This window comes from Leopardus geoffroyi, chromosome B2, assembly GCF_018350155.1.
Source record: "Leopardus geoffroyi isolate Oge1 chromosome B2, O.geoffroyi_Oge1_pat1.0, whole genome shotgun sequence".
In the NCBI taxonomy this organism is placed as follows: domain Eukaryota; kingdom Metazoa; phylum Chordata; class Mammalia; order Carnivora; family Felidae; genus Leopardus; species Leopardus geoffroyi.
Genome location: NC_059332.1, coordinates 7234703 through 7306791, shown reverse-complemented (window position 1 = coordinate 7306791; position 72089 = coordinate 7234703). Strand labels below are relative to the sequence as shown.

Below are 72089 nucleotides of genomic sequence, written 5' to 3'. Positions count from 1 at the left end.
AATCTTTGTCTTGTTTTTTTTCGTTGTTATATTTCATAAGATATACTCATGTTGCCACGTGTACATATAGTCTGTTATTTCTAACTCCTTTCAATGCTTCATTGAAAGTGTTAACATTTTATTGTCTACTCTTCCACATTACATCTTCCCCCCCTTCACTATAAATAATTGTGTGAGAAATACTTGTATACATGCCCTTATGGGAAATGTTGATAGAAAATTCTCTTAGTAATCCAAATGAAATGAGGAATTTGTCACTGTGTGACTAAATCAGTGCTTTACAGATCCCCTTGAACTGTTATAATTTCTGCATGTGACACAATTAAAACCAACACCCAATGTCTTGGAAAGAAACAACAAAAGTATTTTACTACGAGTGTAATGTCAATGATGATGCCGTTGGGCCAAAATGTATTTACTTCCTTAGATTTGACTGAGGTGATAGTTACTGTCTTCGATATAAGTTATGATGGCATTCAGATTCTAATAATTTTTTTTAGTAGTTCTAAAGAGTACATTGTGCATTCATAACTTTTCACAGGCTAGTTAGCATCAAGGTTTCATTCCACATAAATTCAAGAAACCTTGCACTTGTATAGGTCCACTTACTCCCCTCCTCATTCTTTATGCCATAGTTGTTCTGTATGTTACATGTCCACACATGAGACAACTCATAAAACAGTGTTACATTTTTTGATTTAAACAGTTATGTGTGTTATGTAGAAGTTAAGAGAGGAAATAGTATTATCTGTTTATACAGAGACATACCATTTCTGGTGTTTTCTATTGTTTCCTAGGAATCCAAATTTTTCTCTGATTATCTTTTCCTGTTACACTGAAAAACTTCATTTAACACTTCTTATAGTACAGGTGTGCTTGTAGAAGATTCTCTCATTTTTAAAATGTAAGATGTTCTTTTTTTTACCTTTACTTTTGAGTAATAGCTTTGCCCAATATGAAATTCTTGTCATATATTTTTTAACACTTTGAATACGGCATTCTAATGTCTTCTAGCAACTATAACTTTAGTTGAGAAGTCAGACGTTAACTAATCATTGTTCTCCTGTGTTTGATGTATCGTTTTCAGGGATTTTTGTATTTTTGGTGTCAAATAGTTTGCCTATAATATACTTGGGCAGGATAGTTTTTGAATTTGCACTCCTTGGGTGTCACTGAAATTCTTATATCTGTGCATTTATTATTTTCACCAACTTGATAACTTTGGCTATTCAGATACTTTCACACCATATTCTCTTCTTCCTCTGAGACACCAATTAAATGTAAATTGGACTTAAAATTTTTTTTAGTGTTTATTTATCTTAGAAGGAAAGAGAGAGGGAGAGAGAGAGAGTGTGAGCAGGAGAGGGGCAGAGAGAGAGGGAGACACAGAATCAGAAGTAGCCTCCAGGCTGTCAGCACAGAGCCCAAGGCAGGGCTCGAACTCACAAACTGTGATATCATGACCTGAGCCAAAGTCAGACACACTTAACTGACTGAAACACCCAAGTACCCCTGTAAATTGGACTTTTAAAAATTGCCCCATAGGTCCCTGAGGCTCTGTTTCTTTTTCTTTTTTTTTCCTAGTTCTTCAGATTAGATAATTTCTAGTGTTCTGTCTTCAAGTTTGCAGACTCTTTATCATGTGCATTCTGTGATTTAAAAAAAATATTGTGCTTTTCTGTAATTTTCACTTGTTTCTTTTTAATTCTGTTTCTCTGCTGAGATTCCTATCTTTTCATTCATTTTGATCCTATTTATCTTCATATTATTGCTTACAGATATAATAATTATTTTATAATTCTTGTTTGCTCAAACACCTCCATCATCTCGGAATGAACTCTGCTAATTGACGTTTCTTTTGATAATAAGTGACATTTTCCTGTTCCTTCATTTCCTCCTGTCAATTAATTTTAATTTGCACTCGGTGTAAATTATATATTGTATTTGGATTTCAATATAGTCTATTGAAGAGTATTGCATTTTGCTTGCTTGTTTATTTTAGCAGGCAATTAATTTAATAAGACTGAAACTTCAATCTGCATTTCTTGGAGAGCAGTTCAAGCCTTGGTTCGGTTCTTTAATCCTTACCTGTGCTACTTGAAGTCTGCTAGAGGTCAGCTAGAAATTTGCACAGAGTTTATACGCTGAATTTGGGTGCCTCTTCTGTGGGTCTTTCCTTTCTGAAATTGTCCATTCCCTTTCAAGTGTCTTCAATTCCCCGGGATAGTCATGGGGTTTCCAACAGGGTTTTAGCCACCCACAGAACTTTAGTGCAGTCTTCCCTCGAGCTAAAAGCCATATACAGGAAAATCACCTTTGTCCCCTTCTCCTGAATATGGACTGTCTCTGGAAATGCCCTGCATTTGGCGTTCTTCATATGTTCAAGTATGTTTTTGCTCCCTTCCCTTCTCCCTTCCCTTCTCTCTTCCTGGCTCCCCCTCCTTTTTCTCTCTCCTGCTCACTTGCTTGTGTTCTGTCTCCATCCCAACCTCCCTTCCCCCACTCTGTCTCTCCCTTCTGTCTTCCCTTCCTCCTTTCCTTCCCCACACCTCTCCTTCTCTCTTTCTCACTTTTTTCTTTTCATTTTCTTGCCCTGGAATTCGTAGTTACCAGCAGAAGGAGAATGGACAGTAGGAGATTCAGGTCCATGCAAATTTGAGGTTGTTGAGTCCTTCATTGAAATCCAAAAAAAAAAAAAAAATACAAATATTTGATATTCCACACTCAAAAATATAAACATTCCCATGGTTATAAGATAAACCATGATCTATTTTATATAAAGTACTGTTGTTGAAAAATTAAAAAAATAAGGTAATTTTGTCGCACTTGGACAAAAAATAATTTCTAATTGAATTTTTAAAAATGTTTACTCATTTTCCTTTTTATGAAAAGGATGTCAGAGGATAGGCACATGTCCTTTTTATCTAAAATATTTTTGTTTTAAATATCATAATTTTTAATATCATAAAAATATCTCTGAGATAAACTTTTTGCCCCTGGAACTGGAAAAAGTATTGAGAACCCGATTTAAGGGTAGAAGAATAATGAGCTAATGACCTTTGTAAGTAAGTGGAATTCGAGACTGAAGTGAGAAGGAATTTAGCTTGGGCAAAGACTGATGAATGCGAGAGATATTATCATCCCGAATGAGATCTGAACATGAGTGTTTTTCCAATTTACCAGAAGAGTTGTAATTAAATTAAGGAGAAGATACCAACACTTACTAGGTTTTCTCTGCTTTTAGTCAATTGGAAATGCCCAGGGTCTCTAAGAACAAAATTGTTATTTATAATCAGGTGGTTAAAAGAAAAGAAATAGTCCTCAAAAAGAAGGAACGAGTTAGAGAAATATAGGACTGTATCTCTCAACATACTAAGAACTTATTGTGACAACCGAAGGGAAATAATAGCTCAAACGTCACAATATTTCTGTGTATATTTACATGTGTTGTTGTGCACAAATATAAATATACATTTAATCCCTATATAGCATTTTGGGGCGTATCTAAAGTAGATCTTACGTGTGGCACTAAGTGTAGCAGAATATCCTAAGTCCTAGTGTGATCAGTCATTCATTGGTGGATGGCCAAATGGAAGATTTTGTTCTGTTAAAATATTGTTTTATGACCAGATAACCTCCCAAGGATCTAAAATCACTAAAGAAGTTCACAATAGGTCGTCAAGACTCCGAACTGAAGGCCTCAATAATCACTGCATAAATACACACTACCTTTATAGTTTAATGAGAAAAATTGACAAACACTATTGTCTTCGACTCAGGGCCAGAGCAAGATTTCATCTCTGCCTGCACTCACTTTCAGGTGTCATAGTGTCCCAGCATTAAAGTTGGGTTAGTTCCCAGAAGTGCACAGATATGAACGCTCAGAGCCTGTTTTTGTGGTGCTGGATTCCCTTCTATTTTCTGATCCATCAAATCCCACACCTGAGCGTTCTCTGGTTCCAGCCAATTGCACAAGCTTTTGTATTTTGGCTTCCCAATTTGTTTCTCTTGTTCTTTTGGCAGACATGCGAGCCCCTCGAGAATTTACTTTTCCTACTCTTTTATGTTTCAGTTTTCCTGATGCTCATTAGTGGTTTTGATCTCAGGTCTACATCCACTCCTGAATTTTCGAATCTACATGTACACTCCTCGACTTTTCTTGTTGGTTTACATTTTGGCTTTTTGCTTCGTCATAGTTTTATAAATTTAATTTTTCTTCTGGTAGACAATGTAAGGTGGCTTCTCACTTCTGGCTTGTTCTCAGCTTCTCAAGCAACTTTGAGAACTTTGCTTGTCTCTAGGTGAGCCATCCCTCATTTTGATCCCACTGTTGGCTTTCTAAAATTCTACTTCCTGCCTTATATATTCTTTGTTTTTCTTTATTCACAATAATTTCATTACCCTGTGCTTGTCTGTTGGCATTAATCTTCATAGTGTATCATGAACCTGATGTAGCAGAGATTTAAAAGAGATAAAAATACAACAGTAATAATAAATCTCCAAAGCATATAATTTGTTGATGCTGCCATTTTTTGTGATTTTCTATCCATACATTATTGAGGTTCCCTAGCTCATTTTTCCTGACTGTGTCTTTCAATTTTGAAATAGAATCTAGAGAACAATGGGTTGCTAAACTGTAGACATCACCTTGCTTTTCATATTCCTCATTAATAAGTATGTGAGTATTAGTTATTGCCCACTGGGTCTATTCTGGGGCCCATGTTAGAGTTCACTGTGCAGCGATTGCTTCTGAGTGCAGGATGTACACTGTGGGCTACAATCACAGAACAGATGGGTGGCCATGAAAAAAAAATAATGCTCGGGAGGTCTTATTTACTCTGTGAGGAAAAACTTGCTATGCCTGTCATCTGCAGTCTAATCTGCAGATTTGTCAAAACTTTTACTCTTCCTTTGCCCATTTGAAAAGTTGAGTTTGTTTGTTTGTTTGTTTTGCTGTTGAGTTGTAGGAATTCCTCTTATGTTTTAGATATTAACCCCTTATTGAATATGTGGTTTGCAGGTATTTCTTTCCTGTTTCATAGGTTGCTTCATTTTATTAATGGTTTCCTTTATTGTGCTTTTTTTAGTTTGATGTAGTCTTACTTGTTTGTTTTTGTGGCCTTTGCTGTAAATGTCAAATCCCAAAAAATCTGTTAAGACCACTGTCAAGGAGATTACCTCTTATCTTTTCTTCTAGAAGTTTTATGGTTTCAGGTCTCAGGTTAATAGGAGTTCAGTTTCATTCTTTTTCATGTGGCTATCTGGTTTCCTCCACACCACTTATTGAAGAGATCGTCCTTTCTCCATTGTCTATTTTTGGCTCCTTTGTCATAAATTGATGGCCTGTATATACTGTGTGCTTTTTTCTGGGCTCTCTATTCTATTCCATTGATCTATGTGTCTTTTTTAATGCCAATAGCATAATGTTTTGATTAGTATATATTTTTTTTGAGAGGGGGGAGGGGAAAGGCAGAGGAGAGAGAGAGACTCTTTAAATTTTTTTTTTAATGTTTTATTTATTTTCGAGACAGAGAGAGGCAGAGCATGAGCAGGGGAGGGGCAGAGAGAGTGGGGGAGGGGCAGAGAGAGAGGGAGACACAGAATCCAAAGCAGGTTCCAGGCTCTGAGCTGTCAGTGCAGAGCCCAACGCGGGGCTCAAACTCACGAACCATGAGATCATGACCTGAGCCGAAGCCACACGCTTAACCGACTGAGCCACCCAGGCGCCCAAGATATACTTTTTTCCAGAGAAGACATACAAATGGCTAACATACATGAAAAGATGCTCAACATCATTAATAATGAGGGAAATGCAAATCAAAACTACAATGAGGTATCCCTTTGGAACAACTACTATCAGAAAGACCAGAAATAAAAAGGTTGAGGAGGATGTGGGTAAAAGGGAGCTCTTGTGTCCTGATGGTGGGAATGTAAATTGGTATGACTTTTATGAAAAACCACTGGGGAGATTTCTCTAGAAATTTAAAATAGAACTATTGTATGATCTAGTAATTCTTCATATAAATCTAAAGGAAATGGAACCATTATCTCAAAGAGATAGCTGTACTCCCATGTTTATTGCAGCATTATTCACAATAGCCAAAGTATGGGAAACAACTGAAGTGTCTGTAGTTGGATGAATAGGTAAAGGAAATGTGGTAAAGAAACAGTGGAATGGGGGCTCCTGGGTGGCTCAGTTGGTTCAGTGTTCTGCTCTCGATTTCGACTCAGGTCATCTCATGGTTCATGAGTTCAAGCCCCGCATCCGGCTCTGCACTGACAGTGTGACGCCACTAGGGGGTTCTCTGTCTCTCCATCTCTCTTTCTGCCCCTGCCCGCTCATGCTGTCTATCAAAATAAACAAATAAATAAAACCTTAAAAGTGTTGTTAATAAAAAAAAAAGAAACCGTGGATTGTTATGCAGCCATAGAAAGAAGGAAATCCTGCCATTTGTGGCAACATTACTGAGCCTGGGGGGCATTATGCTAAAGAAAGTAGACCGAGAAAGACAACTACTGCATGGTATCAGTTATACGTGGAATCTAAAAAATTAAAAGGTCAAACTCATAGAAACAGAGTAAAAAAGTGATTGCCAAGGGCTGGGGAGGGTGCGGTGGGGAATAGGGAGAAGTTGGTAAAAGGGTACAAATTTTCCATATTAGGATGAACAAGGTCTGATCATATATAACATGGTGGCTATAACTGATCAGATTGTATTGTGTAACTGAAATCTTCTAAGAGAATCGAACTTAAATGTCAACAACGAAGGGGCAAGTATGTGAGGTGTTAAATATGTTCATTAACTCAGTGGAAAGGAGAATCAAATCCTATACTTTATACCCTTTAAACATCTTACAACTGGGGCGCCTGGGTGGCGCAGTCGGTTAAGCGTCCGACTTCAGCCAGGTCACGATCTCGCGGTCTGGGAGTTCGAGCCCCGTGTCAAGCTCTGGGCTGATGGCTCAGAGCCTGGAGCCTGTTTCCCATTCTGTGTCTCCCTCTCTCTCTGCCCCTCCCCCGTTCATGCTCTGTCTCTCTCTGTCCCAAAAATAAATAAACGTTGAAAAAAAAATTTTAAAAACTAAAATAAAATAAACATCTTACAACCTTTTTTTTTTTTTTTTTACTTATTTTCATTTTATGTCATGCAATTTTGATGGTCTCAATGAAAAAAAAATAATCTCTTCCTCTTCTTACTATTCACTGTTTATGACACTTGATATGTTCAGGTTGGTGTTTGTGTAGGAAAAAACTTGGTTCTTGGCAACATCTTCTGAAAAGCAGAATTAAGAAGCTATTGGGGTGTTTAAGTACTATTTATGCCAAGGGTTAATACATAAGTAGTAAATGGTGGATAGTAAGTCCCTCCCAACCTGCCTCAGTTTTAACAAGACTCTGGTTTTTTGTTTTTTTTTTTTTTTTTTTTTTTGGCTTTCTCATATTTTTGTAGGTACCATCTCTTTGAGGACCAATCACCAGACCAGACTTTCTAAAAGTGGTTATTGGTATAACAGGGTTTCTGGTCCCTAGACATGCCACAGTTCCCTATCACTTGAAACAGCTGGTGTAGAATAAAAACCACCCTGTCTTTCATAGTGTTCCTGACGAGATTAAGAAGGGTTGAGGTAATGGTAAGGGAGGGGTTTTGTTTTCCAAGCTGGACTCCTCCTGTCAGAACTAGGTAGCCAGTGTGTGAAATTTTTCAAGCTGTTCAAGCTGCAGTGGAATTATGTGTGTGTGTATGCCCCCCCAGCCCACTTCCCCCCTCCCCAACATATCACATGATAAAGCTTTTGGCCTAGAACCAAAGTTAGAATCTGAGTTTCCACTGTACAATGATGTAAAATGTAGACTTATTATTACTGTAATTCTTTTTTTTTCAGTGTAACATCTGAAAGAGAGAAGTGAAAATACCATACCATAAAACCTTGAAGTCAGAAGAGAATTTTAACCTTTCCCCTTCATTTTCTCAATATATATACATAAAAGATGAAATAAATAAAATACACACTCGTAAACGTATACATGTGCTTATACATGGAGTGCCTGGGTGGCTCAGTTGGTTGAGCGTCTAACTTCGGCTAGGGTTATGGTCTTGCAGTTTAGGGGTTTGAGCCCCATGTGGGGCTCTGTGCTGACAGCTCGGAGCCTGGAGCCTGCTTCGGATTCTGTGTCTCCCTCTCTCTCTGCCCCTCTTCTGCTTGCTGTCTCTCTCTCTCGCTCTCAAAAATAAATACGCATTAAACAAACACATATACTTATGGTTATACATAAATTGTAGCTGAGGGATCTTTTAACAAGGATGCTGCTAACGTTTGTTTGGATATACTGGGATAGTGTTCATGATGACTAGTCCCTGAAAGAATGGACATTTTTGATTTGGCCAAAATATTTTTTGCGGGGGTCAGATGCCTGGCTGGCTCAGTCAGTAGTGCATAGGACTCTTGATCTCCCGCTTGTGAGTTCAAGCCCCACATTGGCTGTTGAGTTTACTTTAAAAAAGAAACAAAATCTTTTTAAAAATCGAAAACTTTTGGGCACGTTAGGTTCTAAAGACTTTGTGGCAATAAACGGAGAAACCTGCTCTTGTGTTGCTATTACCATGTCTGTGATATAGTTTTGAACCCCTTGGGGTGTCTAGTAAGCAGACGTGTCAACTAAAATGGCTGCTGTGAAGTTTGCATTTATTGTGTTATACATATTTTATCTTCAGAATAGTTTTTAGGAGGCTCCTGGGTGGCTTAATTGGGTAAGCATCCAAGTCTTTTTTTTTTTTCATATGAAATTTATTGTCAGATTGGTTTCCGTACAACACCCAGTGCTCATCCCAACAGGTGCCCTCCTCAATACCCATCGCCCACCGTCCCCTCCCTCCCACCCCCCATCAACCCTCAGTTCTCAGTTTTTAAGAGTCTCTTATGGTTTGCCTCCTTCCCTCTCTTTTTTTTCCTTCCCCTCCCCCATGGTCTTCTGTTAAGCTTCTCAGGATCCACGTAAGAGTGAAAACATAGTATCTGTCTTTCTCAAGTCTTGATTTCAGCTCAGCTCATGATCTCATAGTCGTGGAATCGAGTCCCACATTGGGCTTTGCGCTGAGAGTGGAGTCTCTTTAAGATTCTCTCCTTCTGCCTCTCCTCCCTGCTCCCATTCTCTCTCTTTCTTTCTCTCTTTCTAAATAAATAAATAAGTAAATAAATAAATAAATAAATAATTTTTAAAAAGAAACCATTCTCTATTTGACAGCATATGGAATTTTAAGGTCATTTTCAAATTACTAAATTTTTTAAAATGTTTATGTGTATACTAAAGTGTATTTTGACCATTCTGGAGCTGGAAAATATGATTCCGATGAGCTAATCTCTCTCATTCCTTTTGCTGGGTTGCAAAGTATGAACCACATCAGACGGTGACCATTCAGCTAGACCACAGTCTCCTTTAATGATTCATCCACCCCAACACTCAACGATCCAGACTGTTGGAATTTTTTACTATATATACCTTGACACTTGAACTACCCATTTTTTTTTTTTTTTAAATTTTTTTTCAACGTTTATTTATTTTTGGGACAGAGAGAGACAGAGCATGAACGGGGGAGGGGCAGAGAGAGAGGGAGACACAGAATCGGAAACAGGCTCCAGGCTCTGAGCCATCAGCCCAGAGCCCGACGCGGGGCTCGAACTCACGGACCGCGAGATCGTGACCTGGCTGAAGTCGGACGCTTAACCGACTGCGCCACCCAGGCGCCCCAAACTACCCATTTTTTTTTCCAGTTTTACACAGAGTTTGTAAACCTCCCTAGTCTAATAATAATTCCTAATAGACTTGAACGTTGTTATTAACTGACCTTGGACCTTATTTTTGGTAAAGCGAGCAACCCTAACAATTCTTGTAAGTATTTAACATTTCTCGTAAGTATTTTCATCCTTTTGCATATTTTAGGGTATGCATTACTAATCATAATTGAGATTATTATAAAGCTTCATAGTTTATGCACTTTCCTACTCATGTTCTCTTTTATCTGGTCCTTCCACAAACATTGTGATAAACAGGGAGATGAGTTGTTCACGGCACTGAGACCAGGAAGGAAGAAATCTGGAAGGAGGACGAAGGAACGCTTGCATGAAATGAAGGCTCAGGCAGACTGGAGGTGAATACTAGAGTGTAGCATAATGTAATGTTGGTGGATTTCAGCTGCTGAGCTATATGAGATCGATATATCCGCCTGTTCTGATTCACTAATTTCCATATCCAAAAAAAACCCCGAAGTTTTGCGGACTTTTATTGCCTGGTTAGATGGATACCGAATCCCACTGTGGTCCGCTTGGTGCATAAATGTGCTACCACACGCTGGGCACATACACAGACCTGTATACATGAAACGTGCTGGTTTCAGCCCTCTTTTGTCTTCCGCTCTTTCCTTCCAGGCCTCTGTACTTTCCTTTCCTGTCTACTCTGTCTCCCCCTGGGTAGGCAGTGGAAAGAGGGGAGCTCAAACACATCTGCATATAAAGAGCGTGGGGATCAAGTTGGCTCACCAAAAGTTGAAGTTTCCTCCTTTCAGGAAGACCTTTGAGAAGTCATTTCTCCATTTTTTTTTTTCTGAGGGCTGCCAAACTTGATTTAAAAGCTGGAGATGTTGTGTTGCATTAAAAAAAAAATAATCACAATTACTTGTGAAGTTCCTGACTGAGGGATGAGTAGATAAACTCAGTCCCTGAATGTTTAAACTTGCAGAACGTCCTTCAGCTGTGATGAGAGGGTCAGGGTCGAGAAATGCAGGCTCAGGTTGGTCTTCTCTTCACAGGGAGCTGGCTGGCAGATGACGTCCTCCTCTGAGTTTCTTGTTTGTCTCTGCTTGTCTCCAGCTTGTAGAGCAAGAAAGCTTAAAAGGCTATTAGGGTTTTGTGGGTCAGATACCCAATGGCAAAAATTTCCCCCATTCCCGATCCCACAAAGCAAACAGCCTCTTTTTGAAATTGGAAACTTTAAAGAAAGATTTATGAACCTTCAGAGTTATGAAACCATCTGGTGCTTTACAGACTGGTTGCTTTGACGGTTCAAAGTTTGGACCGGCCCCCTACTCGTCCTTCTAGAATAGTTCAATTCAGTCTCCACATTGATGCCTGGGAGACGAGTCTTTGAAACGTGTTGAACGACCTGTGAAAATCAGTAGGATTTGGAAGAATGTACCTGTTACTTTTTAAGGGCGTTTTTACTGTTTGGTATGTGCTGCCTTAAGGAGCCCAGTTGGTGAACTCTGAGTTTCCACTCCTCTTTGCTTCTTTGCAGGAGCACTGTGTAATTTTGGTTTTGTTTTGACAGTTGGTGACCTTTGACCCCTCTGAGTAAAATGTTTAGGCTGAGGAGTACTGAAAAGGGCTTTCAGATGGGATATTTCCAACCTCTTTCAAGCTAGAGCAATGTCCCCCCCGCCCTCAGCACAGCCAACCCTTATATAGAAATGGTTTTCAGCCTCTGTGCGGTGTTCTGGTGGAACACATCAGATCAAAGCCTTGCTTAATATGTTTGAAAAATGCACATCCGCATTGCAGAACAAAAACATGTTATGGAAATCAATAATATCATATTCAGGCAGCCCTAACTTCAAAGTGACTCCTAATGTGTGTTCTCAATTTCAAAAGAAAATGGAGAAAATGAGAACAGGGTGCATACGCTTTCTCTGCTTAATTCTATTTGTAACTGAGCTGAGATCTCAAATGTCTCTTTCCTGCTTTCTGATGGGTCCCCAAGGACTCTGGGCGTAGGGCAATCTGCTTATTAATTCCCTGCACCTGTGATAATCTTGCACACTTAGGTTACGAGAGTGGCAGACTTTCTTCCACCCCGTGCTTTTGGAACGCAAATTATTTACACGTTATTGGAGGAGTAGCATTTTAGGGGAGAATACAAAATGAGAGACCTAGAGATAATGTGGATCCACCCTTTAGATTCTTTGAGTCCCAGCCAATGGGTTTCTGTTGGTTGTTTATTTTTCCACAGTTGTTACAACGATGTTGAGGGCCCGTTGTAGAGCTGTCACTCTCCTAGGTACACTATAGTTACACTTTTAAGTATGTAATTGTCTTTAATAATCTTTATATCTTTAGGTTCGATACACTTTGAGAGATAGGGTTGATATTTTTACGTGTCGAACTTGCTTTAGGATAACGTTAGAACACGTAGGCTTAGGTGTGCGGTTATGCATGTAAACAGTTTATTCTTTTGATTCTTCCTCGACACCTGTGTCATGCACTGGTCATCTGATTTGGTAGAAGCTAAGTATTAACCATAGTGTGATGGAAGGACTGTGTAAGATCAGCTCTCCCGCCATCTTATTTTCCCCTCTGTGTTCTTTCCTAAAATGGTGATGGGAAACTGTAACGTTGGGGAGGATCATGTCGAAGATGTGCCGCTCACACCCAGAGCCCCAGGGATCGAATCGTGAGACTGATCTGTTTCATAACTTTGCCCGAACCCGCCCAGAGGTTAGACAGGCCAACCGTGTTCCTTCCATAGCAATCGCCCTTGCTTTGCTTCTCAGTCTCTGCTAAGTCTGCTTGTTGGGAATCTCTTCCAGCACAGTGTTAACATATCAAAGTTCATATGACAGACTGACACGAATACTCTTTGAATTGTGGGCTCCAAGTCATACTACACGGTCGTTTGTTCAGAGAATGGTGGAGATTCGTCTGCATCAATTCTGGACCTGACTCGCTTGTGACCAGATCTCAGTTACCAGTACTGCATTTCATTTCAACCCAAACTCCAAAAATAAAACAAATCCATCCAAGACTTTGATCGGTGTCCTTTAAATTTTCTTTTAGATAATTCCTCAGATGCAGCTTATAGACTACGGTATGCCTCCCAGCTCCTTACAGAATGAAATCGCGTCCTCTAAATGGTACACCGCTCAGTCACTGGTGTAAAAGGCAGACAGACTCGGGCTGCTTTCTTTCCATTTTGCAATTGGTAGGGACGTAAAGGGCTCTTTAGACATTGTTGAGGGAAGACACAGATAAAAACTCAGGATTTCAGTCACCTTTCACTCCTGTTTTATCCTGCTCTCTGATCTGTGCCCAGTTCTCTGAATTTTTTTTTTTTTTTTTTACAGAGAGCAGGTATTTTCACTTGACTCTCATGTCAAGAGCTATGAAAATATTTTAGAGTTTTGACAGATGTTATCAACTTTGATTTTTCTAACTAGCAGCCCCGTATAAACTCTGTCCTGGGGACGACTGACCTTAAGTCTGCCAGTTGGGTTTGATCAATGGTTGCCGTCACTTTCCAGAAAGATACATTTTAAAACATCATATGATATGACTGTCAATTGTAGTTGGACATCCCTCAGTATCCATCCATTGTCCTTACAGATTTTTTCTAAACACTTTGAAATACTTTCCAAATACTTTGAACAGTATCTATACACAGTTTTAAACACTGTTTTATATGATTGTACAGAATTATATATATATGTATATATATATATAAACTATATACACATATATGTGTGTATATATATAAAACCTTTGCAATACCTTCATGTTTGTTACCCTTTCCTTTCTTTTTAATTTCTCTCTTTTTAAAATTCTAGCATAGGTAACATACAGTGTGATATTAGTTTCAGGAGTACAAGAGAGTGATTCAACACTTCCATACATTAGCCGGTCCTCGTCACAACAAATGCCCTTCTTAACCCCCATCATCTATTTTCCCCTTCCTCCCCCGCCCCCTGCCCACCTCCCTTCTGTTAACCATTAAGTTCTCTATAGTTAAGAGTTTGTTTCTTGGTTTCCCTCTCTCTCCCCCCCTCTCTCTGTCTTTTCCCCCCTTTGGTCATTTGTTTCTTAAATGCCACATATGAGTAAAATCATATGGTATTTGTCTTTATCTGACTGACTGATTTCGCTTAGTATTATATTCTCCAGCTCCATCCATGTTGTTGCAAAGGGCAAGATGATATTCCTTTTAACAGTTGATAAATATTTTTTATTTTTATCAAGAAAGGGCAAAACAAATTATGTTCCCTCAGTACATTTGGTCTTTCCTCTCAACCTTACAAATCAGATTCTGATTCTCACTGAATTGAGTGCGATCCAGACAAAGGTTTGTTACTATTTGCTACTTTATTAAATGCTTCATCATGAGGTCTTCATGTGTTTTCCGACCACTAAATTTCACCAGAGCAAACCCACAATTTACTTCAAAACCATCACAAGAGTTTGCTGGCCTTGACCTCTTGATCATTTGTTTGAGATTTTTATACTAACCACACATTTCTGGGTAAGTGAGCACACATATCCATGCATTTCTGCAATATTATGGTAAAAGTCTTGGTCAAGTTGTTTTCAGAGGGGGTGGGGAAGCTGTATTTTTAGTATTCAAGTGACCCCTGGGTCCTGGGTAAAATGCAGATTGCAAAAAAGAAGACATGACCAATCCTGGAACTTTGGCCTTTGGCCCAGAAATATATCTTGATGGGTCTCTGGCCGAATTTCCACAGCAATTCTTAGCACAATAAAACTGACAACCATGAGCTTTTCTCAAATGTTTACACTGTAGTTTCTTAACAACATGTGAACACAATTGAAGCATTTAGAAATAATCTTTGGATTCTCGAAATTCGCAAACATTGGTCTGACCTTGAAGAAAGGGGTAGGCAAGGAATTTGGAATTGCTAGCCTGGAATAACTGAATTAAGTGAGAATAAGGTATGTGAAAATGCTCTGTAACTTGTAACTGTCATGCTCATGTCAGTCATTGGTTTTTTTTAGTTTGGTAATCTTCTTTTGTTTCCCCGATAGTCGGTTCAAGTCAGGTCAGTGCTATTTGGTTTATGTACAATAACGAAACATAAACCGAATCGGTTTCAGGGTAACTGAGTCCGTTCTTGCTCCTATACACCAGTTATCCATCCATTGGTTCTGTCTGTACAGCATTTCTTTTACCCCTACCTTTGGGAAAGTGGTGTTTTTTTTTTTCCTTTCAGGAATCTTGGCCTCATCTGAGTCCATGCTCTTTTGAGTGGGGCTGACCCTAATGTCCCACTCCAGAGAGGCTAGCTATCTTACTTTGACGTAGTGAATCGTAATTCACTACAGTTAGTCCGTGGGTGGGCATGTGAACAATGCTCGTTTCACTACCATCGTCTATGAGAATTTTGCTAGAAGCACTGGGAGGAGTAGTCTTAGAGCTTCTAGTAAGTTGTGTATTCTGTCCTGTGGGGAAACCTGTCTGAGAATGAAGTCCGCATGGAGAAAAGGGACACATTCCTGGTAACAGAGATCAAGACCCTGCATCTACCCATGCTCAGAGTCTGTTCCATTAAGCTTCCAACTCTGTGATGTAATGTACATGGCCTCCTCTGTGTTCGTTGTTAGTTTCAGGGAAGTTTCTGTTCCTGGCAACTGAATGTTCTGGTTTACTCCCACTCTGCCATTCCCTGACCGTCTAATTCATTGTGTTACCTTGAGTTTGCCACCTAACTTCTCAGATTTAAATTTTTCATCTGTAAAAGTAAATTGTATTATTTAGAATTTAAGCACAAAGCAGGTGGCACAATGAAATTAGGGTATTTCAAGGAGTACTTTATATAAAGGTATGGAAACTGGGTAGTGTTGGATGAGTAGAATAGATTCAAAGAGATGGGAGCAGGGAGCATATCTGGAAACTGAACAGAGAGAGTCTTGCAGAGAAGTAGTGACTTGTATCTGGGGTAAACTTAGCAGGGAGAGCTGAGGGGATATACTCACTGGCCCCATTCTCCTTCCTTTCACCCATCTCTTACCATGGCTTCCCTTTTGCTGACCTCAACAGGAATGGATGGGGGCCTGCTGATGTGGTCCATGGAGGTAGGGAACAGGGAGAGAAGGGTGGAGAGTGGATTTGGATGGGCAAATAGAAGGATCTTCAGCTTGTCTTCTGGTTCTAAAATTAAATGAGTATAATTGAAGGAATAAGGCAACTTTGGGATCAGTTTGGATTTACGTTCATGTATGTGTGAGAAAAGAGAAAAAAAATCTTAAGTTTGTCCATTAAGTACACAAATAGTTTGGTCAGTGCCATTGCGTTGTCTCTGATGACATGGGGGCAAAAGGGCAAAAGGGATAATTTACTACTTAAATTAGATAATGCATTTATTCCAACTGTTCTTAATCGTTTCTTCCTTTCCTTTCTTCTCTTTCCCTTTTCCCTTACCCCTCTCCTTCCTTCTTTCTTTCTTTCTTTCTTTCTTTCTTTCTTTCTTTCTTTCTTTCTTTCTTTCTTTCTTTCTCTTTCTTTTTCTTTCTTTCTTTCTTTCTTTCTTTCTTTCTTTTTTTCTCTTTCTTTTCTCTTTTCTTTTCTTTTCTTTTCTTTTCTTTTCTTTTCTTTTCTCTTCTTTTCTTTTCTTTTCTTTTCTTTTCTTTCATACAGACAGCATGAGCAGGGGACGTTCAGAGAAAGAAGGAGAGAGAGAATCCCAAGCAAGCTCCACATTGTCAGTGTAGAGTCTGAAGTAGGCTTTAAACTCCCAGACCATGAGATCATGACCTGAGCCAAAATCAAGAGTTGGATGCTTAACCAACTGAGCTGCCCAGGCTCCCCTTAAATGTTCCTTTCAGTAATTAGAGTGGAACTGTACCTGAGTGTCAGTTTTGAAAATGGATAAAAAAGTAACTTGTCTTAATTACATGTGCTTGATAAAAAAGCAAAAAAAAAAAAAAAAAAAAAACAGACAAAAACATATATTTTTACAAAGGCAGGCCTGGTGTTTGATCTGGTTTCTTGAGAGAAGAGACAGCAATTTGTTTCGGTGCTGGAACAGAAGATGAGCGTGTGAGGCTTATTGCAAGACACTCAAGTATGTACTAAACCGCATATATCGTTCTTTGTGGGCGATCTAAAGAATGTTCAAGAGTAACTTTCTCTGAGATGTTTTTTCCCCACTGATTTAATTGCTGAGTAAGCTGCAGCTCGACCATATGGCACAGTAGATTGCTCAGGGAGAAAATAATAATTTTGCACACTGGCATACAGGTCATATACATTGAGAAAATGCCTGTTCAATTCCTGATCTTTTATTAGAACTGTATCCTTATAAATATGAAGTATGAATGTTTGCATGTCAACATGTAGTGTAGCAAGGCCACACTCCTCCTCAGTGGTTATGTTGGTCTATCTCTGGTTAAAGAACTAGGACAGGGTCCTGCTGCCTTGGGATCATCCCGCTGGGCCCTGCCCTCCGCGGAGGTCAACTGATGGCCGGTGGCTGCAACGCCTTCTCAAGCTGCATGAACCCTGTATCTTGTGCATGGGTCTAACTACCGTTCTCCAGCCCTCCCGAACTTTGCCTCGGCCACTGTCGGGGAGGGTGGCAAACTGTGCAGCGTCTCAAGATTTTATTCAATCCAAAGGGTTACACCTTGAGGTTTATAACCCATAGCAGCAAAACGGGCTTCTGAAAAAGAATTGGAAACTCAAGGCCTCGATTGTCTTCGGAAATTTAAATTGGAAACCTTACCAAATTGATTGAGATCTATTTTCATATATTTTTTTTAAATTTTAAAGTTTCCTCATTTATTTTGAGAGAGACAGAGAGAGCATTCGCATGGGAAGAGCACAGAGAGAAGGAGAGAGAGAATCCTAAGCAGGCTCCATGCTGTCAGTGCAGAATCTGACACAGGGCTTGAACTCACGAACCTCGCAAGTATGACCTGAGCTGAAACTGAGAGTCGGATGCTCAGCCAAGGTGCCCCGTGTGACACGATTTTGTTTTTGTTTTTTTGTTAGCTGTCCACGGCATACCTGCCAAGATGTAGAGGTAGACAATTCATAATCCGGATGACCTAGCGTAGGCTATTTCCTCGTGGTGACGGAACAGTGTCACCCCTGCCACACTTGTTTCCGTTTGCATCGGCGGGCTACGGTCTTTGAATCCCACTCAAAGATCCGGATTTGACCCAGAGGGGGAAAAAACCCCGCCTTGCGTCACTTGTGAGAAGAATTGAGCAAAATTTGGTTTCACTCTAAAAACCGACCTTTTCATTCTTTTGAGCTTCTGTTGCAGATCAGGCATGATGGGGGAGAGGTGGTATGCAATGTCCCATTTCTGTTTGGTTCACCAACAGCACATTGCTGGGATTAAAATCCTTATGTTACAGCTAGAGATCTCTTTCTCTCTTGCTTTCCTTATCCCTCCTGTATCTAATTTGTTATCAATTTTAACCATTCTTTATGAAATCTCTTTTGGATTTGTCCATTTCTTTCCTCACCTTTCATAGCAAACGGTTCCATCTCTCTCCTAGATAATCAGTAGACCCCTGATTAACATCCCTGTATCCACTTCTGCTGCCTCCAGTACAGGTTCTGCTCTGAAGCTAGACTTTGCTTAAAAAACACAAAGCCTGGGGCACCTGGGTGGCTCAGTCGGTTAAGCGTCTGACTTCGGCTCAGGTCACGATCTCGCAGTCCGTGAGTCCGAGCCCCGCGTCAGGCTGTGGGCAGATGGCTCAGAGCCTGGAGCCTGCTTCCGATTCTGTGTCTCCCTCTCTCTCTGCCCCTCCCCCGTTCATGCTCTGTCTCTCTCTGTCTCAAAAATAAATAGAATGTTAAAAAAAAAACACAAAGCTAAGGGCCCCTGGGTGGCTCAGTCAGTTAAGCAACTGACATCAGCTCAGGTTATGATCTTATGGTTTGTGGGTTTGAGCCCCGCGTCAGGCTCTGTGCTGACAGCTCAGAGCCTGGAGCCTGCTTCGGATTCTGTGTCTTCCTCTCTCTGTGTTCCTCCCCCACTTGCACTCTGTCTCTCTCTCTCTCTCTCTCTAAAAAATAAATAGATATTAAAAAACAATTAAAAAACCACACACACACACAAAGCTAATTGTGTCTCCACTCCCTCAACCCTTGAATGGCTTCCCCCTTGTCCTTAGAATAAAATCCACGTGGGGCACCTGGGTGGCTCAGTCGGTTCAGCATCCGACTTCAGCTCAGGTCATCATCTCACATTTTGTGAGTTTAAGCCCCGTGTTGGGCTTTGTGCTGACAGCTTGGAGCCTGGAGCCTGCTTTGTATTCTGTGTGTGTGTGTATCTCTCTCTCTGCCCCTCCCCAGCTTTCACTGTGTGTGTCTTTCTCAAAAATAAATAAAATGTTAAAAAATTTTTTTAGAATAAAATCCACATTGCTGTATTATGGCCGTGGGTCCCCTAGGTCTGGGCCTTTCCCTACCTTCACTCATGTCTCACCTCTGCCTTTTCTGTCCAGTGCAGCCACATCAGACTTCATCAGGTCCTTGAAGTATTGACAGATTCTAAGTTCTTTGCAATAACTATATATTTTTTTTAATTTTTTAAAAAATATTTTTTAATATGAAATTTATTGTCAAATTGGTTTCCATACAACACCCAGTGCTCATCCCAACAGGTACCCTCCTCAGTGCCCATCACCTACCCTCCCCTCCCTCTTACCCCCCATCAACCCTCAGTTTGTTCTCAGTTTTTAAGAGTCTCTTATGTTTTGGTTCCCTCCTTCTCTAACCTTTTTTTTCCTTCCCCTCCCCCATGGTCCTCTGTTAAGTTTCTCAGGATCCACATAAGAGTGAAAACATATGGTATCTGTCTTTCTCTGTATGACTTATTTCACTTAGCATCACACTCTCCAGTTCCATCCATGTTGCTACAAAAGGCCATATTTCATTCTTTCTCATTGCCACGTAGTATTCCATTGTGTATATAAACCACAATTTCTTTATCCATTCATCAGTTGTTGGACATTTAGGCTCTTTCCATAATTTATCTATTGTTGAAAGTGCTGCTATAAACATTGGGGTACAAGTGCCCCTATGCGTCAGCACTCCTGTATCCCTTGGGTAAATTCCTAGTAGTGCTAATCCTGGGTCATAGGGTAGATCTATTTTTAATTTTTTGAGGAACCTCCACACTGTTTTCCAGAGCGGCTGCACCAGTTTGCATTCCCACCTTCAGTGCAAGAGGGTTCCTGTTTCTCCACATCCTCTCCAGCATCTATAGTCTCCTGATGTGTTCATTTTAGCCACTCTGTCTGGTGTGAGGTGGTATCTGAGTGTGGTTTTGATTTGTATTTCCCTGATGAGGAGCGACATTGAGCATCTTCTCATGTGCCTGTTGGCCATCTGGATGTCTTCTTTAGAGAAGTGTCTATTCATGTTTTCTGCCCATTTCTTCACTGGATTATTTGGTTTTCGGGTGTGGAGTTTGGTAAGTTCTTTATAGATTTTGGATACTAGCCCTTTGTCCGATATGTCATTTGCAAGAGAGAGAGAGACAGAGCACAAGTGGGGGAGGGACAGAGAGAGAGGGAAACACAGAATCTGAAGCAGGCTCCGGGCTCCAAGCTGTCAACACAAAGCCCAACATGGGGCTCAAACCCATGAACCACGGGATCATGATGTGAGCCCAAGTTGGACACCCAACTGACTCAGCCACCCAGGCACCCCTGGAATATATATATTTTAGAATAATGTCTTAAAAACTGTAGATAATTATCATGTTGAAATGATCATATGTTGAAATCTGCATGTTTTGAAAAAGTTACATAATCTATAACACTCCTGTGAAAATGATTATAAACGACTTTTAATTTTGTCTTGAATGTCATGTTAAGATTTCTAGTAATTCTTCATCGTCTCCTAATCTTCCTGAAGTCTAGTTTTCCCTGAAAGATTGCTTTGAAATCACAATATTGCTTGGGTATTTACTTTACAAAAATTTCTCTTAATGTTTGTTTATTTTTGAGAGAGAGAGACACAGAGCATGAGTGGGCAGAGAGAGATGGAGGGAGACACAGAATCTGAAGCAGGCTCCAGGCTCTGAGCTGTCAGCACAGAACCCGATGCAGGGCTCAAACTCAGGAGCCGTGAGGTCATGACCTGAGCCAAAGACAGATTTTTGACTGACTGAGCCACCCAGGTGCCTCTACTTGGGTGTTTACTTTTGCATATGCAGTGCCACGAAGAGATAGATCATTGCTGCTGTGTAACTATGTTTGTTTATGTTAATAAAAGAAAGAGGAGAAATGAATCTGTTGGCAAGCAGGTGGCGTGTGGAAGGCGAGGCTGGTTTATGTTTGTCAGTAGTTAGTTAATCTGTGAAGTTTAATCCCCGGTCCAGGTGGTGTTGGGAAATACAAGTGCAAATGTTAGCCCTGGCTTCGGTGACCTTCTCTCTACTGATCTATATAAAGACCTGGTGAGTGGTTAGCAATTTACAAAGGTTGCAGGTTGCCTAAAACCAGCGACAAAGGGGGATGGAGGAACTTCCCTTCCTTCCTTCCTTCCTTCCTTCCTTCCTTCCTTCCTTCCTTCCTTCCTTCCTTCCTTCCTTCCTCAGACCTTGGTTTTTCAGGCATCTCTAAAAAGATGAGAATAACTGAAGACGTAGAAACACATCTATTGATGGTTAGTGGTAGGGAGTGGGCATTTAAGTTCGTTTTGAATTTTAGTGAGTAAACGATATTTGGTGTGTGTTTCCTGGCAGTTACAGGCTCCTAACTGGTGCTGGTTCCACCTTGGAAGGAGATTTGGGGACAGAGAGACTCTCTGGAATCCAGCGAATCTGGCTTTCTTGTTGGTCAAAGTTTGAAAAACAGTAGCCGTAGAGAACTTCACTTTCCAGTACAACTTGAGTATTATTGGAATGTGGTTTGTTTTTTTGGTTTTGTTTTTTCCTGTTCCCTGCATCCATTTTGTAACTTTCCATGGACCTTTCCATGATTCCCAAATTAATTAATTTTCCAAAGTAATTTCCAGCTGTGATGTAGCATTTGCGGTATCTACTGCGTAATAATAATAGGGACCATCTTTGAAGGTTCATTTGTCGTTTGAGAGTAAGGAATATTCAACCCAACTGTGACACTCCTCTTTGTTCACTCATAAAACAGGCTTGTCTGGTTGCATGAGCTCAGAGGTGTCTTCGATTTCTCTTCCACTCGCTTGAAATAATTTCGTAGGTAGTGACTTCGAAAGGAGGCATCTGGAAATACAGCAATGTTTCAAATGACTCATGAATATAGAAGAAAATTTTCTGTTGTAGGTGAGTTGAAAGATGAAGCCAGTTTTGAGTTAATTAGCAATGAAATACTGACCATTTGAGATACTCTAGGAGATTCTCTAAGACCAAATAGCTTTGTAATATTTGTTTATTTTACTAATTTGTGTATTTTGCATTTTTAGAACTAAAAGGAATTTTCTTTTTATTTATTTATTTTTTTAAATTTTTTTTTAACGTTTATTTTTGAGACAAAGAGAGACAGAGCATGAACGGGGGAGGGTCAGAGAGAGGGAGACACAGATTCTGAAACAGGCTCCAGGCTCTGAGCTGTCAGCACAGAGCCCGACACAGGACTCGAGCTCACGGACCACGAGATCATGACCTGAGCCGAAGTCGGCCACTTAACCGACTGAGCCACCCAGGCGCCCCAGGAATTTTCTTGAAGGAGAAAATACTGAAAGTGACATTTTCACCAAGCTCTCAAGAATTTCTGTTTGTTTTCAAATAAATAAAAATGGTGTGTGTGATGCTCTTTACCCAGACTCTTGGTATTTTTCACTAGTTCTCAAAAAAGTTAAACGTTTTTAGTGAAGCAAGGTAGAAATTCGAAGTTGTGAATCCCAGTTGCCTAAAAGAAACTCCTACCTGTGTATCTGCTTCCTGCAGATTCTTGACAATCTTCATTTTGTTTGGTGGAAAAAATTATTTTTCTCAGGCCAATAATCAAAAAAGTGCTACCTGCAATTGACAGCTTTGTTTTTGTTTTTATTTATTTTTTTTTTATGTTTATTATTGAGAGACAGAGAGACACAGAATGTGAGCAGGGGAGGGGCAGAGAGAGGGGGTAACACATAATCTGAAGCAGGCTCCGGGCTCTGAGCTGTCAGCTCAGAGCCCAGAGCAGGGCTCAAACTCACAAACTGCCAGATCATGACCTGAGCTGAAGTCGGACGCTTAACCGACTAAGCCACCCAGGCCCCCCTGACAGCTTTGTTTTTGAAACAGGTCTGGCACATGTGGAAATGAAGAGGCAGAAGAACAAGGTGGGTGGGTGTGTGAGCTGACAGGGAAAGGGTCATTGGGGCAATAAAGTTACTCATTTCTCATCTTCTTTGATGACAGCCACTATAGACGGCTTTTCTCAATATGGCCTTGCACGGATACACATGTGGAGCTTTGAGGCTACTGCATCAGGTGCAGCTCCTTACTGCTTAATCCCCTCCCTAGAAACACAAGGTCTGGGGCACCTGGGTGGCTCAGTCTGTTGAGTGTCCAACTTTGGCTGAGGTCATGATCTCGCGGTTCATGAGTTCGAGCCCTGCTTTGGGCTCTGTGCTGACAGCTCAGAGCCTGGAGCCTGCTTCAGATTCTGTGTCTCCCTCTCTCTGCCCCTGCCCTGCTCTCACTCTGTCTCTGTCTCTGTCTCTTTCTCAAAAATAAACTTAAAAAAAAAAAAAGAAGGTCTGAAATGCTTGGGCTGGAGTGGCAAGAAAAGTCACCACTCGATTCCTGATCATTCTTTAGATCCTGATTAGATAGCATACTCTCTGCCTTTGCTCTGTGTCTTGTGGGTTACAAATTTATTTTGAACCCAAGGCAGATGCTTTATCTGTAAGTCATCCATTACTGCCTAAATGCTTTTGGGAGGCAGATCGGATTGGGCCCTTTATGAAATCCCAGCCAGCACTTTCACTCAACACTAATTGTCAGCTTACATTCAATTGCAAGTGGGGACAGTGCCTCCCACTTTCCTAAACTGTTCTGTTCCATCTTATTTGGTAAAAAGCAAAACAAATTTGGGATACCTGAGGCCAGCCTTTGGATGACAGTGAGAAAAATAGCATGTTGTGGCCAAGATCATCTTATAGTAAAGACATTTTGAGCATCATTCATGCTGTAATACGTTAATTAATCTATCATGTTTAAAGATGTATCATAAACAATTTTGATACAACAGTGCCGTATTATTCCATGGGATACATATGGGTAGAAAGCATGTTTTCTACTGTAACAGGCTCTGTAGTCTTGAGAAAACAAGATATATGACAAGAAAAAGCTTTACAGCGTGTCTTCCTACTGGTCACAGATGGTTTTGGATTTGGAAGAAGCTGCTTTAGGACCCTTTCAAACCAAGGTCTTCTGCAGTGTCTTTCCTGCAACAGTGATACACATGAACATCCACATAAGTGATTCCCCTGCCCCCCTCCCCACTTAATTAACTCTTCAGCTGTTGGGATGCCCTCTGTTCTCCCCTAAAACCTGTGTACTGGTGCCTCCTGTTTGCTGAATAGTCACTCAACGGGGCCCTCTGCAGGCCGTCACCCCTTGCTGCAGGCGAGCTAATGCTCACCAAGAGATAGTGTTGTTTGTCCTCATACTGGTTAGTGACCATGGTACTTGCTGTTATAATTATCTAATGAAATGCTTTGTCAATAAAAGACATGTGAGTGTGATAAGAGAGGTGTTTCAATAAAAGTAAAAAAGGAATACTTTGGTAAGACCCTTGAGTCTAAAAACATTACTATCGGATTAGGAATAATCTATCAAATGTAAACAATTAAAACAATTAAATCTTAGGACTCCATACTCCGATTTCTTTTCTAGTATCTTTATGTGATTTTACATTAGAGAAATCTAGAAACTAGAGATAAAGTGTAAGAGATCTGGCTTTTGGGAGAAGAGGGAGTATGTTGGAAACTCCACTCAAGGTAGAGGCCATGGCCATATGTGAAGAGAAGCATTTATTTCCTCTTTGCTGCTTAGGATTGTTGCGTTTGAAGGGCTTTTCCATTCACAAAGAAACCATTGGTGCTGATCACTTCGGTTGAGAGGGATTCTGACACTGACTTGTCACTTCTTCTAAGAGGATCCTAATGTACATTTACACGGGTAAGGTTCTGATAACTTCTCCAGAAAAGAAACTCAGGTTTCTTTGACCCAGTGTTTGATAAACTTTTTGAAATTGGTAACTCTTTTCAGATTTCAGTTTTGGGGAATTAGAATTCTAACATAAAATTTAAGTCCTCCACTATTCTGTACTAATTGTGAGATAACAGCAGTGTTAAAAATATTGCTACGTCCTGTGGAGAAGAAAAAAAATTGAATCAGTCCTAATCTTAATTCTTGAGTTTATTATCTAATGTGGAAAAAACACATAATCAATTATAATATACTGAGGTTGGTACAAAGTGATAAAAAAATATTAATTTTATATGTAAAGAACTTGGGGTACAAGGAGGTTTAAACATCTTCCCCAGAGTTGGCCAGTGCAGCATGGACAAAAAACCTGATACATCTGACTCGGTATCTAATTTAATAGCTTCATACTCACATAGTACTTCATACTAATCCTGGCAAATAAAAAGCGAGCTTTCATAGTTTTCAGCTAAATTAGTTATTTTTAACTTTATATTGAATTATAAAAATAATTTGATCACTCAGATTCCCAAATTTGTTTTCTAGAATATGAAATAATAACATATATGATGTATATGCCCCCTCCCCTTTCTTATGGTTCATTTTAAGTACTTTATTATTTTTAGTGTTATTTTTCTATAAACCAGTCATACTCACTGCCTCCCGCTCAGCTGTGTAGGGATAGAAGGCCCCCCACCCCGACCCTGGAGAGAGAGCCGGTTTGTTGGGGTCTCACTAAAATACTTAGAATGCCATGCATGACTAAGATTCTTCTTCCACGTGAAAATATCAGCAAATGGTTGGTTTTTATTGAAAAACATATATTTCTGGAAAAAATTTTAATAGTTTGTTTCAATTTACTTGACTAAAAGACCAAAGAAGAGAGTACATTCTTTTTTAAACCCCTGTCTATATACATTTAGAGAATATGCTTTATTGAAATGGTATCCTTAGACAATAAACATAATGGTTATTTTGTGGAAATGGTTAATCTTGGACAATGAATTTATATCATGTCAGCATATGAGTTTTCTCCTTTTCTTTACCATGGTAGAAGTTCCTTACTAGAGGGGCCTCTGAGTGGCTCAGTCAGTTAAGCATCTGGCTCTTGATTTCCGCTCAAGTCATGGTCCTGCGGTTTATGAGTTTGAGCCCCGCATTGGGCTCCATGCTGACAGCGTGGAGCTTGCTTTGGGCCCTCTGGCTCCCCTTCTCTCTGCCCCTCCCCTGCTTGCTCTCTCTCAAAATAAATGAACATTGAAAAAAATTAAAGGGATGCCTGGGTGGCTCAGTCGGTTGAGCGTCTGACTTCGGCTCAGGTCATGATCTCTCAACTCATGTGTTTGAGGGCCACATCGGGCTCTCTGCTGACAGCTCAGAGCCCGGAGCCTGCTTCAGATTCTGTGTCTTCCACTCTCTCTCCTCCCCCTCCCATGCTTGCACACTCTCAAAAATGAATAAACATTAAAATTTTTTTTAATTAAAAATCCTTATTAGAGACAAAAGAAGAATGATTTAAGAAAATAAAGAAAAAGTCTAAAACCTCATTGGCAGCAAATACTAAGGCCACTCTTTCTTTCTTTTTTTTTTTTTCATCATATAATTTATTGTCAAATTGGTAACATACAGTGTGTAAAGTGTGCTCTTAGATTTCAGGGTAGATTCCCGTGGCTCATCGCTTTCATACAACACCCAGTGCTCATCCCAACAAGTACCCTCCTCAGTGCCCATCACCCACTTCCCCCTCTCCCCCATGCCCCCATCAGCCCTCAGATTATTCTTTGTATTTAAGAGTCTCTTACGGTTTGCTAAGGCTACTATTTCTTTGTAAAAACTCAATACAGATGTTTAAGAGGTAAACAGATAATAACATACATTTAAAATCCATGTTTTCATTTTCTAGAACTGGAAGATACAAAGTCCCCTTACAGCTTGGAAATGACACACTTGAACGTTCCGTTTCCTAACTTTCCCTTTTGGCCTTTGTTTCTCTTCATCTGACAATACTTCTTTATTTTGCATATCTGTTTGGTTCTACAATATAATCCCAGGGCCTTAAGCATATCTCCTTACTTCCTAGAAGTGAAATCTGACAAATGCCTGAATAACTGAGTAGTTTTAGAGTTAGCAGTTGTCAAAACACGGATGTGAGTGTGTCAGCTTGTCCCGACAGCATGTGAAAGTTGAATGCTCCTCACGGTCCATTCTGCCTGGAGCATTGCGTCTGTGGTTGGGGCGTAGGAAATCTTGTGGGGTCAGATTCTGAAGGACCCGTGTGACATGTTAATGCATTTAGATCACGTTCTTAAGGAATGATGAACTTTGAAGGAGATGTGGAATGAGAGAAATTTCTAGGAAGAACATGAAAGCAAAAGGTATTTTTCCTAATATATCTGATAGGTAAGCACAATCAACATATTAGTGATAGAGTGATTTTTTTGGTTGTGAAGCCATTATTTTAAGCTACCATCACATTAGGTGGCACGACTGGGTCAGCCAAGAAGAAGGGAAATACAAAACTGTGTATAGGTATTTTTGTAATTTAATTGTTCATTTGACAGTGAAGCAGCTACTTTATGTGGTGCATTTGTAGCATAATTTCACTGAAACAGACCTCTATGCCCTTAAATAATCCTCCTCCTTAAAAGATTTCCATTGCTTTCTCTGCATGAGAGCCCAAGGGAAGATTGAGGAGATTGAAAAAAGGCAGTTTTTTTTTAAGTTTCTTTATTTAAAGAGAGAGAGAGAGAGAGAGAGAGAGAGAGAGTGAGTGTGTGTGTGTGTGTGTGTGTGTGTGTGTGTGTGTGTGTGAGCGAGCAGGGCAGGGACAGAGAGAGAGAGGGAGAGGGAGAATCCCAAGCAGGTTCTGTGCTAACAGCACAGATCCTGATGCAGGGCTTGGTCTCAGGAACTGTGAGATCATGACCTGAGCTGAAATCAAGAGTTGGACGAGCTGAGCCACCCAGGTGTCCCAGAAATGGCAGGTTTAACATAGACTCTTAAATGGGTTTAAAACATAAAACAATTGCCGGAAAGGAAAACCCGGGAGAGAACAGGAGGCTGCCTCCAGGGCAAGCATGGAGGGTCGTGGAGGCTGGACTAAGGAAGTCACAAAAGGGAGATGTGATGTGTAGAAGTTCCAAAGATATTTTGGTAGAATCGGCACATTTGGATGATTGTAAGGGAGAGGCAGGGAAAAGAAATGAGTCCTGTTTGTGATTTGGGCAACGCTTGCTTGGCCAGGGTTAAACCACCCAGGAGTATAGTTGTGATTTTTGTAATGTATTTGGGTATTTATTAGCATTTATTGGATTGGTTAGCCTAGTATTATTATGTTAAACTTTTCATATATGTAGTATTCTATAAGAGATGTGCTTACCCAGTAGATGTGTTCAGATCCATGTAATAAGTTGATATAGTACATCTCTACCAAAGAATGTGATCATGAATCTAATTCTTTCTTACAAAGGCATATACCTACTCCTCACTGTCAGAAATGCTTGTCTGAAGGACATTGAGGACATATACATGTATAGATAGTTGGTTGTGAATGATGTAAAAAATGGAGTCAGTAAATATCCATTATATTTTCTACCAGAAATATGACATTCACTGTAAATTGGACAATGCTATTATACATTATTATTGAAATGAAATGAAACATGTGAAATGAATGAGTTATATTTTATAAGGTACAACCACTTTGTGGGCAATGTATTTGTAACAGTGTTTGTTATGCGTTTCCCGATGTGAGGGAAATATAAATGGTGATGTAGTGTTCTAAGGTGATTTAGATTTTGGAAGGATAAATGAAATGGAATTTTTGATTGAGATGACTACATTAAATTGTTTGGTTTTACATTTGATTGTGCTTTATGTATAGACTTCATAATAGGGTTTCAAATACATAAAAGGGAATTTATTCCATAAGCTAGAGTTAGAAATTCATTTTAAATATTTAATGATTTAATTAAGTTTTATTAGTGAGATGCTTTTTGCTTTGCCGATGAAAAATTGACAAGGGCCTCATCTGGTTTTTTTCCCCCCTTTTTGGGTAGTATCTTGGTTAGATTTGTTTGTTCTGTTCTGTATCTTTATAAACAGTGATAAATACTCATTTCTCAAAATAAACGCTTTTTCTAAACATCTGAAATTGCCAAGAGAAAAATAGTAAACAATTGTGAAGCATTAAAATCAACAGACTTTACTCACTGAATTGCTCTTTGATTCAAAAACTGATTTTTCATACTGTGTCTCTAGAGAAAATTTGGTTTGTTTTCCTCCAGTCTTCTCTCTATCCTGATTGTCTTCACCAGGGTGCAGAAACCGTTTCGTATCCCAACGCTCAGGCCAGGTGCACATGGCACTTGCTGTTGGACTAGACTTTGGGGCACTGGATGGGGAGTGGGGCTTGCGCTGGTCAAGCAAACAGTGAGGGAGAGTGAAAAGTGAATCACCTGAATTACGCCACTATCAACAATGGGTTTAATGGGTTCACTGTGAGGGGTTTGTAGGGAGTGGACGTTCCCCAGATTTATACCTCAGGAATATATTAGTACTGCAAGTGTATCAGTTATGGAAATGCTGTAAAAAGTCGAGGGACACTTTGGCCACGTGCATTTCTACGAACTGTCATACTCCTATTTCACTCATATTAATTGACAAAGTGGGGGGAAAGGAAGAGAGTATAGTTGCAATATTTGTCCAAAAGGCAGCAGTTGGCCCAGGGTAGCAAGGAATGTGATTCTCCAGACTTTACTGATAAACCTCATGCCCTTTGCCTGTGTGCTGGTCAAGAGTCAACGTTATCTTCAAATGTGCTTCTGGAGGAAAAATAAAATAAGTTTATTATCTCCAGATAATAGATGTAGATAATTGTTAATTATCCTCTTTCTTTTTAGATAAACAAATGTAATTAACCAAAGTTCACCTTTACTTTTGTCAAACTTTTCACGATTCGGGAACACAGGCTATTAATAGGTAGGAAGGTATGCTGAAAACCATCTTGTCTCCTGTTGAAAGTTTGAATGTTATTGCTAGAGAACTGAGTGTCCCCTTATGGTAGTCATTAGCCACACATGGTTGTTAACATTTCAGTTTAATTAAAATTAAATAACGGTTTTATTTCTTCGATGGCCACAAGAGAGTTGTGGCTGCCATATTGGACAGGGTAGAAATATTTCCATCATTATAGAAGATTTTACTGTGCTGTCCTGGGTTAGAAAGTATGTGGTTATGGCATCGAAGAAAGTATTTTTATACAGATCCTGTTGACGTAGGAATAAACAAATGATACCATTTCAGTTATAAAGAATATTCATTTTGGCTTTTTAAGATTTTATTTGAATTGCAGTTAGTTAACATACAGTGTTATATTAGTTTCAGGTGGACGGTATAATGATCCAACACTTCCATACATCACCTAGTACTCGTGACAACAAGTGCCTTCCTTAATCCCCATCATCTATGTCACCCATGTCCCCACCCACCTCTGGTAACCACCAATTTGATCGCTATTACTTCGGGTCTGTTTCTTGATTTGTCTCCCTCTCTCTTTTTCCCTTTGCTCATTTGTTTCCTAAACGCCACATGTGAGTAAAATCATGTGGTATTTGTCTGTCTTAGACTGACTTCACTTAGCATAATACTTTCTAACTCCACTTCGTTGCAAACGACAAGACTTCATTCTTTTCTAGGGCTGAATGATATTCTATCACATATGTATACCGTATCTTCCATTCACCCATTCCACATCATTCATTCCATATCTTCCATTCATATTATCCATCAGTTGGCAGACACCTGGGCTGCTTCCATATCTTGGCTCTTGTAAATAACGCGGCTACAAACATAGGGGTGCATCTGTCGCTTTGAATTAGTGTTTTTGTATCCTTGGGGTAAATACCTACTAGTAGGATTGCTGGATTATAGGGTACTTCTGTTTTTTTCTTTCTGAGGAACTTCCATACTCCTTTCCTACAATGGCTACACCAGTTTGCATTCCTACCAATGGTGCAAGAACGTTCCTTTTCCTCCACATCCTCACCAACACCTGTTGCTTCTTGTGTTGTTGATTGTAGCCATTCTGACAAGTATGAGGTGATCTGTTATTGTAGTTTTGATTTGCATTTCCCTGATCATGAGTGATGTTGAGTATCTTTTTGCGTGTCTGTTGGCCATCTGTATGTCTTTGGAGAAATGTCTATTCGTTTCTTCTGCCCATTTTTAAATTGAATTATTTGGTTTTGAGTGTGAGTTTTATAAGTTCTTTATATATTTTGGACACTAACCCTTTATCAGATATGCTATTTGGAAATATCTTCTCTCATTCTGTAGGTTGCCTTTTAGTTTTGTTGATTGTTTCCTGCACGGTGCAGAAGCTTTTTATTTTGATGTGGTCCCAGTAGTTTATTTTTGCTTTGTTTCCCTTGCTTCAGGGGACCTATCTAGGAAAAAAGTTGTTACAGCCCGTGTCAAAGAGGTTATTGCCTGTGTTCTCTTCTAGGACATTTATGGTTTCAGGCCTCACATTTAGGCCTTTCATCCAATTGTGTATACGGTATATGTATGTGATGAGTATTTCTCGTTCATTTACGTGTTACTGTGGCTGTTCCCAGCTGTCAGGCAGCTTTTCTCTTAGTGATGAAGATCCAGGCTCTTCTTTCTTGGGATTCTGCCATGCTTCAAATCCTTGAAGTGCTGGTCCCAGCTGCTGGAAAGGTTAAGTTGCACTGGCCTCTTCACCACCTTGACCTGCAAGTGATAAAATCGATTTTCCCTCAAAATCCACTGGCGAGAACTAGTCACGTGGCCCACCTATATGCTAGGCTTTCCACCGGCAACTCTGTCTCATGGAAGGAAAAGCCACTGGGAAACCACCACAGTTTCTCAGCAACTGAGAAACTCTGCAAAACAAATATGAATTTTATATGGAAAAGTAACTAATGGGTAAGGGAATAGTTTTGCTCATTGTTAAACTGATTGCATTCCGTCATCTTCGGCAGACATATATTATTGTTTTCTACCCTTTTTCAGAAATTGGCTTTCACGTTATAATTTGATTATAATTTCACATTATAATTTAATAATCTCTGAGAACCAATTAATATCTTTATTTTCATGTTCTTCTACATTTAAACACTTTCTACCTTACAGATTAAGAACAGTCAATAAGACCAACCTCATTTTTACTTAGTTCATATAAAATATTATAGATCCATGGGAAATTTATGTAAAAATGGTTATATATTTTTATGTAGGCTTTTTATTTTATAGGTGAAATAGTGATACTCTGTTCCTAGAAGTTTTCTCTTGTGGGTCTGAGTATGATTTAATTTAGAAGAATAGAATGTACATAAAATTAGGATTATGTGTATCACATGTAGTGAAGTACACCTGGAAAGGAGTCTCCTTGTTACGGACAAAGAGTTACTGGCAGAACTCTCATAGAATTATCTCTTGTAAATCATCTTCCAAGTTAAAAGATAAATCCATACTCAAAATCTGCACTTTTAATTTTTTTAGTTTTTAGTTTTGGGGGCTTTATTTACATTTTATTTGTAAGTCATCTCTACACCCAACATGGGGCTCAAACTCAAAACCCCATGATCAAGAGTCACGTGGTCTGACTGAGCCCACCAAGCGCCACCAAATCTGCACAGTTTTTACATGTTGATACCATTATTGGATATCCAGTGCACATGCAAGCACACTTCTCTTTCTTGACCTTGGCACTTACGAATACCAAAAAAAGATAGTTCAAGGTTACCCTATGCCTAAATTCATTTTGACTGTTTTCTTCTCTTTGGATATCTCCGTCTGTAATCTCTGCTTCTATCTCTAGAGCCATCTAGCTATCTTGTGTGTCTGTCATCTGTTCGTCCTTCCTTCCTTCCTTCCTTCCTTTCTTCCTTTTTCTTTCTTTCGTCCTTCCTTCCTTCCTTCCTTCCTTCCTTCCTTCTTTTCTTTTTCTTTCTTTCTTTCTTTCTTTCTTTCTTTCTTTCTTTCTTTCTTTCTTTCTTTCTTTCTTTTTTCCATCTATCCATCCATCCTATCAATCATATCTGCTGGTAATACATTGCACAATAGTGTGGGATTGTAAAAATGACCTTGCAAACTGGGGTGCTGGGTGGCTCAGTTGGTTAAGTGTCTGACTTTGGCTCAGGTCATGATCTCGTGGTTTGTGGGTTCGAACCCCGCATCAGGCTCTGTGCTGACAGCTCGGAGCCTGGAGCCTGCTTTGGATTCTGTGTCTCCCTCTCTCTCTGCCCCTTCCCCACTCATGCTCTGTCTCTCTCTCTGTCTCTCTCTCTCTCTCTCAAAAATAAATAAACATTAAAAAAAAATTTTTAATGACCTTGCAAACTGAAAATGCACAAGGCAATTTTAATAATCAAGTGGAAAAATTTGTTTTATCAGCGACCTTTACAATTTTTTTCTTAAACATTAAAAACCCTCTTAATTTCAGTCATAAGTATGTAGGGAAATGAAAAAAAGCAGTAAAACTCTCTTCGGTACTTTATAATTTGAAACAGAAATATCGAGAACTAAAATGCTTTGGCCCTTTATAAAAAACGTGTCAGGAGTAGTTTGAACCGTGCTTGCCGCCTTCTCATCGAGTAACGTAAGGAATGAACATCTTCTCGGCCACGGCAAACTGCTGTACTGCTAAGTTTGGATCACCTCCTGATCGGTCCCCCTTTGTGCTTGCGTTGTTACGAAATATCAGAGCATTCTTTTAATGTGGAATTTATTTTTTTTTAACAGATGTCACCTCCTCGAGGGCAACTCGATCCTTTTCATCACGACTAGCCTCTTCATGTTTGTTGGTAAGCTGTCTTGTACTACGTTTTTATTGGTTATACGCCCAGAGGCTCTCACACGGTCGTAGTGTCAACGTTCCCGTAGTCAACCACGCGTGGAAGATTCCGATTTGACTTCCAGTGCTAGCACTTTTCGTGTCTCTGCTCTACTTTCCTCTTCGTCGGCTGTTTCCCTCCCGATTATCCATTTTGTAACAAGTTTTGTGGGGCTTTCCCCGGGAGACAAGGGAGCCGTGGAATGACACGCTTTTCTGTCTGTATGTGCGCGGAATAACAGATGTACAGTGACTAATCGCCGATAGGCTTCGAAAGAAGTGCCACGGTTGGTCACTGACTGGGGTCTCTTTTTTACATAGAGATTTGTGGGCTAAAGAGCTAGCAGCAAAGTGTACACTTGAAGCAATTACTCACATCTGATATATTACAGTAACTGAAATTTGAACCCTGTTGTTGAAAGCTGGTGGTATTTCACTAACCCATGATAGCTGAAATTTGTGTATATTGGAATCCTGCAGACAAGGATTGTTTCTGTGTGTGTTTTCCTTTTATGGAATCTTCTCTCTGGTCCTCCGATCATTTCCCCTTCTCGGCTGTTACTACTGCTACAGCCCGTATAAAATGAACCCCATGAAGCCCTTTATTTATTCTGCTACAATGTGTCTATGACATAAGCTGGGACAGGTTTGAGGAAAATAAGCATCATCACTGAGAGAAGTCCATAAAATATTTACCTCTGGCAATTGAGTAATGCTTTGAATTAGAGAAGGCTAAAAACATACTGCACAGTGCAGGGAGAGCCAACCACCCAAGTGAATCTGCACCATCTGTATGCATGGATGTGATCGTATTCCAATTTAAGAGTAAAATTCATTACTTGAGATAGTATAACTTGAAGCTAGTTAATTACTGGATTTGAAAAAAGAGCAATGCTGGTGTTCACAAATAAATTAGATGTGACTCTGGTGTGTATACAGAGTAAATTACAACAGTTTCAAACTATACTTTAATGGATAAGATTTCTCTTGGGTTATCTGTAGTAGAATCTAGATTTGTGGGTTTTAAACTTTAAAACGCATTTGCATCACTGGGGGTCTGCGATTTCGTAGTTTTAACTACTTCCCAGGAAATGCTAACGTAGATGACCAGACATTGAGTATCAAGAATCTAGAACTACGTAGATGTTGCTGTAAATGTTTAGGAAGTCAGTGGCTTTAGCAAATAAAACTGTGCCATATTTAAAATTGCTTTGTCTCTTTTCCACTTTCCAAGTGGAAAATACGCACTGTTAAGAACAAACTTTAGACCTTTCCTAGCTTTTGAACTTCTGCCTTGGGTTTGCCTTTCCTTTCAGTACATTCTGAAAGCTTTCTCTTTCTTTACTCCTACATGATGGCCTTCCATTCATTCATCAGCTCACCAAATCAGGCTTTAGTCTGGATGTGAACTTCTGACAGAGACTTTCTAAATGTACATCAGGACCTCCTTGCAGTCAACTGTGTGATGTGCGTATAAGATCTTGTAATGTGGAGCTGACTTCATGCACATCTTCCCTCCTTTGGTTTCTGGAATATCACTGCTCTTGTTTCTTCTCCCACTTTTATGGGGCTACCCTCTCCATCTCCTGCACGAGCTCCTCAGTTCAGCCCCATCAGTGCTCTCCTGCCCTTCTAACAGACCAGCGGCTCCTGCCACCATCTCCTCTTGGCTCTAGTTGCCATGCATATTTCAGTGACTCCCAATTTTTGATCTTTCTACCTCCAAGACTCATAGGTTCACTCCCATAGTGACCTTGGGCAAGTTTCCTAACTATCCTGACCCTCACTTTCTGCCTCACCGTGTTCTTGTGGGGATTAAACCATTCTACTTGTAAAATGCCTGGAAGAGTTCCTGGCATCTAGCAAAGGGGTGCAGAATGCAAGCTGGTAAGCATCTGTTGGAATTTTGAGCAACAAAGAAGCTGTATGCCACACGATTTAGGTGTCTACTTAAGTGCCTTGAATAACGATCATGAGATTCCTCTGAGAATATTGCCCATTTCTCCGCATGACAGATTAGCAGGTGGCAGTAAACTATATCAATTTGAATTTATTTCTTTGGAAATGTCCCATCTTCTAGTTTGACTCAAATGCACGTAGTAACAGCTGATGCCATGGGTGCATCCAGCCTGTGGGGGTGACAGATTTCCTTGGTCATATTCTCATTGTGGGCAGCTCTCTTCCATTTGAAGCCATGTGAAGCACAGTCGTCCATTTTTACTGAGGACTGTATCATCCCTCAAACATTTGTTCTCATTGATGGAATTTTTGGAATCTCGCACTTTGGAAGATACCTTAACTAATTTTGAGTTTACCATTCTATTCCTTTATAAAAAGAAAAAAATGTAATATTATCCTCAGACATAGCCTGAAGAATTTCAGTCTGAGAAATGAGCCTGATAGCCAATTTATAAACTACACACATTTAGTGCATTTAATTCAACACATATTCATTGAATATTTATGAAGCATCATCATCGGAATGTAACTCTTGCTGGCCTCGAATTTTTCATGAGAAGGAGGCAAATATATGAATAAAGAATTATAGTCAGATGTGTTAATTTCTCCATGGTAAATATTAGTAGAACACATCATAGGAACCCAAAGGAGAAGACAGCCAATCTGTCCAGAAAAGTGAGAAGAATTTTCACAAAGGAAGTCAGATCGGATCTACTGGAGAAATCTCCAGGAGTGAAGAGGAGAGAGAACTCTCCAGATGTGGAGAAGAGAGCATATGCAAAGACCTCAAACCCAACAGGGCCCTGTGGGTTTGGGCAATATGTTAAATTCTGTAGGTTCACACCAGGTTCTTTGTGGGGGCCAAGTGAAAGCAACAGTGGAGGCCTAGCCTGTGGCCCACACCCTTTATCTTCCTCTCTGTAGACTTGTTCCTCCCATGGGCAGCCTTCTGGGAAGATGTGTGAACCCTTGAGCCTAGGATTCAACATGTGCTCCCCATCTGCCCTAGAGACCAGCCTCCTTACACTGGCCTTGGAAAAGGGTATAGGGTCATTGAGGCAGGGAATTCCAAGGTTCCAGGTCTAGAAAGATGAAGGCATAGGTCCAGGAGAGGAACATTCCTTTGCTCTAAGGAAAGAAAGCCAGAGCAGGACTTTCTACAGTTCTGTCTGGGGCAGAGGATGGATGGAGCCCAAGTTCCATATGATTCATAAGTTGGTCGCTTGGAGAAGGTTGGATACGGAAGATGAAGCCCAACTTGTGGATTAGAAGCAGATTGTGATTCGTTTTGATTTTAAAAATATATAATGGTCATTGTCTCCGACTATAATTAGTGGAATCTAATTTTACTGTCTAGGATCAAAAAGTTCAACCCGAAAAATTATACTGCTCGGTTTATAACGTGGTTGTGAATGAATTATTGATTAGTAGTGTTACTCATTTTCAAAGAATTAGAATGCCAGGAACTATACTTAAGCCAAAAGTTGTGTTAGACAGAATTAAATCTCTTCTCTCCAAATTTGATTGTTGCTAGCACTTCTAATCTTGCAGTGATTCAAAAATATAAGCATAGCCTATTAGATGCTGGTAATCTCAAATTAAAGAACGGTGCCTTGTAATTGTGCTGTGCTTATCCTTATTATGTGTACTGATTTAGTCTATATATGTGAAGTAAGAGTGCTTATATTTCCTAAATCTTAAACTTCATACCCATGAGTGAGGCCTAGCAAATACCTAGCTAAAACTTTCCATCAAGGCAGAAAGTTGGAGGTGAAGAGTTATATACCGTAGAATAATCACATTTCAAGAGTTTTTCCCTTTCCTTTCCTTTCCTTTCCTTTCCTTTCCTTTCCTTTCCTTTTCTTTTCTTTTCTTTTCTTTTCATTTCTTATGTTTGTTTATTTTTAGAGAACAAATATGATCAGGGGAAGGGCAGAGAGAGAGGGAGAGAGTGAGAATCCCCAACAGGCTCCGCACTGTCATCTCAGAGCCTGACCTGAGCCAAAATCAAGAATCAGACACTTAACTGACGGAGCTACCCAGGATCCCCTCAAGAGTTTTCCTTTAATATAAGTCAGCGAAAGACAAATATCATATGATTTCACTCATATGTGGAAATTAAGGAATAGAACAAAAGAACAAAGGGAAAAAAAGACACAGACCAAAAAAGAAACTCTTAACTGTAGAGAACAGTTGCACGGATGGTTACCAGAGGGCAGGTGGGTGGGGGGTGGGGTAGTAGATGATGGGGATTTAGAAGTGCACTTGTGATGAGCTTTGGTGATGCTTGGGAAGTGCTGAGCCACTATGTTATACCTGAAACTAATAGAACACTGTATGTTAACTATACTGGACTTAAAATTTTCAAACAGTGTTTTTTTAATTTCGTTCACCAGTTGCCGTGTTTCTTAGAGTCATTCTGATTTATATCTCAAACTACTTTTCATCGTAGAACATGATTCAAATTTACAGTAAGTCTACTGTGTTTGCTAAGAAATCCTGCGGCTGCTTAATGACACCATCGGGAAATAAAACGGGAAAAAAACAGTTAAAGAGAAGTGGGTCAGGCAGGAACTGAAGGAAAAAAAGAAAGGAGAACAAAAAGGGATAAGAAGTTGTGTGCACTAGATAGTGTTGGGTGAGAAGGTGGTAACTGCTCAAGTTGTCCCTTAATGACCAGTCACCATATGTGTTTACCTCTAATGCATTTTACAGATGGGCAGAACATTCAGGATTAGGACACACAAAGCTTTTTCTATAAAGCTTCAACTTCCTGGAGACAGTGGGCATTAATAAATTAAAATTTAGTGACACATTGATAAGTAAAAGTTAAAAAAAAATAAAACCCCAAATATGAAAATCATGCCAGGAGCGCCTGGGTGGCTCAGTTAGTTAAGTGTCTGATTTTGGCTCAGGTCATGATCTCATGATAAGTGGGTCCACCCCTGCGTTGGGCTCTGTGCTGACAGCTCAGAGCCTGGAGCCTGCTTCTGATTCTGTGTCTCCCTCTCTCTCCGCCCCACCTCTGCTTGTGTTCTGTCTCTCTCTCTCAAAAATAAATAAAATTTTTAAAAAATAAAAAAAAAAGGAAAATCACGCCGAAGGTCCCTTGAACTTGGGGACCAAGTTATGAACATGATAAGAAGTTGTAAACTCTACTTGGGACTAATCAGCATTGCTGTTCAGGGTCCTTTCACACTAATTTAAGGTGACTATGGTCGTAGAATCCTGATGCTTCAGCATGCTGTCATTTCACATGCTTTAAGCACATAGGAGAGGAAGAAGAAGGAGAAAAGGAACCCACCTTTCTGTGGCAGTTGTAACTCAAAATACTGTGTCTAACTAGAACTCATTTATTTTGCTAAAGGAAATTTAATGTGGAAGAGATGCATTGGGTATGACAGATAAAAGTCACTTTTCTCAGCAAAAGGCATTTTAATCTCAGGGCATATTCTAGAATAACCAATGCTATTAAAAAGCAGGCAGCTGGAGTACCCTATAAGACGCAAAATGAACTAAAGCAGTCCGTGTGATCAGTACAGGCTCACAATATTCAGTGCTAGGTGGATGCATCATCCAGATGCCTTATAAAATCCAACTTTGTTAAAGCGACCAGATATTTTGGCATTGTGTAGACAGAGTCTTAGTTCTACAAATGTTAAGTTAGGTGACATCAGATTTTTCTGCTGAAGACAACTCCGGTGACCGAATTCAACATTAAACACTTAGTTGAAAAAGTAGTGATTTGGTTTTAAAATTAAAAAAAAAAAAAAAGGTTTAAGTTAATTTTCATCAGGGTGAATTTGTTTAAATGTGGTTGGAAGACATGTAAAAACTTAAAAACGTGGTTGGGGGAAGCGACCCAGAGCAATACAGGTCTGTGTCACAATGCTACTTTTCAGTTAGAGAGTTCTCTTCGTTCTTCAGAAATTTCCATATATAGTTTCTCATTTAATTCGCCAAACAATTTTTTAAAGTAATACAAATTATTCCATTTTCCAATCTAGAGGTGACGAAAATGAGTCCCAGACAGGTGAAGTGACCTGCCTAGAGGGGGCAGATTGTTGTAATAGGCTTCTCACGTTGTTCATGCGTCCCTGTATCTATTTCCTTACGTGTCTACACCCACTTTAACTGCACTTATATTGTTTTTGGCCAATGGAGCAATAGCAAACATGGCACAAACAGAGGCTTGACAGGTGCTTTTTCCCCTTCTTCCTGCTGGGAATCTTTGTGCCACAAGGTGCCGCCTGATGGGCCACCTGGAGACCAGGCCAAGGCCGCAGACATATGGATGAGGGCATCACAGATCTACCAGCCCCAGCAAAATAGCCAAGGGGGTAGGACCAGCCAGCCAGCCGTCAGATTCATGAATTAATAATCAGTCATTGTCTTTTTTTTTTTTTTTAAGTTTCTTTATTTATTTTGAGAGAGACAGAGAATGCCTGAGTGGAGGAGGGGCAGAGAGAGAGACAGAATCCCACGCAGGCTCCGTGTGGTTGGCTCAGAGCCCGATGCGGGGCTCAAACCCACGAACCACTGAGATCATGACCTGAGCCAAAATCAAGAGTCAGACACTTAACTAACTGAGCCACTCGGGTGCCCTCTTCCTATGTTTTTTAACCATGTGGGAAATGTGGTTGCAGTATATTTGTATTACCTATTTTATTTTATTTTATTTTATTTTATTTTATTTTATTTTATTTATGTTTTAATGTTTATTTTTAGAGAGAGGGAGAGCATGAGTAGTAGAGAGGCAGAGAGAGAGAGAGAGAGAAAGAGAGAGAGAATCTGAAGTGGGCTCTGGGCTGACAGCAGAGAGCCCAATGTGGGGCTTGAACTCACAAATGGTGAGATCATGACCTGAGCTGAAGTCAGACGCTCAACTGACTGAGCCTCCCGTGCACCCCTGGGGATGATTGTTAAAGCATCAAGCACTAACTCACAAACCTAGAGTCACAGGGCGGACGGAGCAAGACCAAAGCCCAGAACTTTTGAATCCAATTTCAGCCCTCCACTGGGGGATGGAAAAGTGGGTATTTTACCCAGAAGTTGAAAGAAATTGATCTAAAGGATTTTAAAAATTGAAAAGGGAGAAATCAGATCCTTCCACAGGGACTGTCAGAGGCTTTAGTTTTTGCTTATTTTTACAAAATTCTTTTATCTTTGTAACTAAATAGCTGTTATCTACAGACACATTTTTTCCTACTCTTAGATTTGTTCCTTCGTCGCTTGTATCATAGTATGTGGCTTTCATTAAGGGTTAAGTTTTCCAGGGGAAAATGTAAGATAAAACCATTCAGGGTTATTCATTTATTGTCTTGACATATTTATAATTCATGGCATATGTATTTTACCTTCTATAGGCCTGTGGGGTTGAATAAAATACCCAATGTAGCATAGAGCAACATTTTTTTTCCAGACTTCCCTCCACGGGGCTTGTGCATACCCAAATCAGTAGTTCACAACTGCTCAGGAATAAAACAAGTTATTTTTGTTGTTTTACATGGCCCCAAAATATCGTGCCGAGTATCCCAATGAAAACAAACATTCATGTTTTCAATATTTGTCGTCTTAGTAGTTGCTTTGGTGAATTTCCCTCAAATCTCCCAACGGTTTCTTCGGGTTTCATACCAAGATTGATCTTTCTCAGGCACAAAATGATTTTTTAGAAACTAAGATTTAATTTGAATGGGGACGGGGAAGTAGGTGAAACAATGGCTTTTCGAGGGAGGCTGGCCGCAACTTTGAAGTCCAGAGCTATAGGCATGGCTTTGTAATGCCCCACTGGAAAAAAAAAAAAAAAAAATCCCACAGAAAAGTAAACATTTTGACAAGGATCTAGACATCAATTGGAGCTCATCCAGTATTAAACAGAAACACATGCTTTGTTCAAGGCATTTACAGAAACAAAACCATCCTGCCTTCTTTATTTATTTTTTTAAAGTTCAGTCTTCTATTTATGCCCTGTCATGACTAAAGGAGACTATGAATTGGAAACAAAGGCACATTCTTCCAACTAAAATCTGAAACACGTCCACTTTCTCCTTTCCAGTGCCTTTACCCGTGACCCTCACGGCCCACGCTCTCACCCTCCTCCACCGTGCCCTTCCACGTGTTACTATATTTTTATTTTTATTTTTTTTAAGGAGTCTCCACACCCAGTGTGGAGCTGAACTCGGGGCTCGAGCTCACGACCCTGAGATCAAGACCTGAGCTGAGATCAAGACTTGGGCGCTTAACCGATTGAGCCGCTCAGGTGCCCCCACCACGCGTTACTATAAATGTGCTTTGGCCAAATATTAATGCTAGGCACCGATAGCAAGAAAGCCAAACATACACCCTGAGGAGAGTCCCGAGAGTCAACTCTGTTTTTTGTTTTATTTTCCTCTTGACTTGATGCTGGTGTCCCCTGTGATCTGGAAGCTTCCCACTCTGTAGGTGGGGAGTATTCTCTACACTACAAGTCTGGAAAGTTACCTCATACAACAGTGCCAGGAGCGGGTGTAAGTGTACTTTCTGGACCCTACAAGCCCCACATTTGAAGAAGTGTGATCTATTAAGCGGTGTAGACAATAGTGACACAAAACCAAATAGTCAAAGAGCTTTGTTAATCCCGTGGGATAAGCCAGCACAAAACCAAAGCAAATGCCCCCCACCCCCCAAACCTAGAATATTTTTGTTTTTATAGGAGTTGTACAACTGGTTCATTAACTAAACTTCTCACTTTTCAACTCATTATTTTGGTGTAGATTTGATGCCTTGGTAATTCTATTAAAAACAGAAAGTTGGAGTGTTTGTAGAGTGTAGGTACAGTGAAGCACTGACAGTTTTGGCCAAATTTCTCGAAGGATCCTTTAGCTTCTAATCATTACAAAAGAATCCTCTGAGGAAGGCAGTTTTACATATTAAATTTCACCGTTACCTGTTTGTAAAACTGAAACGCAGTAAAATGGGAGAACATCTGTCTTTAATATTTCTTTCAAATCGCAGTTGTGACGGATGTTTCCAAGACCACCCACCTGAGGGATGTGGAGGCACCAAATGGTCATAAGAATGACGCTAGACCCACATCGGAACCCCATTGCTCATGCTCGCCATGTTGCTATGTGGCAGTAGCTTGAGCTCCTCTCCTCCTTTTCCAGGAATTTCCTACCTGGACAGAAACAGATCTAAGAGGGGGCCCGCAAATGTCTTCCCAATAAGAGCACCTTCTGGTGCTTAGAACTGGCTTGTGTCCCTCCTCCCAATCGATGTCCATTTGGGTTTGCTGTTGGAGGCACCATCTTTTGGAAACCACCGGCCACTCTGGAGATGTCCCTGTGTCATCAGAGAACGGCCACGAGTAGAAACACTCCTCCCTCGTGCTGCCTGAGGGTAGACGGCATCATTGGCCCCGTCCCGGTTGGGGAAGGGCCTCTTTCTCACAGCATCGTTAGGTCCACGTCTCTTCAATCACCATTCCTCAGGAAAATTGTAACTCTCTTCTCCCCCTGTACATCAGGCTCTCTTCAGCTGGATTTCACACGAAATTCCTCATACGTTCAGTGCGTTTTCAGGACTCCCATCCCAATTTATTTATTAAATATCAGCACCATTGGTCACACAGCAAGTGAACAGAAGCTTTTTACCCCAAATTTAAAAATTAATGAAGTTGGGGCACCTGGGTGGCTCAGTCGGTTGAGCCTCGGACTTTGACTCAGGTCATGATCGCACGGTTCGTGGGTTCAAGCCCCGCATCGGGCTCTGTGCTGACAGCTTGGAGCCTGGAGCCTGCTTCGGATTCTGTGCCTCCCTCTCTCTCTGCCCCTAACCCACTTGCATTCTGTCTGTCTCAAAAATAAATAAACATTAATAACAAATTTTTTTTTTAATTAATGAAGTTGGATCATCTGGACCAGTTGGTGCCAAACCAAGGCATCCCGGGGCATATGAAGATTTCCCAAGGGGCATGCTCTCATGGAGTGGTTTAAGGGAAACAGTTTTCTTGTCAGACATTTGTATTTGAAGCCTCAAACGCTGGTCGTCCTCACCTCCCCTTTCAGAATCGCCCTTATCCTGTTTTATAAAGAAAGGCATGCCTTTCACTCATCCGGAATCTTACTATTGTGCAGTGCCCCAGGGTGGACAGACCTCTGGGATGCCAGACAAAAAGACCATTTGAAATACTGTGGTCAACTCAGCCTTCTTTGATCAGGGCACCGTGAGCTCATGGTAAGTCTTCGTGTCCTTCTGCCTTCTATTTATGTCGGTTGAACGTAGAGCGAGATGAGTTGCTGGTTGTGGCAGAGTGAACTCACATATGTTGTGGAACAGAAGGGCAGCAGTGGACGGTTTTCAGTCAGTACCCGTGCTTTCTTTGAGCATGTGCCTGTGGACATTGACTTCGCGTGGAAAAGGCAGTATGTTTGCGGTACAGTGATGATGAGCACAAGCTCCTGTAGTCTCTTCGTTGTACCTCTGGACTCCCGTATTCCTTGATTATTCCATCTTCAGTCACTGGCTCTGCAATTGGAGACAAGCCTCAGTTTCCTGGTCTCTAAAATGCTGTTAAAATAGTGCCCACTGGGACACCTGGATGGCTCAGTGGGTTAAGCGTCCGACTTCGGCTCAGGGTCCGTGGCTTCGGCTCACGATCTCGCGGTCCGTGGCTTCCAGCCCCGCGTCGGGCTCTGTGCTGACAGCTCGGAGCCTGGAGCCTGCTTCGGATTCTGGGTCTCCCTCTCTCTCTGCCCCTCCCCCATTCGCACTGTGTCTCTCAAAAACGAATAAATGTTAAAAAAAATTTTTTTTTAAGTGCTGACTGCAGCAGGCTGCGGTGAGGATTAATGGAGGCCATGTTGGAAAAACATTTCAGAGAAGACCAGAGCAAAATAAATGCTTAAGAAGTGTTTGTTTCATGGATAAAACGCACTTACAGATTAAGTTAGAATGGGAGAGCATCCCCAGGTATGACCAGCTATCCAGTAGTGGAGTACAGAGCTCTCCCTTCCCCAGAGAGAAGTCTGGCCTCTGTCCTGGTTTCTTGGACGGTAACCTGTAAGCCCTCAGAATGTGTCGTCCGAGGAAAGTTGTCAAAAGTGGACATTGAGAAAAGTGCTTCTGTTTACCTGGAGGCCTTTGGGCAGTGGACAGAGCCAGCGCAGTTTGGAGTGGAAGCTTTGTGCCACACCCGCAACGTGCCGTGCAGTGGGGTTTGCATCATGGAGGGGCCGGAGACTGAGATCAGCTGTCTGGGCAGTCACTCCGGGCTAGGTGATGGAGCCCCAGGGAAATCCCTGGACACTGAAGCTCGAGCGAGCTCCCCAGCTTGGAAAGACTCGCTGTACGTTGTCACACACCAGTGCTGGAAAAGTAAAGTGGATCTCGACTCCCTGGGGAGAGGACAGCCAGAAGCTCCACATCGCATACTTTCTCTGACTCCGCCCCACCCAGCCTTTCCCTTGGCTGATTTTAATCCGAATCTCTTAGCTGTGATAAGCGTAGCAGTCAGTATAACAGCTTCCGGGGGGTTACACTGAAACCCAAGCGTAACTGAAGGCCTTCTTGCTAATTCTGGAACCCAAGAGTGGTCTTAGGGATCCCTGAACTTGTGATTGCTGTCACAAGTGGACATGGTCTTGTTCGTTTCATAAGGCATCTAACGATTGGGTTCCTATGTTGTATACCTGAATCCAGTACAGTATTGTCTGTCCACCCTTCAATTAAAAAAAAAAAAGTGGGTGTGGTCTTGTGGACTCTTTTCTCCAAACTTTGCACCTGCGAAAGGACTTTTTCTTTGTGCCCATAAGACTTGGTGTTGTCCCTGTTGGCTAACTTGGATTTTGTGATCATTTGTTTCGGAACTCAGCAATTAACTCTTATTTTCTAAATAGGGACACATATGGAGGAGAATTACTTAATCCGACTGATAACCCAGAAGGAACTTGCAAATACTCCTGTGTTGTTGTGAAGTCCCTCAGCCTCAACCTTGCCTATGGCTGTTGGTCATGATGCAGCGGTCTGACACCTTGGCTTCGGATCAGCTCCACGGGGCGCTCAGTATGGACGATGAACTGGGTTCCTTTAGATAAGTCAGTGTCTTATCAGTTCTGTTTCTCTGGAGAAGCCCGACTCATGCCAAGGTGGAGGCGCCTAAGAATCATCTCAAGGTTATTGTTGAAGGTGAGCTGGATCCAGTCTACTGCTCTCCCAGAGCAAAGGAAACAAGAAAAATTAGAACGTCACAGGTGGAAACAACATAGAGAGTGGTTTCCGTTTCCCTCAACATCCCTCGTCTATTCCAGTCATTCTGCTTGTATGAAGAGGACTTACAGGTTCCCAAACAGAGTGTTTCTTCGTATTCTGGAAAGGATCCATTCTCATAACAGCAGCCACTGAAAACGACAGCTCAAGAAACCTAGTGCGCACTTCTAGTCAAAATCGACGGACAGTGATAGCAAACCACGATGAACTACTCCTCATTCTCCGTGTGATAAATGCAACTCATACATGATCTCATTTGGCCTCCATCACAACAATGCACAGTAGCTGTGATTTCTCCCATTTTATTTTATTTCACTCTTTTATTTTACATTTTTTAAAAATGTTTTTATTTATTTTTGAAGGTGAGAGAGACAGAGCATGAGCAGGGGAAGAGCAGAGAATGAGGGAGACATAGAATTGGAAGCAGGCTCCAGGCTCTAAGCTGTCAGCACAGAGCCCGACACGAGGCTCGAACTCACGAACTGTGATATCATGACCTGAGCCAAAGTTGGACGCTTAACCAACTGAGCCACCAAGGCGCCCCACATTCTATTTTATTTTAGAGAAAGAGCATGCGAATGAGCAGGGGAGAGGAGCAGAGAGAGACAGTCCCTCAAACAGGCTCCATGCCTATCTTGGAGCCTAGTGGGGCTCGATCCCACAACCCTGGGACTATCACCTGAGCCAAGAATCAAGAATCGAACACTCAACCCACTGAGCCACCCAGGTGCCCCTATTTCTCCTGTTTAAAAACAAGGAAACTGAAGTTCATAAAGTTTCTGGTCAAAGCTTGCTAGAAGGGTGTGTTGACCCAGCCCTAGGGGACACACAGACGGAAAAACTAATGCCCACTACACGGAAGGAACTTTGTCTGGAGAAGTCAACTAGGATTGCCAGGCAAGTGAGAACCACTGCACAGGCCAGAGAAGACAGAAGCTGTCACCAGAAGTCGGGATGGTCACGCCTAGGGAATCCCACACGGATATTTTATATCGTGGGCGCCCATTTACAAGAGCAGGATAGGGCGGTGGAGAGGCAGCAATTTGACTCTGGGGCCGGACCCTGGACTCCAGTCTGAGCTCTAGCATGACTGCCCTTCAATCTGGGAAATTCCTCTTCTCTAGGCCTATGTCTCCCTACCTATAAAAGGCAATTAGATTAGAAAATCCTGGAGTTTTGCAAAGATTGTGCAAACCTCCCTGTAAAACACGACCCCAAGCTCGGTTTTCGTGGCTTTCTCAAAAAGAAAAATACAGATTTGTTGTGCAAGTGTCCCATTTGAATCCCTTCTACTCCTCATTATCTGCTCTATTTCCCTGTGTATTTGTCTAGATTTGTTTGAGAGAAAAAAAAAAATCCTTGGTTAGAAACAATCACTCTACACTTGTGAAATACTGTTTTCATCCCTGGCGTCTTCCGTTCTTCTTAACAGAAGTCCGAGTGGTAGTCACCGTGCTCTAATGAGAGAGATTATTTCAGAACGTCAGCATGTCATCTTGAAGAAGTTTACCGGCTTAAAAATGGGTCTTGAAGTGTACAGAAGAGGCATAATTTGCATACTTTTGCTTCCTGTAACAGTCTTTTTCCAAATAACACATCTGTCCTGTCTCCATTTGCCTGAAGCAGTGTAGAGAGCATACTGTCTTTGAAAGAGAGAATTAATAACGCATTAGGCAGCCTTCATCTGGAATAACAGTTCAGGTGTAGTCCAGTCAGCATCTAATCCAAGATACTAATATCATAGTCCCTGGGAGGGTGGGCTTCCCATGTAAATTGCCATCGATTTTGTACTTTAATTTGACAGTCACTAATGTAATGTATGCTATGAACAAGGAAGGACCCAGGCTGGATGAGGCATATAAAGAAAACCAACTTCTCTGACATTCGGTTTCCTCATCTCTGGAACACTTACCGTTGCAATATTTACCTGAAAAAGAAAGAAGGTGGCGCCTTTAAAATTCCAGTTTCTGGCGTGGTGGAGATATTCACTAAACAGTAACCTCGCCGTAGCAGATGTAAACCCTCGTTGCCCTGAAGGAACTGAATGTAAGTAGTGAGAATTCCTGCCGTCCTAATGAGTGACAATATTAGAAGCCAGAATGTGGTCAGAGAGAGAGAGAGATGGCAAGAACAAGAAGCGGGTACGTTGAGGGAGAAGAGAGTACTTTCGTTTAGAGAAGTGAGGTAAGAATGTATCGTGGCATTTGCCATTTCTTTTCGGCCTTAAAAGATTCGGTTTTGGGGGACCCTGGGTGGCTCAGTCAGTTGAGTGTCCAACTCTTGCTTTCAGCTCAGGTCATGATCCCGGGGTAGCCCCCTGTTGAGCATGGAACCTGCTTGAGATTCTCATCCTCTCTTCCTCTCCCTCCCTCCCTCCCTCCCTCTCTCCCTCTCTCCTTCTCTCCTTCTCTTTGTCTCCCTCCCTCCCTCCCTCCCTCTCTCCCTCCCTCTCTCTCTCTCTCCCTCCCTCCCTCCCTCCCTCCCTCCCTCCCTCCTTCTCCCTCACCATCTCCCTCTTTCTCTCTCCCTCTCCCCCTCTCCCCTGCTGGCACACTCTTTCTCTAATAAAAAAATAATAATAAAACACTAAAAGATTAGGTTTCCATATGCAGTGTAAGGGTATTTGATTTGTAGACTCTCCTTCAGTTATCAACCCCGATCAGGATAATGTAGCGGGCAAGTTGAATGTCTATGGTAAAGTAACGTAACTGGATACTAAGAAATCGTTTCAAGGGGCAGGTTGTAGAACCCTGGCTCTAGTTTGTCCTGGTTAGCACTTTGACAGTGACTTGATTATCACATTGCCAGAGGACATGGAAGCTGCAGGGATGGTGTACGTGGAATAACGGGACGCAAATCCAGTGGGTTTAATGTTGTAAGATGATGTTTAAAAGCACACGTATTTACAGTTCTGTAATAAGATCCACCAAATAATCAGGCTCTAGAGTTTAGGTAGGAAAAAAAAATGATGAGTTTAGTCAACTGTAAGTCATATGAGAGAGAACGTCTAAAAACCCATTGAGGGGCTCTTGGGTGGTTCATTTGGTTGGGCATCCAGCTCTTGATTTCGGTTTAGGTCATGATCTTGCTGCTCGTGAGTTCGAGCCCTGCATTGGGGTCTGTGCTGGCAGTGTGGAGCCTGCTTGAGATATGCCCTCTCTCTCTCTCCCCCTCCCCTGCTCACTCGCTCTCTCAAAGTGAGTAAATAAACTTAAAAAAAAAAAAAAACCTCATTGAGATTTCACGCTGCAGTAATAAAATTTCACTCAACAAACATCTAATGAAGGGCTACTATATGCAAAGAACATATCCGTAAAGAGTACACATTTGGACGCTGTGATCTCAGGACTTGACTTTTAATAGAATCAATAGAAATGAAATGAATTTCACAGTTGAATGTTGCACTCCAACTGTGACAAGTGCCAGGAGGGAAACGTACAGGGTGCCACACGTACACATAACAAGGGGACCTGAGCTCACGTCAGGGTCTGGGGAGGCCTCCTTGAAGAAATGACTTTCACTGAGAAAGATGATGGGAATTAACCAGGTAAAAGAATCTTCCAGGTAGAGGAGGCAGCATTTATGAAGGTCTTCAGCCAAAAGTGAGGCTGCAGACGGCAAAGACAAGACACGCCAGGACTGAGTCTCGGAGGAATTCAGTTCAACTGGAAAGTCCTGAGATAACTGGACGACTCATACGAGGTGGAATGTGGTCAGTGCTGTGAAAGATCTCAGAATAAAGTTTTGCAGATCATAGGAGATCTTTATGTTTGCCCGGGAATTAGGTAAAAATTCACCAAGATGAGCTTTCGTTTGGGTTTTTTTTAATTTTCGAGAGAGCGCGCACATATGTGCTCAAGGGAGAGTGGGGGGGGCGGGGAGAGAACCTCAAGCAGGCTCCACATTCAACGCAGAGCCCAACATGGGGCTCAGTCCCATGACTATGGGATCATGACCTGAGCTGATATCAAGAGTCAGATGCTCAACCAACTGAGCTACCCAGGTGCCCCTCGTTTAGGTCTTTAAAGAAAGATGTGGTTTTGGTGGACAGGGTTAGGGTATCCTCCAGAGGCAAAGACCGGTTAGAGGAGGATAAGAAGAGTTAAACAGGGAGGAAGAGGCTCGGTATGGTGTGGGATTGTGGCAATTGAAGAGAAGTTTACAACGAGAGATGGGTCATCATTTGGGATGATTTGACAGTGTTCAGGTAGGATGGATGAGAACTGAGCTCCCTCCACCGTATTCACCCAACTGGAAATTACTGGTAAACTTAGCGTGAGTGGACTGAGCTGTGAGTAAAAAGTGAGGAAATGGAGCCCACACGTAGGGAGCGGCCCAGAACGCCTCAAAAACTCAACGCTGTAGGCTTCCGGTGACCGGATCCTTGTGATGTTCCTTTTTTTTTTAATTTTTGGAATGAAGCACAGAGCAATAGTCATGCAGTAGTCCTACAAAACTTAATTTCAGTTGGATGAATGAATATTTGGGGAAAGAAAGGTTAATTATACTAGAAATAGGACAAGACTTTGGGGAAAAAGACTTACTATCACACTTTGTCTCTAGCAAATTACTAACTTTGTGACCTTGGGCAAGTCATTTAACCACTTGGAGCCCTACTTTCCTTACTTATAAAATGAGGATAATGATAATTGATCTAATTTCCCTAAAGAGTTGGTGAGCATGCAAAAGTAAGAAACTTTCCATGAATGTGTGGGGTCCTTATCTACTAAAAGATACTTTAGTATTTGAAGGATTTGAAGCTATGTCATGGACGGAGGAGGTGGTCAGATCATTGCCTCCTCTTCCTGGACTACATTTCCCAGGGACCCTTGCGCTGGAATAGCCCTGTGTTTGTGTGTGAGCAGTGACGTGTGACCAGAGGGGTTATGTGCCGCTTCCGGGACCGGGTCATTGAAGCCTCCCCAAAGGGCCCCTACGTGCTCCTGCTGCTTTTAATGGTTTCCTGCAGATGGGTGATGGGGTAAGAACTTGTAAGTTCCTACTACCAACTTGGAAGACAATTTGGTGTTTGTGTCAAAATTTGAACATTCTCCTTTCCCACAGTCCTGCTATTGTAGTGCCAGGTATATTAGCTCTAGAGAAAGTTGGAAATGTGCTCTTACGAGACATTTTTTTTAAATGTTGATTTATTTTTGAGAGAGAGAAACAGAGTGTGAGCAGGGGAGAGGCAGAGAGAGAGGGAGACACAGAATCCGAAGCAGGCTCCAGGCTCTGAGCTGTCAGCACAGAACGCGACACGGGGCTCGAACACACGGACCATGAGGTCATGACCTGAGCCGAAGTCGGACACTTAGCCAACCAAGCCACCCAGGTGCCCCTCTTAGGAGACATTTTTGAGTGGGTTTGTTTGTAATAACCCAAACTGATGGCAATCCCAATGTCTTTCAATATCCAATGTCCATGCATAGAAGAATGGAGAAAGCAATTGCAATTCACAAAGGTTAATTAACACTACGGGAACAAATCACTATACGTGACCTGACGTGAATGGACGTAAGAAGTATAATGATAGGTGAAAAACACAAGTCACAAAGGAAAACGTGGCAAAATTATACAAGACTGAATAAGATAAAACGACGGGGCCAAGAAATACACTTTTTAACACTGTATGCATCAGTGACTTTTTTAAAAGGAGGAAAGGAATTGTATAGATAATGCCAAAAAAAAAAAAAAATACTGCACACAACCACCATGAAACTCGGTGACTGAAAGAAAGAAATACGTGGGGCACCTGGGTGGCTCAGTTGGTTAAGCGTCTGACTTTGGCTTACGTCATGATCCCACGGGTTGTGAGTTTGAGCCCCGCGTTGGGCTCTATGCTGACAGCTCAGAGCCTGGAGCCTGCTTCGGGTTCTGTGTCTCCCCGTCTCTCTGCCCCTTTGCTACTCGTTCACTCACTCGCTCTCTCTCAAAAATAAATTAAAAAACATTTTTTTTAATAAATAAAGAATCATGTAATATGTATATAGCTCACTGTCGGCTGTGTTCGTCTGACCTTGCCACTGCTCGGTTGACCTGACCTGGGCTTCCTCGTATTTCCATGGGGGCTACAGGTTTGCTGGGTGGTTCTGGTAATCTTGGCTGACACATGTTCTTGGCTCGGCTGTCGGCTGATCTAGGATGGCCATGACCTAGGGCGACATAGCTCTGCTTTGTGTGTCTGTCGCCATCCAGCTGGCTAGTCTGGTCCTGTTCTCATGACGGGGCCCAGAGGGAAGGAATCAGTGAGAGCGATCCTGCAAAGGGCCAACAGGAATGTGTGTGCACTTTCCAAAGCTCTACTTCTGTTTCCTTTGCTTATATCCTATTGGCAAATGCCAGGCACATTGCCAAGCATAGCGTTACAGCGGGAAGGGATGACATTCTAGGATAGAGGCCATAGGAGGACATTAACGAGGGCCGTGGATGCAATCAGCCTGGCAGAAGTGATGACCCCTGTCAGGACGGCAAGGGGTGGAAAGGAGAGGAAATGCAGCTGCCAGCTGATTGGTGATGTTCTAATACCTACGTGAGGCAGTGGTTTTTTACTTTTCACTTTGTAATTGTGCCTTGTCACAGGCATGCATATATTAGGTTTATCCTTTTTAAAAAAATTTTTAATGTTTTCATTTTTGAGAGAGAGAGCACACAGGAGCAGGGGAAGGGCAGAGAGAGAGGGAGACAGAGAATCCAAAGCAGGGTCCAGGCTCTGAGCTGTCAGCACGGAGCCTGATGCGGGGCTTGAGCTCGTGAACCGAATGGAGACATCATGACCTGAGCAGAGGTTGGACGCTTAACCAACTGAGCCCCCCGGGCACCCCTATGTTTATTCCTTTGTAACCACCAAGTGCTAGACTTTTGAATATTCAAGGGAAAAGCTTTTGGGGAACTCCAGTGGCAGATGAGGCCTCTAGGCCTCTGGATTCTCTCTGTTTCTGCAAAATGGGATATTAATTGTGGCTTTTAACAGAAGATTGTGACTTTGACAAAGAAAGCACATATCAAATGAAATTGAAGGACAAGCTTTGCCAAACTGGTGAGAAGAATTCTTTTTTTTTCTTTTTTTCTAGAGACCTCAGATCACATTTCGGCATTGTAGAAAATTCATTCATTCTGCTCTGTTCTGCTCTCTTTTATGCTGTTTGTTTTATTCCTGGAACAAAGATCCCACAGCTTGTCTTCGAAACACTTCCATGTGAGTGTGAAAGAGGGTAGGATTTGGAACATGCTAGAGTTCAGATAAAACTCCTGATTTTTTTTTTTTTTTTTCAAAGCGCTTCTCAATTGGACGCAGATCTCAGACCTCCAGGGTTTGATTCATTCATCTCGAGCTGGAACTCTGTTTTTTCACCCCGGTCCAGAAGACTGGGAGATTCACTTTAAAAAGATGCTGCCGCTGCTTTTTTCCACATCACAAAAGAATTAATGTTTGCGCAGCCCTTTGAAGATGTGGTGTCACGCATGTGCTATTATTAATAATAAACTACAGATCTGCTTCACACCATCTGAAAAACAGGGCTGTGCCACCATGAAAGGGCTCTTATTTCAGCCCGTTCTCCATTGTGCTTCGCCCGGGTCCCGCTCTGCTTCAGTCTGAGGCTGCTTCCAGAACATGGGTAAAGAAAGACAGCAGCTGGAGGGAAACAAAACAACCTCTACCACCCAACACATTAAAAAAAACAACTAAAGTAAAAGAGGCTTGTTTTTTAAGTTTATTTATGTCGAGAGAGAGTGAGCAGGGGAAGGGAGAGAGAGAAGGAGAGAGAAAGAGAATCCCAAGCAGGGTCCTCACTGTCAACGCAGAGCCCGATGTGGGGCTCGAACTCACAGACCGCAAGATCCTGACCTGAGCTGAAACCAAGCGTCAGACGGTTAACCGACAGAGCCACCCAGGTGCCCCTAAAAGAGGCTTTTATAACCATTAGAGGTCAGTGCCACCTGCTACAAGCCTTTTGGCCGGAACGTGGGTTTGGGACACAGTACCTGCTGAAGGTAGGGACCAACGGAGCGTGTCTGATTCTGAGCGCATTCTGGGGGAGGACAAACATTCTCAGGGCTCGCCAGCCTGCACAGCCAGAAAAGAAGGCACTGATCACAGCCTGCTGTCTGTCTCTCCTTTTCTGGGAGTTGTTCTTTCCCCCCTTTTCTGAAACCACTCCTATCATTCCTCCGGTAGCTTTGTGCAATCTACAAGCTACCTTTCCGTGGTGGAGTTTGGGGAGATGGGTGTAAAATGAGGCCACTGTAAATACCAGCGCAGTAAAGCCTTGAGGACAGGTTTCACTTGGAGAGGCGAGGACACACACACAGGGCTGAAATGCGAAGGGTGGTTTCTGTGGGCTCCACGGACCTGGGGGGACACCCACTGACCGGCCTGAGGAGGGAGAGGCACGTTTGAGAGCTGGGTCTGTTCTGTTTTTGAAAAAAACAAAAACAAAAAAAACTTTACACCTGTCTTTGGTGGCGATTTTCAACTCACCCTGCCAGTTTCAGCCTCCCGTTGGCCCGGCTTCTTTTGGGAGCTGCGTATTCAAAATGGACTTGTGCCTCGTTTCTGAGTTACAGCGGCTGGCAGACGGGGAAAGGATGGATCTCGTGCTCCATTTCGGGCCCCAACGCTGAAGGTGTAATATATGAACAATGGAGCTGGGGAGAGAGAGACGGAGCAAGCAAAAAGAGGCAAAAATACAAAACTCAAGGAAATCAAGATCACGCTGTGCAAAATTGTTACAGCTGTTTCTGTTTTTATTGGCTGTTTCTTTTGGCTTCGCTTTTTCAGCAACTGCCGTTCAGATGGGCAGGAAGGCATACGGTGCGGCCCAGCTCCGCGCTGGGAGGACCGTGGATGGAGCAGGGAAGGAGGGGAGGGGCAGGCACTGGGGGAGGAGGTTCCGAATTTCGTACAGCCCTTGGAAGAGCTACACATCAAAGCATTTTTTTTTTTTTTGATAGTTTGGTGGAAGCCTTAGCAATAGAATTCAGATGCACTTAATGGAAGGCTCTTAAAAGCATCCCATCTCCCTGGCTGGATCAGATTAGCGGGCCGTTTAAGGCATTGCACCAGCCCTGGAAATGACGTTCCGATATCTCGGAGGAAATAAAGTGTCAGGACACATCCTTTTTTCCCTCTCTCTCCCCCACTGTGATTCACCTAGACCATTGCACAGGGCTGAACATATGGAGAGTGCACATTTTCCCTGGGGAGCTCTCTTTCTCCCGGTTACAAATGGAATGAGCTGTATGCCTGCTCACTGACCCTAGGAGAATATCGGCAGCTGGGATACAGCGCCCCAAGGCTTGGCGGAAAATGCACACCCACCTTGATTACCCTGCATAGCAGCTGGAAGGTGAGCCAGGAAAAAAAGCATGTGGAAAAGCCCACAATTACCCTCTCACTTTCTTAAAACTTCCTATCGAATTGGTGATTTAACTGACATTTTTAAGGTTTATAAAATTGCTTAAACTGAAGTTCTTGGATTTGAGACTGTTCTTAACCTCCCCTGTCCCCCCACCCCCACTCCAGACACAACCACTCTTAACCAAATTCATTCTGCAAACCGTAAGGAAAGATTATTCTAAAAGCAAACACTGAGTCCCTAAATGAAGGCATGTGGGCAGTAGAACAGGGAGATCAGGAAGATAGCAAGGGGGAAAGCGTTTACTTCCGTTTGGCTTGTAGTTGGAGCAAAAGGGAAAGTTTAATGAAAAGGTGATTAATGAAAAATACCTAGAGCTGGTGATACGTTGTTACACACTCTCGTGTTAAAAAAACGTCCAATCCAGTGAGCCCCACTGTAGAATGAAGGGCAGATCCCAAGCCCAGGGACCAAACATTGGTTCTGCTTTGAACTTACTTGACTTTTCTGGACTGGACCTCTGACTTGACCACAGGAGGGCAAATCGTTACCTTTATGCCTCAGTGTGTTCATCCAACAATGGAAGCTGCACTGGGGAGATGGGTTGACGGAAGGTTGCAAAGCCCTTTGAGGCTCTAAAACCCCAGGTGATTGTGAACAACAAATCTAATGTGATTAGATGTGCCTTGGTTTCTTGGTTGTGTCTTAGTCATTTTTTTTTTTTCATGTTTACTTCTGAGAGAGAGAGAGCACAAGCCAGGGAGGGGCAGAGGGCGAGGGAGACACAGAATCCGAAGCAGGCTCCAGGCTCCGAGCTGTCAGCACAGAGTGTGACGTGGGGCTCGGACTTGTGAACCATGAGATCATGACCTGAGCTGAAGTCAGAGGCTCAACTCAACCGACTGAGCCACTCAGGCGCCCCTACAATGATATATTTTGAGATGTGCCGTGCTTCTTTTGCGTTTTCTAATTTCATCTCTTCCTGCTTTGTTCTTATGTGTTAATCATGGCTAACAGCATATCATTATTGCCAGATATTAAATTTGTTTAAAAGTTTTCAGTTCTGGGAGAATGTGGTCCAGGTAGAGTGAGGCAGGCTGTTTTTATGAAAGGGGGCTCACTAACCTCCTTGAACAGGAAATGGAGTGATTTCCCAAATTAGAGATGTCTAGGGAGAGCTCTTCTCCTCTTACAAAGAAGGAAACTGTTCCTTGTGAAGGAACAGTAGTAAAAAAAATAACAGATTTTGTTATTTGTCGCTAATACTTAAAAGGATATGGTAAGTTTGTTTGCACCTCAGCTCTTAGTGTAAGGGTGGGTGAAATTCTTTTGCCCTGGGCTTTGGCCACAAAATGCCATTGGTTGATGGGGCTTGACCATACATTCCCTCCTGAGAACCTTGTGAAATTTAGATGTAAGACTTTGAAACTGAAGCACTGAATGTTCTTGTTTGCTCTCCGTGTTCAGCCTTAAACTTTTATCTGTAGCCCTAGGAAACTCTGCAAAGGTCAATCTTGTGAACATGGACATTGGTTATACTTTTCGGGGTCATTATGAACAGCCTCACTTGAAAAAACAGATCTGTTTTCTTGATTCACTTTTCTGTGCTTTAGAATGAAAGTTATTATACTTTACAATGTTAAAAAAAAAAAGGCATCTGGGGAGCCTGGGTGGCTCAGTCAGTTAAGCATCCAGCTTTGGCTCAGGTCATGATCTCTTGGTTCGTGAGTTCGGGCTCTGTGCTGACAGCTCAGAGCCTGAAACCTGCTTCGGATTCTGTGTCCGCCCCCCCCCCCTTCCCCTCATGCTCTGTCTCTCAAAAATGAATAAACGTTAATTTTTTTTTTTTTAAAGCATCTGTTACATGTTACTCCAAATTTGGGATACCATTAGTCAGGAGCATCTTTTACAAATGAGGAGTCGATTTTTGCATTTTGAGGTTCAGCCAGGCACTCCCATTATTCGGCTATACACCGCACCTCACTTGCAAAAACATGTTTCTGCCATTATCCTTACAGAAGGCCGTGTGTTCACACACATGCACAATTATGAGGCTGAACATCCCTTCTTCTTTGGGTTGCTCTTTGATCTTTTATTGTTTTGCTGCTGTGTCCATATGGAAATGTTACCAACCAGCGGGCAATTCCTTTTCCATTATGATTCCTCGTCCAGAGTCTTCCCCCCTGTTGTTTCTTATTTGTGTTGGGCTCCAGATTGATGCCAATGTTTCAAAGGAGTACACCTCCTCGGGTTCAAAAGCTCAATTTGCTTTAAGCAGCCATCAAAGCTTACACTTAGATTTAAGTACTTGTTTATAGCCAGGTTTTTCTGACATGCAGTGACAATGTGGGCATCTCCCAAGAAACAGTTTTCTTGTGTTACGGGGTGGGGGGAGGGGGGAGACCTTTGGGATCGGGTAGGGAGGTCATCAGCCCTGTCAGCAAGAAGCCTGTTTTCAGTTGGTGTTCCCTCTGCTGATGTCCATTTTGGTCCTTACCAATTGGAAGTATATATAAGACCCGCAGGGGCATGACCTCATCCAAAGAAGATCGATTGAAAATTTTCAAACCCTTAAAAAGCTCAGTTTGTGGATGGTAGGTTTATGTTCATTCGTAAAATTTCTTCCTGTCCAGAGTACCCAGTAATGCTTGTCCTGGAAACCCCCCACTTTTTTATACCGGAAAATACCAAAGATGTGAGAGCGTAGAGGTATGTGTTTGCTAAGGGAACTTTTTTTTAATAGCCTTCTGAATCTCCTCCTTAGAAGAGATTAAATAAAGCCGGTGCCTTTCCACTTCCCAAGTCTATCTCACACATCAAACAAATGAAAATCCTTCCAAAACTCCTTTCCCTTCATGCCCACACTCAAATATGCTGTTTTATGTGGGTTGACCAAAGTCTTTTTCTGATTTTCCTCCCCATCTGTTCTTTGAATAAACATGCATCCTAAAGGAGGACTTACAGGATCAAATTTGATTCCTGTATTTGGAAATGTTTTCAAAAGACCATGCCGCACTTGGCTATTCGGTCAAATTAGGTTCCGTTTGCCTCTAATAGCATTTAATTACCTCCCACACGCTTCTCACACTCTTTCACTTCTTGGTCTGCATGACTTAGCTCTTCTGATGTCCGACAAAGTGTACCGGCTATATTGGCCGTCTGGAATTGTGGAAACCAAAATAACCAGAGACACAACCGGTTAGTTTTTAACTTTTCAGGTTGTTTTGTGGCCAAAGACACGGCACCTCAATTTCTTGCTTTTACAAGTGGATTGCTATACTCATGGTGATGAGGGAGCATGGGGCAAGCTGAGGACAGAATACAGGCTGGCACCCCGTCCCCACCTCCAGGTGGAGTATATGTGACAGTCCCCGGAGACGCCTGGCTGCCCAAGAACAAAGGAAAGGGGTGTAAGTGCTGGCCATGGTGATGGGGGAAACTAAGGCAGATGAAAAATTAAATTCCCTTACTGCCTTTAGCCCATTGACAAGTCCTTGAAACAGGCAGTGACCTCCCTCTAGGAGCTCAGCTGCCTCAATGATGACACTTTCCTGGATGCAAAAGAGAACTTTAACTTAACATTGAACCTCGAGGATCCTGTAAGTGTACTTCCTTTATCTCAACTGCAGTAAGACAGACGCTGGCAATCATACTCGAAGCTTATGGCCCCCCAGTATGCATGTGAAAGGTCTCATGACTGAGATTTTGTTAAACTGTACTGAGTGGCATTTCCCTAGTAACAGCTAGCCCCTCAAGGTCCTGGAAACATTGCTTCCAAAATACCTTAGAGACTCAGTCTATCCCTCACCCCCTCCCAATCTGAGGGTATATAATGAGTTACCCATCACAAACCCGTACAGCTCTTCCTGCCCACGGGCCCTGTCCCCGTGCTTTAATAAAATCCCCTTTTTGCACCAAAGACGTCTTCAAGAATTCTTTTCTTGGCCCTCGGCCCTGGACCAGCCCAATATCACCCTAAAACTTCATCAATATGATTTAAAAACTCACTTGAATGGAAAGCAATGTGCACTAATAAATCTCCGAGAGACGCTCAACCCAAAGTATGAAGCATCGAGGACAAGTTATCTTACAGTTATCCTCAAGGAGGGATTCGGTTATCCTGATTAATTTTTATTTTTCTTTCTCCAGATTAGAAAGGAGAGGAGGGTGGAGTGAAGGCCTTGTGTGGAATGTCATGTTCAGTTGTCATTATTTCTGGTTTACAACCTCTGCATAGGCTGAGATTATGTCTGTTAATCGGAGTTCAATTTTAGTGGCATCACATACAAAGATTAGTTATCTTCAGTATCCTAATTCAGTTTATTTTTATTTATTTTTTAATCTCTACTCCTGAGAGAGAGAGAGACAGTGTGTGAGCCGGGGCAGGGAAGAGAGGGACAGGGAGACACAGAATCCAAAGCAGGCTCCAGGCTCCGAGCTGTCAGCACAGAGCCTGACATGGGGCTCAAACTCACAGACTGAAAGATCATGACCTGAGCCGAAGTCGGATGCTCAACTGACTGAGCCACCCAGGCCCCCCTCCTAATTCAGTTTAAACCTGGAGTTGGCAAACTTTTTTTTTTCTTTTGAAGGGCCAGATAGTGAATGATTTAGGTTTCGATGTGCACTTTGATCAAAATTGCATATATTAGGTAGGGACGTAGAGGATAAAAGAGGAAACGCTTGCCCCTCTGTGGTCCTGTTCGCTGTTTACATTGAGGCACTCCTACCTTCAGCTGGAGACGTTCTCTGGCTCCGGTGGGTCGGGCCTGGTGGGTAGGCAGGAGTGTGTGGTGCCCCGGGGATGGGGATGGGTGGGTGGGTGGCCCTTGGTCCCAGGGCAGGCGCTGCAGGTGGGAGAAATTGGGACTGTGGCTTGCAGCGTTAGTGCACGGAGTAGTGACTGACGGCCGTACACAAAAAGTCTTTGGTCTGGATGTGGTCTCCTGGCTGGAGTTGGCCAAACTCCTGATTACACAAACACCTAGATGCCGATGACTCCAAACTGATACTTCCGGTGTGAGTTGCACCTGTTGTACATTTCCCCTTAGCTCCTTGGTAGGCCCTTTAAAGAAAAGATGTCCCAAACTCATTATATTACCTTCTTCCCTCCATGCCCTATTTCTGCAAATGGCACCACTGTGCTCACCCAGCTGCCCGAGCCAGAAACTCTGTGTCCATTTCTGACTCCTCCTTTCCTTCATGCTTTTGCCTACAGTGACTGGACTAGAAGCGACGGAAGGCCTGAACAGATCCAGCTCATGTTAATATTTATAACTTCCTCTAGAGGGCCTGACACACAGTAGGCTTCTAAAACTTGGTTGTTGAATTAATCTGCCCAACACCAAACATAAATGATTCTTCCTGATCATCTCATTCCTCTGTCAATATTTATCCGTGGCTTTCTGTTGAATAAAGAATAAGCATAAAATGTTTGCAGACCATGCAAAAACTTTCCCTGTTTGGACTGTGCCTCCCCTAAGGACTGATGATACGGAATTATGTCACAGGCACTAGTATCTCTCATACTTGATGTCTTCAGGCGGTGCTGTTCCCTCCGCCCGGAGTGCTTCTCCACTGGATTTCCATGTCCTTCCAGACTTGAGTCTGTTATCTGCAGGAAGAACCCCCAGGTACCTTCCCATTCATCAGGTGTTTGTTCTTATAGAACCAGGCAGGGCTCCCCCCAACTCTACCACAAGACTTCGTCGGTGCTGAGATTACTTGGTAAATGCATTCTCCCTTACTGGATTATACATAGCATCAAGGCAAGACTTTGTCTGTCTTTTTCTGTATCTTAGTTTGGCGCTTGGAACATGGCTAAAATGACACCTAAGTGTATTTGAGAAACCTCAGAATGCTTTTTGCATCCATGTAGACTCAAGAGGGGTCTTTCTAGAGTCCACTGGGCCTCTCTCAAACCTTCTGTTTGCAGCCAGAGAGAGCAGGTTATAATTAGTCTGTGCTAGGGATTGCTTTGTGTAGTGAAAGGCACTGGGGCTCCTATTGGAAAGGATTTTGGCGGGGGGAGGGTAGGAGGAAAGTGCTTTGAAGCCCCAAGGCATGGTCTTTGGTCTAGAAATCCCCCTGGGTCTGGCTTTGTTGCACACAAGGCAAGGCAACTGCATTTACAAGTTACTTAGACACAAAGAGGCTGAGCCTGACTGGGGCAGCCAATCGGAGCCAGCCCCAAAGTGTAAATTTTGTCCTACAGTCACAACGGCAATGCTCATACGATATCAGAGATGGCAATGAGAATCTTGAGTTATTTATTTATTTTTTTGAGTTATTTCTTTATATGCATAAAAGAAAGACAGTCCATAATGATCATCGTAATCAATGATTGTAATACCCTCTATGTGCATGTCAATATTAAACAGCAAGAAGGACGCCTGGCTGACTCAGTCGATAGAGTGTGTGTCTCTTGATCTCAAGGTCGTGAGTTTGAGCCCCTTGTTGGGTATGGAGCCTACTTAAAATAAAACTTAAAAAAATTATATGACAAGAAATCAAGCAATATATTACCTAGTGTCTCTTTTTCCTTTCTGAACTCTAGGTAGGTGGAGAATTACAAATAGAAAAAGTGTAAGAGATAATTATATCATTGCAATAATTTAGAAAATCTGAAACAAAGCCTGGTGGCAGTGGCCTTAAGGGGAATGTAATACCAACTAAGTTATTTGAATATAAGCATGATGTTGTTTAATGCATCCATCATGTAATTAGGCATCATTAAGAATCTTTCTAACATACAGTGATAATTGAGATAATAATGAAGGAAAAGAGATAGTAAAGATTATAGACATTTGGAAGAAAGTTGCTCTTTTGAATTTAATAAGGAATATAATAAAGTACCTGAGGGCATTGCAAGAGTCCAACAGGGGGTTGAGCTTCAGGGATTTGTGAATTTTTTTTTTTTTTTTTTTTTTTTTTACGAATACAGTACTGTAAATGTATTTTCTCTTATGATTTGCTTAATAATTTTTCTTTTTCTCAAGCTTACTTTATTGTAAGAATGCAGTCTATAATACATATGCAAAGTACGTATTCATCAACTTTATGTTATCAGCAAGGCTTCTGGCCAACAGTAAGCTATTCAGTTATGGGAGAGTCAAAACTGATATGTGGTTTTTTTGACTGCGTGGGTTAGCACCCCAACCTCTGTGTTGTTTAAGGATCAACGGTACTCAGACTCTCCAGTTATATCCTTTCATTAACCACAAACGCCTGGCAGTTAGATGAATTTGGGTTATTATCAGAGAGGGAGGAAAAAGTATAAAATAGGGTGCAGAGAGAATGCCTGCTCTATGCCCTTCGCCTCTACTTTTCTTTCACCCCAGTAAAAGGACAAAAAATATTCCAAAAGTTCCACTTCCAAATTACTTAGAAAGGGGGCCTTTTAGTAACCAAAAACTCCTCCAAAAGGATACAATTAATTTACAAAGCAAGACAACTTCCTAAGCTTTCCTATCTTCCTGTTTCATGAAAAAGAAAATAAGACATCATGGTTTGATCCATAATTAATCACATGAGAATGGAATTTATTTTTGTCCTGAAAATGTTGATTTTGGGGGAAAGGAGAAGGTAGGGCTTTTTTTTTTTCCGTTTTCCTCCCTGTCTCTCTCTCTCTCTCTTTTCTCTTTCTTTCTTGCTTTCCCTCTCTCTCCCTGTTTCTCTCTCTCTCTCTCTTTCTAACATTAAGGAAGAAACTAGCAGAAATAAATGAATCATAAAATTGTGGACAAATCAGACCACTGGAATTAATGAGATTTCTCCAAGTAGAACTTTCTCTGAGGCCAGGTTTAGGCTCTGGGAAAAAAAAAATATGTGTGCTTGTAGGGCTTTAAAGATGAAAACTGTTTCCTCTGCACGGTAATGCAGAAAAGGATTTACCCCACCAAATTTCCCCAGAGTCCTCACTAATAAGATAAAGTCAGCTGAAAATCACTTTGCTCAGCATAGACTGACTTCTGAAAGGCTCATTGAAACTAATCAGTACATTTCTGTCCTACGCCGTCTTTATGTTTCACATCTAAGAATGTTCCTTAGGACCAAGTGAGGAAGAGGCAGTTTCCTCATAGTCTTTGGCAGGTGTCATTTCCTTGCAAGGTGGGCTGACAGAGGCGGAGAGCAGCTCATCTTGAAGGCTCTGTGTGTTGCTAGAGCTGACGTATGTGATGAGTGGGCAGACGAGCCTCTGTGATCTACTTTCTTCATTCTGCATCATTCCTCTCTGGAGTATTTCACAGGGACGTCCAAGCCAGCGTGGAAGAATGAAGGACCGCACCACCAGGCAGAAACTAAAGGGAGCAACCAGGAGAAATGTGTCTTGTGTTGGAAGCTACGCAAAACGCCAGGGAGGTGTGTACTTCTTTGGGGAGCCCCGAGTGGATGCTTTCGAGGCCTGATGTTTTCGTGGCTCGCTTTGAGACACCATCGCAAATGACCTTGTTCTCTTCGTTCAGACATGTCTGCTTTTCTCATCTATCAGAATGTCCTCTTTCAGAGGGCTGGGACTGTCCCTGGATTTCTTCAGCCGTGCCGTAGAACCTTGTTGAACGATATGAAAAAGGAGATAGTCGATAGCATTTGGGAAATTGGGTTGTACGGTAAATGACTTAAAAGATGCATAAAGTCTTGCTCTAGAGCAAGACAGTCCTAAACCCTTCTTTCACTTTTGACATTTAAATAAAATACTTAAGATCACTTTGCATGTTTACATGTAAGTTTTCCTTTATTTAATCACCATATGTAAACAATTTGTTTCCTGGTATCTGTAGTTTCTCTTTCCTCCTCTCAATTGAACTAATAAATTGTAATGAGGTTTTGTGTCTCTCTCTGTCCAGAAAAATTTATTCAGTTCTAAATCTGTGGCCTCACTTGCTAATTCCTAACCTTTTGCTATTTGTGTGTGTGTGTGTGTGTGTGTGTGTGTGTAGTCTGGATCAACTTCTTCAGGATAATGTGGCAGAGACGATGCCATGTGTTCACCAAATTTCATTTTTATTTTCCTCTTCCTTGGACACACAGCAGATCACATTTCCCAGTCTTTCCTGTGTTAGGTGGAGGCAGACCACGGATGCTGGTCAATGAAATGTGAAAAGGAGGAGCACATGCCAATCCCAGGCTGAGACAGTGAAAAGCCCTCGGGACTCTTTGGGCAGTTTCTTCCCCTGCCGTGGGGAATGTGAAGGCCTCATGTTGAGACAGAAGAGCCTCCGGATCAAAGCCACTTGGATCACCGTGTCGCTGCATGCAGGACACCTGCCATGGAGGATGGCCTGGGCCCACGGCCAGACTATGCATGTGTTATGTTAAACTATGTAAGACTGCGTGGCTGTTGTTTACACAGCGTGAGCCAGCCTGCTCTAGCTGATACTGAAAGGATGCTGCAGGAGTGCTTTCTAGTCCCCTGGGAACACCTTGTGTTTTATCACTTGTGATAACGTGGATAGTAAACACCAGTCTTGAGCTGTGGGGAATCCTAGATTTTTTTTGGATGGTAAGCTCTTAAATTATTGTTAGTGTGCAAGTGACATTCAACTGAAGGATAAAATAGCGAGAATAAGGTACATATTGAGGAGAAAAGGCCACAGTGGAAAAAACAACTCTGTTGAAGTTGAATCCCAGTCTGCCACCCTTATCTCTATTCCTTTGGGTTTTCTAATCTGCTTTCCAAGTCGGTTACCTCATAATTAAAATAAGGATCACACTCTCTGCTTTATAGAATTGTTGGGCGGACGTACTGGCATAGGTCACTAATGTGACCTTGAGAGAGATACTTGAACTTTGTGAGCGTGAAATTCTTTATGTTTAGAAGTAAAGCAATACCCACCTTGGGGGCTGTGGTGAGGACGCATGAGAATGTGTGCGTTCCGTGGTTTCTGACACATGCTGTATGCTCAATAAGGTTGATTGCCACCATGAGTTGATAAGCAAACGTATTGGGATTTACTCTCCACAGTAGCATCTCCAAGCACGGGGGCTTATACCTTGATTAAGGGCGTGAAGAGTTTTCCGTACCTCGGGCTCCACGTAGAGCTGGGCAGTCTCATTTTGCTGTTTTGTTATTAGCACGGAGTACAAATAAATAAATGCCACTTTCCTTTCTTGGGCGTGAGCCCTATCGTTCAGTGTTTTTATAGACCATTCTGAGTGCGTCTTGGGCTCCGCATGGAGAGAAATAGGCTTCAGGTTTGCTCTCATCCTGGGGTGATTCTGGCCTGGAGAGAAAACCCAGGCTGGATTTTCTTAGACTTTTCAAGAAAGCATACCCACCATCTACACCTGTACTGTCAACTGGTTAATTTTTAAACTATCCTGATCTGTTTTTACCAAAACCCACACAACGGAAACGTAAGGTGGAGGGACACTTGGCTCTCCCACATCTGCTGACAGCTTTTGCCGTCCTGGTATGCTCTCCGTTTTCGACAGCCGAGTTCATCTGAGAAGCAGAAGCACAAACATCAAGTTAGCATCTTGCATACATTACCCTGCAATAATTCACAGCACAATAAACAGCTGTTAATGAAGAGTGTCAGTGCAGAGATATCTGGTTTTATGATTTACTCTACATGACTAATTAAAGAAAGAAATCTTTATTGCCTTTTATAACTGTGCAGCCCCTTCACATTTCTGTCTTTACGCATTTTTTCCCCTTCAAGTCTGTGAGCGATATTGGCCCACATTGGTTTGGGCTCCCGATGGATTACAGTGTAACTGGATTCTCCGGTCTCTGCAACTACCTTTTTTTTGCCAGTTCCCTACACTTCAGTCCTTTCACGTCTCAGAAGCTCCAACACCCTACAGCTGTCCTGGTCCCTCCACCAGTGATCTGTTAAAGGAAGTAATTTTAAGTTTGTAGTGGCTTTATTATATGCTAAATAACTGTTTGAATGTGAACAAATCACTTACCTCTTGGTGAATTTCCTCATCTGTGAAATAATGAGGTTTGACTAGATCACACTGGAAAACTACTGAGACTGAGGATTCTATGGCAACCCAGAAATCAAATCAAGAGGTTTAGGGCTTTCAAACCGAAGACTGGAGGGAGGTGATGCTGAATGTCACCAAAATAATTAATTTCTAATGGTAGATTATATTATCATCATGCCAAATGTACGGCCTTTGGTGGAATACCAGAAATGCAGAAGACATTGTTCCTGCCCTGAAGGAGTTTTTAGTTCAGCAGTGAAGACATGTATATGACTAACTTTATGTTATAACATTTAATTAAATTAATTAACATCCTAATGGCGTCCCAATCACAAAGGATGATTTACGTTCATTTTAGTTAGCTAGAGTTTGATAGATAATTATAACTGTTTGCTTCATCAAAAATAGGATCATTTGGGAAATTGAAAAAAATGCCCGAAATTGTTGCCAGCATTCTATTTAGAGATTTGAGGTCTACTTGTTTATTACAAAGAAAGTGGTTTACGTGTTCTCCAGAAACACACTAAGATCTGACCCGTCCTCCATTTTAAATTTCCAGGAAGCAAAGGAGGTGGAGTCAAGATAAAAGGAGACATTTTAGTGGCTTTAAAACAACCATTTCATTTTGTGCACAGTTGTGTGTGGGTCAGGAATTTCTACAGGACTCAGCTGGGCGGGTCGTCTCGCTCCCACAGGGGGGCATCTGGAGTTGGAGAATCTACGTCCATGGTGCCTTCATGCACCTGTCTGGCTTCTCCGTGTTCCTCAGTCTCTGTTTCTCCACACAGTGTCTCATTTTCTACAGCTTCTCGATGTGGTTTGGGCTCCTCGTGGCAAGATGGTCGAATGGTAGTCTTCTCACCTGGTTCTAAGAATGCAGGGAAGAAGTACCCCTTTCTTAAAGGTCAGGTCCAGGAACTGGCCTCACATCACTTATGTTGTACTCCATTGGCCAGAGCTGGTGGAGTGGGGACACTCCTCTCCATAGGAAGAGTGTCAAGGAGCTCAGACCGTCATTTTTCTGCCTCACACACTGGGGCACATGATCTACTATGAAATCATAATGCCTTGGTTTTTCATTTGCCTCATTTTTTTTTATAAGAAATATAAATTATAAATAAATTATAAATAAATGTTTAATCTGACCACGTTCTTTTTTTACATGTGTATTTATTTTGAGAGAGAGAGAGAGTGTGTGTGTGTATGTGTGTGTGTGTGTGTGTGTGAACAGGAGAGGGGCAGGGAGAGAGAGGGAGAGAGAGAAAATCTCAAGCAGGCTCTGCACTGTCCAGAGCCCACTGTGGGGCTCGATCTCACTTAAAAAAAAAAAGAATGAGGATAATCGGAGGACATCTAGTTTGTATCTGTGTTATTTTTTTTCTAACGTAGGTATATATTTTTTGCATTTGTAATGGTAATGCATTCAAGAGATTTGGGGAAATTGAGAGCAGGTATTGCTTTTAAAAATGCTTTCTTAACTATGTCATTAAAATCTGCCGGTGTTCTAAGTAAACCAGCAGATGGGTTTAGCGACCGTTGTGATATATTGGTCCTACATCAAATGACAGGGTGGGGATTTCAGAAGTTTGTGAGGGAGGAAATGACAAAAGACACCCTCTAAAGAACACCCATAATTCACGCTAAGGTCAATACAGAGTTTTTATTTCTTTTTTTTTTAAATTAGAAACTGAAGTATAGTCAACATATAATATTCGTTCAGGTACACAACATAGTGATTCAGCGATTATATACATTACAAAATGCTCACCATGATAAGTGTAGTTAACATCTGCCACCTTATAGAGTAATTACAATATTGTTGACTGTATTTCCTATGCTGTACTTTTTATCCAGGGACTTACTTATTTTCTAACTGGAAGTTTGTACCTCTTAATCCCCTTCACCTGTTTTGCCCATCCCCTCCACCGCACCACCACCCCCCACTCCTAGCATTCACCACTTTGTACTCTGTATTTATGAGTCGGTTTCTGTTTGTTCATTTTTGTTTCTTAAATTACACATATGAGTGAAATCATGTGGTATCTGTCTTTCTCTGGCTGACTTATTTCACTTAGCATAATGCCCTCTAGCTCCATCTGTGTCGTTCCAAATGGTAGGATTGCTTTATGGCAGAGTAATATTCCATTGTATATATACCCCACCTCTTTATCCATTCACTCACTGATGGACATTTCGGCTGGTTCTATATTTTGGTTACTACAAATAATGGTACAATATGCACGGGGATGCATGTATTTTTTCAAATTAGCGTTTTCAGTTTTTTCAGGTAAATACCTAGTAATGGAATTAGTGGATCGTATGATATTTCTGTTTTTAATTTATTGAGCAACCTCCATTCCATTTTCTGTAGTGGCTGTAACAATGAACATTTCAAACCAACAATGCACAAGGGTTACATTTTCTCCACGTCCTTGGCAACGCTTGTTATTTCTTGTCTTTTTGATACTGGTCATCCTGACAGGTGCGAGGTGACAGCTCATTGTGATTGGATTCCCATTTCCCTACTGATGAGTGATGTTGAGCATCTTTTCATGTGTCTATTAGTTAACTGTACATCTTTGGAAAAATTTTTATTCAGGTCCTCTGTTCTCTTTTTAATCAGATTGTTTTGTTTTTTAGTGTTGAGTTGTATGTGTTCTTTATATACCCTGAATATTAACCCTTCTCAGATATGTTATTTGAAATATCTTCTATTCAGTAGGTTGTCTTTTTGTTTTATTGATGGTTTCCTCATTGTGCGGAAGCTTTTTAGTTTGATGTAGTCTCATTTGTTTATCTTTGCTTTTGTTTCTCTTGCCTGAGGAGACAGATCCAGAAAAATATTGCTAAGAGATGTCCAAAAGTTTATGTACTGCCTCTGCTTTCTTTCAGGAGTTTTATGGTTTCAGGTCTTACATTTAGGTCTTTAATCCATTTTGAGTTTATTTTTGTGTATAAGAAAGTGGTTCACTTTCATTCCTTTACATGTAGCTGTCTGGTTTTTCTGATGCCATTTATTGAGGAGATTTTCTTTTCCCCATTCCATATTCTTGACTTTCTTGTCGTGGATTAATTGACCATGTAAGCATGAGGATACTTCTGGGCTCCCTATTCTGTTTCATTGATTTATGTGTCTGTTTTTATGCCAGTACCAGACTGTTTTGATTACTATAACTTGATAGTATGGTTTGGAATTTGGAATTGGGATATCTCCAGCTTTGTTCATCTTTCTCAAGATTGTTTGGCTATTCAGGGTCATTTGTGGTTCAATACAAATGTTAGAATTATTCTAGTTCTGTGAAAAATACTATTGGCATTTTGACAGAGATTGCACTAAGTCTGTAGATTCCTTCAGTTAGTATAGACATTTTAACAATATTCTTCCAATCCATGCACATGGTGTATCTTTCCTTTTATTTTTGTTGCCTTCATTTCCTTTCATCAATGTCTTATGGTTTTCAGAGTACAGGTCTCTCACCTTCTTGGTTAAATTTACTCCTAGAATTATTCTTTTTGGTCCACTTGTAAAATGTGGTTGTTTTCTTAATTTCTCTTCTTGCTACTTCACTGTTAGTGTATAGAAATGCAACTGATTTCTGTATATTAATTTTGTATCCTGAAACTTAACTGAATTCATTTATTCTAATAGTTTTTTGTTGGAGTTTTTGGAGTTTTCTGTATATACTATCAGGTCATCTCCAAGTAGTGACACTTTAACTTCTTCCATTCCAATTTGGATGCCTTTTGTTTCTTCTTACTGTCTGATTGTTGTGGCTAGGGCTTTCAATTCTGTGATGACTAACAGCAGAGAGAGTGGACATTCTTGTCTTGTTTCTGATTTTAAGGGGAAAGCTCTCACGTTTTCAACATTGAGTATGACGTTAGCTGTTCGTTTATCAAATATGGCCTTTATTATGTTGAGGTATGTTCCCTCTAAACCACTTTTTTTGAGGGTTTTTTTAAAAATCAAGAATGGATATAGAATTTTATCAAATGCTTTTTCTGCATCTATTGAGATGATGTTATAGTTTTTATCCTTCATTTTGTTCATGCGTCATATCACATTGATTTGTGGATATTGAACCATTCTTGAATCTCTGTAATAAATCCCATTTGGTTGTGGTAAATGATCCCTTAATGTACTGTTGAATTTGGTCTGTTAATATTTTATTGAGAATTGTTACATCAATGTTCATCAGGGATATTGGTCTGTAATGTTCTTTTTTTTTTTTTTTTTTTTTTGTAGTGTCTTTGGTTTTGGTATCAGGGTAATGCTGGCCTTGTAGAATGAATTTGAAGAATTCAAATGAATGAATCCCTTCCTCTTCTGTTTTTTAGAGTAGTTTGAGAAGGGTAAGTATTAACTCTTATATGTTTGGTAGGATTCACCTGTGAAGCTTTGTGATCCTGGACTTGTTTTGTTTGCTTGCTGATTTTTCATTATTGACTTAATTTTGTTACTGGTAATCAGAATGTCATATTTTCTGTTTCTTCCAGATTTAGTCTTAGAAGATTGTATTTTTCTACCAATTTATCCATTTCTTCTAGGTTGTTCAATTTGTTGGCATATAATGTTTCACTGTAGTCTCTTATAATCCTTTGTATTTCTGTGGTATTGCTTATAACTTCTCTTCTTTCATTTCTTATTTTATTTGAGTCCTCTCAGGTTTTTTGTTTTTTTGTTTTTGTTTTTGTTTTTATTTTGTTGTTGTTGTTGTTTGGATGAGTTTGGCTAAAGGTTTATCAATTTTGTTTATTTTTTCAAAGAATTAGCTCTTAGTTTTTTCATTGATCTTTTCTATTACCTTTTTAGTCTGTTTCATTTATTTCTGCTCCAATCTTGGTCATCTCCTTCTTTCTACTAACTTTGGGCTTTGTTTGTGCTTTTTCCTAGTTCCTTAGGCATAGGGTTTGTTGGTTTGATTGTTTATCTGAGATTTTTCTTGCTTCTTGAGATATGCCTGTGTTACTATAAACTTTCCTCTTAGAACAGCATTAGCTATATCCCAAAGATTTGGAAACATTGTGTTTCCATTTTCATTTATCTTCAGGTATTTTTTTTAATTCCCTCTTTGATTTCTTCATTGACCCACTGGTATGTATGTATGTATTTATTTATTCATTTATGATACCGTTAGTTTATTATAAAAGAAATACGTGAGGGGCGCCTAGGTGGCTCAGTTGGTTAAGCGTGCGACTTCAGTTCAGGTCATGATCTCACAGTCCATGAGTTTGAGCCCCGCGTTGGGCTCTGTGCTGACAGCTCAGAGCCTGGAGCCTGCTTCAGGTTCTGTGTCTCCCTCTCTCTCTGCCCCTCCCTTGCTCATGCTCTGTCTCTCTCTGTCTCAAAAATAAATAAAAACATTAAAAAAATAAAAGAAATACATGAAAATTATTTACATTATGAAAGATTTCACAGCTCCACTGCAATGGGCATCTTCACATGATGCCATTTCAGTAATGATTTATTTCAGTCTACATACTTTCTGAGAATGTCACCATCTCTAAATAAGAAATAGTCTTCATCATCTAGAACTACTTTGGTGCCTCCATATTCTGGGAGAAGAACTCGAATTCCAACTTTCACACTAACTGGGTGAATCTCTCCACCCTTTCCTTTAGAGCCTGATCCAACAGCTACTGTGTCTGGTTGCACTAGTTTCTTGGGGATTTTTTGGAAGCATAATGCCTCCTTTGGTTACAGTTTGGCTGCACTCCTTTCAACTAAAACTCAGTCAAATAGGGGAAGAAACTTTCTAAATGTCTGTCCTGCCATGACTCTGGTCACCATGACTTGGTTCTGGAGCTGCCACCACTGCA

The 72089-nt window shown here is 41.4% G+C and overlaps 2 long non-coding RNA genes across 2 annotated transcripts; both read left to right on the top strand.

Annotated features, from left to right (window-relative positions):
- Positions 1–13967: 13967 nt before the first annotated feature.
- LOC123607960 lies at positions 13968–64167 on the top strand. Its single transcript, XR_006717006.1, has 3 exons — positions 13968–14709; positions 33684–33745; positions 63574–64167. It is a non-coding gene; the product is annotated as an uncharacterized LOC123607960 (long non-coding RNA).
- Positions 46552–53688, top strand: LOC123607964. Its single transcript, XR_006717011.1, has 3 exons — positions 46552–48024; positions 53049–53173; positions 53253–53688. It is a non-coding gene; the product is annotated as an uncharacterized LOC123607964 (long non-coding RNA).
- Positions 64168–72089: the final 7922 nt, after the last annotated feature.